Below are 68,777 nucleotides of genomic sequence, written 5' to 3'. Positions count from 1 at the left end.
CTTGGCTCTGCTCCCCCAGTCCAAGACGCTGGAAGAGCTGTTGGAGATCTACTCCAGTGCCGCCGACGCGCAGGAGATCGCAGCTGCCAGCAGCGACCCCGGGCTGGCCCGGGAGCGGCTCCAGGCTGTGCTCAGGGACATCGCTGGGGCCGCCTCCTTTCCTGCCATCACGGGTGAGAAACCCCCCAGGCCCCTCTTTTCTCCAGGGTGTTCTGCAGGCTCAGCCCCTGCAGCAGCAGCAGCGAACATTTTGCACAAAGTCTCGACCGAGCGAAAAAGCTACAACAAAAAAAGCACCAACCCAGGTCCTGCTTCGTAACCACGCAATGAGCCAGAAAGGGTTTCATTAAAACAGCAACAAAACAAATTGTCCAGCCTGTATGGGTGAGATGAAAACATTAAATCAGAAACTGCTGGTAGCTGTGATGTCTGATGGCTCTTAGGGGTGTGAAATGTCCCCTCATCCCCTTTGCATGTGACTGGCATCATCGGTGTTCAGCATGACCTGGGCTGCCCAAAATGTGTGCGTGGGGTGGGTGGCATCTCCCACCAGGAGAGGCTGGCAGGGGTGGTGTTGGGGATCCTTGGAAACTAAGTCCTCTCCCTCCTCTCTTCCCAGGTGAGGCTCAGCCCCACAAGCTCCACACCATCCCCATCCCTGCCGCCCGCTGCTACACGTACAGCTGGGACCAGGATAACTTCGGTAAGTGGAGGGGGTCCCCCAGTCATCCCAGTGAGACCACAGCCCTTTGTTCCCCATTCCAGGGGTGACTGAGCAGCGTTTCAGCTTGGCTGGGACTGCCACATCCAGCTGGGTGTGTGAAAGAGCTGATAACACATTGTTGGTGCTGGAGGGAGAAATGACCCAGTGGGTGTCAGTGTCCCCTGGATGGGACAGGATGTGGGTGACAGCTCAGGTGTGATGCCTGCTGTGATCCCAAGCAGAGGGCACAGGACACTGGTGGCCCCAAATCACGTTTTTCCAGAGACAAATCATGCAGGGCTTAATCTCCTGGGCGGGGTTGTACCTTGCCTTAAGCCGGAATAAATTCATTGCACCCAAGTCCATGGGAATATTGGTAGGACAAGACATTGTTTGGTAGGAAGCTCCTCTGCAAGGAGGAAACCTTGCTTATGCCCTGGAAATAATTGCTGCTGGGAAAGCCTGACTGGGATACTGAGACTTTGTGGAATTGAGACTGGTCAGACCTGACAGCTCTTCACCCCCTCAGCAGGGATGGCCAAGGAGTGGGTGCCTTTGCTGTGCTCTCAGCCCGGCCACAGCAGTTTTGGAGGGGAAGCAGCGGGTTCCCCTTCTGCCAAGCTGGTCTCTCCAGCTTCCCCATTCCTGGAAGACCTTGTGTGTTCCTGTGAGTGTTCAGTGGTCCCTGCTGGCCCCAGCAAACTGGAGTAGACCTCTGGCTCAGGCTTTGCAGTGAGTCCAGCCTTGCCAGGAAGCCACAGTGGGTTCATTTTGGGGTTTGATCAGCCGAATACCTGGCTTTCCTCCTGCCCTCTGGTTAAACCTGGAGTGCATTGTGAAAGCTGTATAGGAAGGAAGCAGAAGCCCAAGGAGTGTTTGCCTTTTGAGAACCCAAACAGAGTGTGACCTTAGGGAGAGAAATACGTTTTGTTTTGCGTTGCAACTGAGCACTTTAGGGAAATCTGAAAACATTCAGGAGGAGGTTTCCAGCTCCTTGTTTGAAGCCACGCAGGATCAAAGAGAGTACTGGCCATGACATAGTGGTGGTGTTGTCTGGGGCCATCACATCTGGGGCCATCACAAATGCAATGGTTCTGCTGGAGCCCAGGTGGATCTGCCTCTGGTTGCCTTTCAGATATCCTCAGTGATGTCCTCAGCAAGGAGTGCAGCGTTGTTGAGCCCATGGCCTCGGAGAACGAGGAGGAGGATGAAGAGGAGGAGGATGTGGAAACCGACGGCTGCTCCCCTGAGCGGGACTCGCTGCTTTCCCCCCTCTGTGCCATTTCCAGTGACTCCGTGTACTCTGTGCTGTCAGAGGAGGGATCTAAGCCCTCGCAAATGTCCCTCTTCACCTCCTCCAAGGACTCCATCTCGGAGCTGACAGTGGTCTCCAGGAAGTCCCTGAAGTCATTCGTCTCCAGCCTGAAGGACTGCATGGACAGCGGGTACGCAGAGGACAGCGACGAGAGCTCCCTGGACATGGTGGGGAGGACGGAGCTGAAGGCGGAGAAGGCCCACCACAAATACAGGCAAACACTGACCACCAAGATCTACAGACTGTTCAAGAGCAAAAGCCAGCTGGTGCTGAGGAGGGAGCTGAAGGACTGCCCGGACACGGGCTCGCTGCCGCTGCGCCGTGCCGAGAGCCTGTGCGCGTCGCAGGCCCGGCTGCGCGTCCCGGCGCGCTCCCGGCGCGCGCACTCGCTGCCGCAGCACGTGCTGAGCCAGCGCCTGCCGGCCCCGCTGGCCCCCCGGCACCTCAGCCTGCCCCGGCGGCCCTTCCTCAGCTACGACGAGGACACCAAGGTGTCCACCCTGCGTGTCGTGGTGTTCGGCTCCGACCGCATCTCGGGGAAGGTGGCCCGAGCCTACAGCAACCTCAGGTGAGCCGGGAGGTGTGGGGTCTGACCGCGGGGACCTGGCCCTGCTGGGACATTCCCCGCTGCTCTGCTCACCCAGCCCTCTCCACCTTCTCCCAGGCTCAAGGAGAGCACCTGCCCCTCACTGACAAGGTACTTCAAGCTGCAGTTTTTCTACGTCCCGGTGAAGAGGAGCTGCTTGGCTCCCTCGACGCCCCTGATGCATCATCCCTCCCCAGCCCTGGGGGACCCACAGCTCCGGGCACAGGTAGGTGTCCTGCTCACCATGGGGCTTGTGGTACCAGGGCTGGCAGGGCAGGTTGAGGGGAGCCTGGGGGACCCTCGGAGTGACCCCAGTGTGTGTGGTTTCAGGATCCCACCTTGGCTGGGATGGAGAGCAGCACTAACGACATCTCCCACTACATTGGTGTGTTGGACCCATGGTACGAGCGCAACGTTCTTGGGCTGATGAACCTGCCCATGGACGTCCTGTGTCAGGTACGTGTGTGCCAGCTGGTAGGGCTCATCCTGCTCCGCAGAGGAACTGGGGACCTGATCAGAGAAACTTCTGCTTAGCACTGGGCCACCACGATCTTCTACAAGAGCCTGTGTGACATGGACACAGGATGGAGATGGTTCCTGGTGGTCAGAAGGAGGGTTTCTGTCCCCAGTGGGGTGGGATGGACAGTTCTGGATGTAAGTACCACATACCCCATCATGGTGCTGACTTATTCTCCCACCACAGTCTGCCAAGCCGGAGGCTGAGCCCCAGGAGGACTCCCAGGAGCAGCTGCCCATCCTGGCAGACATGATCCTCTACTATTGCCGCTTCGCCACACGCCCCGTCCTGCTGCAGCTCTACCAGACAGAGGTAGGCAAAGGGGCTCAGCCCCATCTTCTGAGGGGAAAGGGAGGGTCTTCTGCCTGTGCCACCAGGTTGGGACCTGCCTGTGAAGCGATGTGGGTGTGTCACAGCCACCACGTGCTGGTGAGGCAGAGCTTGGTCTCTGAGTGTCCACATTACTTAGCTGATGCTCCTGGCTCGGGAATTGAGAGCATGCAGATCCTGCCCAGACCATACTGAAGTCACACAAGCAGTTTTCCATCATAATTCCTTTCCTCATGACACAAATCAATGCCTGTCAGTGCTGGCAGGTTATTCACATTGCTGGAAGTCTCTCCAGTGCTCTGTGTCCCAAACCAAGCCCCTCCATGAACCTGTTTTCCACACCCAGCTGTGTGCCTGTGGCAGATGTGGTGGGGAAGTTGAATGTGGGGCTAAAACAACTGTTTTGGTGCTGTGACTCGGGACCAGATGCAGTGGGGCTGTGGTGAGCCCAGCTGCTGCTTTTCATGGAATTTGTGCTCTCAAAGCAATGCCCAGACTCATCATGGAGTTTCTTTCCAGTGGGGTGTGGAGTTTTCTTTTAGTAAAAGTTAGGGTTTGGGTTGTTTGACTTGCTGGTGGTCTGTTAGAGCAGCCTGAAGTACAGCTAAAGACAAGTGTCACCCAGAGCAGCTCTTGAAAGGTGTGTTTTGAGAACATGAAAGGATTTTCCCAAACTGACCTGTTTTCTGTGGAAAGGAGTTAGAGAGGTGAACACTGCCTGGCACAGGCTGGGTGGTCTCACCACCACATCTTCACTGTTCTCCCCTGGCAGCTCACCTTCATCGGGGGAGAAAAGATGACCGAAGTCTTCATCCATTCCCTCGAGCTGGGCCACTCAGCAGCCACACGGGCCATCAAGGCATCAGGTCTGTACCTGCTGCTGCACCCACCCACCCACTCTGGGGGTCTGCAAACCATGGGGCTGGGAGGTGAAGGGAAAGAGGGGCTGGAGGGAGCATGGGCTGTGGGACATGTCTGATCCAGCCTGAGCAAAGGTTCAGACAGCTCTTCACTAATTTGGAAGAGAAATATCCTAATTCTTGCACTCCTCTTCAGGAGCAAAGACATGGCAAAGCTTTGGGTTTGCTGCTGTTAACTCTAAAATGGATTTACAACAAAACAGCTGCAAGCCCATTTCCTTCCCTTCATCAGCACCTGGTCAAATGCAGCTTTACATCTTTTCTTTTTGCTGCTGTTTGTGCTTTCTCCCGGAATGGCATTTATAAAACCCATATTTCCGTTTCCTTAGTTTACTGGGCAAAGCAAGGTTTATGTGTGTGCGCGCTTGGAGCCTTCCTGAATGTACATTTATGTTAGGAATTCGTAAAATTAATAGTATTAGAGAGGAGGAGCAATGGCAGGAGCATCTCCAGCTCGTCCCGGCAGCCGGGCCATCGTGCCCTGGTGCAGCGCACACAGACCTCTCGTGGCCAACCCACAGTACTGCACATAAACACGCGGCTTCACGTCTTTAACCAGCTGCTTTTCTGTGATCTCGCCTTGTCTTTCTGAACAGAGCTCATAAAGCATCCCCCACGTGAAGTGTCACCACCCCACTCCCCCAAAATACAGGCTTGGGCAAGACCTCTTCCCACTAACTCGTGAAACCACCAATCCTGACTCGGATGGTTTTCCCTTGGGTTGTGTGATGAAACACCACATCTGCAAAAAATTATCCAGAGTGGGGGGGGGGGAAAAGACTTAGGAAGTGTTGGGCACAGTATTTCAAGGCTAATTTAATGCGGGCAGAAATATGCCTGGAAAAACAGGAGCCGGGTTAGCAATGTGGCCTTTTATTGCTTTGTGTTTTCCCTGGAGCACTGACCCCTCTGCGCCAGCTTAGCCAGTGCCTCTGTCAGTTCTGCACAGCGGCTTGTGGTGCTTTGTGTTGGAATTTCTGCACGGGATTAATTGCTTTCTGGCAGCTTTGAAGCCACCTTTTCTTTTTTTTTGCCTTTTTGCTCCACAGCCGTGTTCAGCAAACCATTTCCCCCCCTTTGTGTAGGTACTGATTGTGCTGCTCTATCAGTAGCCAGTGAAGGATGGGGATAAAAAGCCACTGTGTGACATTTGCTCCTTGTTTTGTGCAGGTCCAGGCAGCAAAAGGCTGGGCATAGATGGAGACAGGGAAGCAATCCCACTAACACTACAGATTGCCTACAGCAAGGTGAGTGTGTGGGACTCACACAAACGGGGCAGAATCCACCTCTGTGCTGGGCAGGCAAGTCTCATCTGGGGGCTGAGAGAGGCAAGGCTGACAGTCTGCTGGAGGAGCTCGAATCCAAGCCAAATTCAAGCTAATTGTCTATTTAGTGGCTAATTGGAGGTGGCTTTCCACTCCTGTTCAGCCCAGTAAAATGGAATGTGTAACCATCTTCCATAGGCTGTTTGTGCTCTCAGTGCCACTTGACACAGGTAGACTTTGCCTCCAGGGAGCAATCTTGTGCTGGGCACAGCAGTATTCCTGTTTTATTGGTTCCTCTGCAGTCATTTAGTGGTTTTGCCTGGGCAATTTTTTTGTGAATCCAAGATTAAATGAATTTTTATGCCTACTCAAACTTTGTGCAGCTCCAAGTGAATCCAGATGTGAGCCAGCCCACACTGGATGGTGTGGGGTGGGAGGTAGGGTGGCATCAGCCTGGAGTGTGGCATTTGTGGTGGGGTCACAGCTCCGGGTTTGGGGCAGAGCAGCTGGAAAGCTGCTGGTGGGAAAGGCCCTGGGGGTGCTGGTGACAGGGGCTGGACATGAGCCCAGGTGAGCCCAGGTGGGCAAGAGGCCAATGGCCCCTGGGCTGTGCCAGCCATGGTGTGTCACAGCCCCAGGGCAGGGACTGTCCCTGTGCTGGCACTGCTGGGGCACCTCCAGTGCTGGGGCAGCTCTGGGCCCTCAGACAAGAGAGACATTGAGGGGCTGGAGCGTGTGCAGGGAAGGGAACGGAGCTGGGAAGGGGCTGGAGCAGCAGGAGCAGCTGAGGGAGCTGGGGGGGCTCAGCCTGGAGCAAAGGAGGCTCAGGGGGGACCTTCTGGCTCTGCAACCCCCTGACAGGAGGGGGGAGCTGGGGGGGGTCGGGCTCTGCTCTCAGGGAACAAGGGACAGGACAAAAGGAAATGCACCACGGGAGGTTCAGGTTGGATCTTGGGATATATTTCTCCACCAAAAGGGCTGTCAAGCCCTGGCACAGGCTGCTTAAGGCAGTGCTTGACTCACCATCCCTGGGGGTACTTAAGAGACATGTAGATGTGGTGCTTAAGGACATGGTTTAGTGGTGGGCTTGGCAGTGTCATATTTAGGGTTGGACTCGGTGATCTTAAAGGCCTTTTCCAAGCTAATTGATTCTGTGATTCTCTCTTCTGGGTTCTGCTTGGTCCCTGCAGACAGCTGTCAGTGGAAGAAGTCACTGGAATGATGTTGAGAAGGTCTGCACGTCTGTCAACCTTAGCAAAGCCTGCAAGAAGTATGAAGAACTTGGTGAGTAGGGGTGGCTGTGCCTAGGGAACAGTGGGAGGGACTGGTGGAGTGACAGGACAGTGTGGATCTTCTGGCTGGGGCAAATGAGGGCTGTGTGAACACAGGAGATACATGGGAGGTGCCTGGTGTTCCCTAGTCCTTGGCATCACATCAGGGACAAAGGGAATTTCATGTCCCACTGTCCTAAAGCTTCCAGCTGGAAAATGGAATATCCATTAGGGATGGGGCTGGGATGATCCAAACAGCAGGATGATTGCTGGAGGGAAGTGCTTTCCAGAGCAACACTTGTTTAGTAGTGAGGTACAACTGTTGTTAGATGAAGCAGGACCAGAGCAAGGTGCTTGTCCTGCATCCACAGCAGCCATGTCTCACAGCCAGCTTTCAGCAGCTCTTGCTAAGCTGGTGCTTCAGCCTGGTCCCCTTCCTGCAGCTCAGAGAGAGCTGCCTGCCATGTGGGTTGGCTCCATAAGGCTTTTTTTCTACTCAGGTTTCCAATTAATAAAGCTTTGAGCCCTTTAAAAGCACCAAGACTTTTAGTCCATGTGTGTATTTAGAAGCAATAGAATCACAGGATGTGTCACACCGTGTGCCTGAGAGCATTGCCCAAATGCTGCTTGAACTCAGACAGGCTTGGTGCTGTGATTCCAGTGCTCAACCACCCTTTGGGTGAAAAACCTTTTCCTGAGATCCAACCTACATCTCCCCTCACTCAGCTCCAGCTGTTTCCTCAAGTCCCCTCACTGGTCACAAGAGTGAAGTGATCTGTTTGTTCTTGCTCAAGAACTGCTGGTTTGGCATTCACACATCCAATTCTGAATAAACTGAGGGATTTTTAGTTCCTTTTTCCTTGTGTGCTTTGTTCCTGGCAGATGTGGGGTTTGTGAACAGAATAGTCAAGGCAAATGGCTGATCTGCCAAGTAGGAGACATCCCCTACATGCTCCATGGAGCTCCACCTAAACCTCCATCCCTCCTCTCTCTTCTCTTGCTGCCCCATCCATGAAGCCATGCAGACAACTCTGGGAGAAAAACCAGCAGGATTTAGTTTGTCAGCTCCTCTATACTTCGAGTTGGTTGTTCCTGCTCTAGTTCAGGAGCTTCACCTGTGCTGCCAGTGCTGTGGCTTTGCATCAGGGGGTGTCCTCAGCTCCACTCTGAGGAGAAGCTTCATGGATCTCCCTCCTTCCAAGAGAAATCTGGTCCCCTGGATGATCTCCATTGGTTTTCACATTCAGCAGTTTGACCACAGGATGTCACTGTGATTCCAGGCACGAAGAAGCATCTCCAAGTGGAGATGCTGGGAGAGTTAAAATTTCCTCATGATGATGGGGCAATGTTTTTTTCTCCTGTTTGGGTCCTAAGACAGTTAAATGTCCTCTTCCCTCTGTGTCCCTGTTGCTTGCTTTCCATGTGGATTAGCCTGAGGGAAGGAAAGCTGGAACTGTACTGCATTTTCCCCAGCAATGGGGTCCTGCTGGAGCCACTGGGGTGCTTTGAGGGGTGGAGGGACCACTTGGGTTCTCACCAGTGGTCCAGAAACCCCAGTTGATTGCAGTTTTGTTTTGTTACAGCCTCAAAGACAGAGTGTCTCAACTTAACCATGACAGAGGTGGTCAAAAGGCAAAACTCCAAATCCAAAAAAAGTTTCAATCAGGTAACTCTAATCATGGTGCTTTTACACTTGGTAAGGTCAGGTTGGCCTGACCCAGCTGGATAGAGCAGCTCCTTGGGGATCTGTTTGCTGGTGGCCCCCAGACCTGCCTTAGGGGTGCCCAGCTCCCCTCCCCTGCACAGGGGAGTGCACTGAGCCCACCAGCTCCCTCACCCCAGCTCTCATTCTCTCAGCAGATCAGTGTGTCCCAGATAAAAGTAGACAAGGTCCAGATTATCGGTGTCCAGTCCTCCTTTGCTGTGTGCCTGGACCAGGATGAGCAGAAGATCCTGCAGAGTGTAACCAGGTAGGAACTGAAATGGGGCCAACTGCACTCCTGGGATGGTGCATCCTGTGTCCAGGGCTTGCCTGTGAAGTGGGGGGGATGAGGTCCTGAGCACCGTGGTGGGTCTGTGCCAGCTGCCCAAGCTGGGTGATACAGCCCCAGGCTCTGCAGGGCAGCTGAGCTCAGCTGGGATGGGTGGTCCTGCTCATGTCTCAGCAGGAGTTTACCTTCATGAAGGCCCCAGTCAACTCTTCAACCCTGAAGACATCTTTTCCAGCAATAAACTGGAGGCTATGTGAGATAATGAGGTGTTTGAAGAGCACTGGGTATATGAGCAGAGCCTTCAACTTCTAAACCTCATTTGGGTCCTTCCCTGCCTTCGGCATCCCCAGAAGGAATCCATGATCTTCATGGGAGAGTCTGGGGTAGAGCAGGAATTGTTCACTGGACTGTTCATCTCTGTTGTCTCCTCAGGGCACCAGAGTGGCTCCCTAGGTGGTGAAATTTGAAATCTCAGTGTAGACAAGATATTTCCATGAGCACAAGAGATCAAACCAGTTGATGTACAGACATTGTAATTTCTCCCTCAGACTGAGCAGAACTCTGCAAGGTTATGCTGCCTCTAACAGAAAAATATTGGGGATCTTATGTCTTAACCCCAAAGAGAAGTGTTTCTCCTAAAGTTGTTTATCATGAAACTCAGGGGATAGTGGAGTTCAGTGCATGAAATGGTAAAGGAGCTCCTTCCATCTCCCCAAAACTTGGGGGAGGGTGCAAAAGTTGTTTTTCCAATGAGTTTCAGCAAATACTCTTTATGGATGGTTCTGCTCTTGGTCCCAGTCTGAGCCAGCTGAAAGACCTGAACTCCCAGCACTCAGACTCCAGTCCTGTTAAAGGCTGCACTGATTCCTGTTTGGTTTTAGATATTCCTGCTGCACCTGAGGAATACCAGGATATACACAGAATATCCTAAATTATCAGAATATACTGTACTATAATATTAGAGTATACTTAGATCTTGGTTTCTCTTTGTTCCCCTGCAGGTGTGAGATCTCTGTGTGCTACAAACCCAGGGACAGTGATCCCTTTGCACTGAGAGGGTGCTCTCTGCCTGCCCAGGACCCCTCTGAGTTCCACTCTCTCCTGTGTTTACCCATTGCCACCTTCAGTGGAGCACTGCCTTGAAGACCCCTGTGTCCTTCCAGACCAGACTCCCATCCCACACCAATCCAGGCTCAGGAAAAGGAAGCTGACTGTCCTTCTTTGGACACCCAGCCGTGCTCATCCAAGACATCCTGTAGCTGAAGTGTTATTGTGGTGGCTGAGCTGCTCCTGGTCTGGGCTTGGCCCATCCTTGGGAAATGGGAACGTTGGTGGTGTGCTCTGGTGTCTCTCAGGATTCCTCAGCAATGGGAAGAAAGTGCTTTCCTTGAGATCTCCACCTGGTTCAGCCAACTGGCAACACCTGGGTGAAGAGGGCAAGGCAAGGACGGGGGGATTTTCCTGCCAGCAAAAGGTGCTGTGGCTGTGTTTGACAGTGACTGCAAGGCCAGTGGGATCTGGGGTGGGGAAAGTGAGCTCATGGGGGGATATTTTGGCCAATGAATGTCCTTGGCTGAGTGGTGGTAGGTGTCCTGCAATGTGGGTGCAGTTACAGATCACCCAGCCGGTGCCATTTCACCTCTAACAGCTCGAGGATGCTCAGGGCAGTTCTTTGGGGATGAGGATGGGCTTTCTCAAGGTTTCCTTTAAATTCTGAAGGTTGGGTGTCTTGCAGACAAGCGGAGCAACCCAGCTGCAGCCCAGCAAGCCCCCAGCATGGGCTGTAAACTGCTGTGTGTTCCAGTGAACTGAGTGCCATAGGCCATTCCAGGGCATGGACAGCATGTCGTGTATCCGTGTATTTAATGGACATCCAGGACCTGCAGGAGAGGAGTTTCCAATTTCTGCAGAGTTTCAGCATTCACCCATGAGTATTCCCTGTTCAGCCCCTGGTCTTGCTTCCTGCTCCCCAGCACTGTTTGCTGGAGACACCCCAGAGGCTGAATCCTCAATAGCTGCTTGAAATACATCTGGAACCATGCTGAACTCAGGGAGGGAGGGAAGCACTAGGGAAACCATTAGGATTGCCTTAAGCTCACCTGAAGAGGCACCTTTGATAGAGAAAGACCCAGCACCAGAACCACTAATGACACTTGCAAGGGACAATAGGATTTGAGATCCCTCTCCCTGGCAAAAGGCATTCTTCCCTCTTCTTTCTCTCTGCAAGGCTGTAGGTACAGAAAGGTGCAATATTTGGGGGTATTTAGAGGTATTCTGACCCAATGAGCAAAAAAATAAGACTGGAAAAGCCTTTCAAAGTTTCAGAGCCCTCAAGCTGTTTCTTGGTAGTTTTTGGGGTTGTACTAGAGATAAAGAGGCAGCTCCCTGCTTCAGGATCTTGATGCCAAGGACATGTGCTCCCTGGAAATGTCTGAAAGGGGCCCCCAATACTGCTGGGGGGCTGCAGGGTTCAGCCAGAGTGTGATGGGTCAGGTATGTGTGGATTCCCCCATATCTCCTGGATGTGTTTGGGGAATCCCTCATGTGCCATCAACTCTGGTCCTGGCCCTGCTGGATGCTGGTCCTGCTTTCTACTCCCACTGTGTGGCTGGGGACAGCTTGGTGACACTTTGGGTGGGGGGGTCACACCCTTGGGGACACCCCAGGGGTGACATCTTGGTCCTTGCTGGCTCTGGTGTCCTCAGCAGTTGTGTGTAACTTGTGCCAGTGGCCAGAGATGAGCAAATACGAGACATGAACACGCTCCTGAGGCCTCTGTGCTCCATCCTTCTACTTGAATCAACCATCCCAAGGATGGTGTTGCCTTGGGGACTCCAAGAAAAGACCCTCCTGTGGGGTGAAGGATCCGCTGAACATGAATGTTGAACAGCTCTGGCTCCAGCAGGACGCAGAGCCAGCTTGGACTCCCAGCAAGGGCCCCCCTTCCCCAGCCATGCACCGACTCCAGGAGCACCATCTCTTCCTGCATGGAGCAGTGTCCGTCCCTCACTCTCAGCACAGGCTCGGCAGGTCGTGCTGGGCTGTCTCCTCCCTCACAGGCTGCCTGCAGGGTGAGGCAGGACCACTGAGGTCACTGCTGTGCACTTCTCTGCATCACTATTTTAAATCCAGCAGGCTCAAGGGATCAGAAACAGATTTTAATGGCTCTTCCCATGCACTTGGAATAAGTTTTCTTCACTGACTTTTCATTTCCCGGGCAGGTTTGTGTGTGTTTTCTCCAATGGGGCTGAAATTTGACAGCTGGTTATTGTTGTTCAATACTTTAAAATAGCACCTTATCCTGTCAAAACATTGCTATTTGTGATCTTGATATCCGTGGCTAAATATATCCCTGCCACTGGTAGGGTAGAAACCACTCTGGTTTCACCTGGCCCTCCAGGAATACTGGAGAATTTCCAACCCATAGAGGAAAAACAAGCACAAACTCTAAGGACTCGTAATCCTGGCCAAGGTTTTGACCTCTGATGCTTTCTGGAAACAAGAATTGTGGGGTTCTTTCAGGTCATCTTTGTACATATGTGCAGCCTCACCAAATCTGTGTAAAGTCTGTGCTGATCTGTAAAATACTGGTCGAAGAACTTTTAAAGTAATTGTAAAGTATTAAATGTTGATTTATTTCGAGTACAAGTTTGGGTCAAGTAAATCCTGAGCAGGGGGAGGCAGGGGAGGAATCTCCACGAGGAGGACACGCAGGTCCCTCAGAGGAGCTGCTCTGGGAGCAGGAAAAAGCTTATAAAGGCCATTATAGTCATGAGCTCGGTCCCAGAGGGCACGACACGGAGACCTCCGGAGGTTAATTTGAGCTGCTTCTGTTCTGTGAGTGAAAAAGCAGGTTTGGTGTTGTAAATCCCAAATTGGCTTCGTGCTGGATTAAGGAGAAAAGAAACTGAGCAGAGCCTGTGTGTGCAAGGTGAGATCTGTGCGTGCCCTTCCCTTCTCGGAGGCTCCCTGACCTTTGCTGTGTTGATTTGCTCCTGGGGCCAGGGACAAGGTCCAGCCTGGGGGGACAGCAGAGCTCTGGGATGAAGGGTCCCTGCTCAGGGTCAGCAGGTGGATATTACAGAATGACAGAATATGCTGATTCTGGGGGATTTCTGACTTGGAAATCCCTTCTGCTTCTTTGGGGATGCAGACTGGCAGCTGGAGCTGTTGCTACTGACAGTGCTCTGAAATCTGAAATGACACTTGGAAACATTAAACTCTCTCCACTGTCACCTGTGGATATTCAAGGAAAGAGGCTCAGCTGGTAGTTGTGAGGGCCAGTGTGTCATGATCAAATAAACAACACAGGAAAAGTCATTTGAGCTCAGACAAGCCAACAACCAGATGAGAATAACTTCTGTTAATCAGCACTTTGTCATGTATTAGCTGTCTTTTTTCACGCTGATTAAACAATAACAAAAAGTGTATTTTAACTAAAAAGGTCTTTTGAAAAGGCAGATAAGGAAAATTTTCCAAGCTGGAATGATAATCTGCTTTTGTTTGTTCTCAACAACACAAACACCCCTAAACTACAAATTCCCCCCCTCTCTGTTCTTTTCTTTTATAGAGGTAAGTGGAAAGAGGAACAGGTATGATTAAATCCGAAGCAGTAAGAAAGCACTTTGTTCTAAAAATGTGCACGTCAAGAAGTTTGGGATCAGGGTTCAAGTCTGATCCCTGAAGTCCTGCACAGCTGAGGTGAAGTGGCAGTTTCAGGTGCCCTGCTCTCTCAGGGCTGGTCATCCCACAGCCACCTCAGCTGGACTTGGCAGAGCTGGAACGTTCTAGTGCATGAGGTGAAGAACATCATGAGCCAGTGCTCATCCAGAGAAGGGGTTCTTAAGTGGCCGCTCATGATCTGGTGGTTAATTAGAAATACAGAATTAATTAGCATCAAAGGACAGGAGTGAGTTGGCGTGTCCGTGGGCTCGTGCAGCTCAGCACTGCTGACCCCCTGCACGTGTTGAACTGGTTGGTTGTTGGAACTCTGGGGCAAACCTTCCTCTTGTACTTCTGGCAGACACACGTGTAGTTCCACGGGTGTCATTCCTGGGTGTCCCACAGCAAGAGACCAGCAGATGGGGGGATGACACCAGGTGTGGAAGCCCACTAAGACCTGGGGTTTTGGGGACCTGAATTAGGCTGAATTAAGACCTGAACTATTTCCAGGAGATCTCTTACAGGAGGCATGTCAAAGGTGCTCATCTGCTCTCTCAGCTGTAGCAAGAAGTAGCAGAGAGCAGAGTCAGCTTCCCAGCAGTGCTCAGTCCCTGCATTCCATTACAGGACCGGGATTAACGTGCCTGGGATGTCTCCTGGGTCACAGCCCCATAGCATCATCCCTTCCTTTCTGTCTCTGTGCTGCCTGTCTGCTCCCATCCCTGCAGCTCAAATTTCCTTCAGCCAAGGCAGGGGCACCTGGGGCCAGCTCAGGTCCTGCTGGCAGCGAGCCCCGAGCTGGGCTCCTTGCCTGAGTCAGTGATGGGCTAACCCAGCAAATTCTCCCCTGTGCCAGGGACAGGATCTGCCTGACCCAGAGGGGTTTGTCAAGAGACGCACCAATAATCCAGCACTTCCAGAAGAAAAGGGAGAAGCAAAAGAAATCCAGAGAATGTCTTCTCCTGCCAACTTCCCTGCCCTGGTTCCCTCTTGGGGCTGCAGGTTTCTGGGCTGGTAGATCTGGCTGCTTCCCGTGTGCACGTTTTAGCTGCTTTTACAGGCAGTTGTAAAGTAAAGATTGGAAACTTCTGTGAATTTTACTAATTTCTGAAGGGTTCTGTCCAGCACCTGTGACTGAAAAGGGCATCCCTGGTTGTTTCAGGACTGACCTTTGCTCAGGACTAACAGGAGTGAAGCTGGACAAGCGGAACTTTCCTGGGCTCCAGGCAGCTTTTCACCTCTCCTGGCAGTGCCTCTGCTCCATTGCCCTTGTCTTACCGGTGCTAATCAATGATCAATTAAAAGTTAATAAGGCTCCCTGTGCCTGCATGAGGAACAGAGTTTTCCTGGCAGGGAAAAGACACTGGAGAGCAGTAATGGTGTGCTAATGGTGCAAAGTTGCATCATTACCAGTCTGTTCCGATGCCTGTCTGGCTGTGAGTTGGTGCAGACAGATGACTGCATGAGGAATGGGGGGCTTTTCTGTCCCAGTCCCTAACTCACCTTCTTCCAGTATTCTCTGTGCCCTCACAATCCCTTCTCCTCTCCACAGGCACCTTCACTGCAGCACTCACAGAAAGACAAGCAAAGGTTAAGGGGTTGGAAAGCACATCCTAAAATTGAAATCCAAGTCAAAGCAAGCATGACAAATATTCTGTGGTGTTTACCCATCTCTAGGATAACCTGGACTTGGGTTTGGCCACACAAAACTCTCTGGGCAGCAATGGGCCAGTGTACTGCTGTGTGTTTAGCTGGTGTTTCCAGCCACAGGCAGGGCCTGGAGCAGGGTGGCTCAGTCAGATGAACGCTTTCTGTCCTCACAAGGGCAAGTCTTGCTTCTGGCTGTGGCTCCTCTTGCATCAGGGCTCCTGTGTGACCACTCTGTGGCCAAAGCAATGGCATGGCTGTGACCAGGGGGAGTGCAAACATGATGTCCAGTGGTGGTGAGCTGTGGATGGGCTTGGCTGCCTTTGTGTGCTGGTGATTGCAGTGTCTTTCCAGGAGACACCTGTGAATGCAGGTTGAGATGTTGCCCCTGTAACTGGAAATCTGGGGAGGGTCTGTCTGGTTACCCAGGACCTGGGTCCTCCAGGGAGGGTCTGCTGGGAGATCCCTGCTTTGGGAGTCAGCGAGGGGCTCCCTCTTGCAGTCACTTTTGGAAACAGGTGGAGAAGAAGTGAGGTTGCAAGACTGGAGAAGGCTGATGACAGAGGATGTTGCAGGACACATTCGGGGTAGGCAGGGTGAGCAGGCAGTGCAGCACGAGCTGCTCCATGGTCCCCCCCCGGGCATGCACTAGGGGCTGGTTTCTGAGTCCAGCCCTCTCCTGGGCTTATCCAAATAAGCAAACCTGAGATCCAGAAACAACCTGCCCCTTTCTTTGCCTTGGAAGCCTAATCAGCATTTCAAGAGCCCTGCTCTGTTCATCCTGAACAACAACTGTAGCAACAGCTTCTCCACTCAGCTTATCAGCTCAGCGAGTGCTGCAGTGACTGTGATTAAAATGAGCTGTTTCCTGTTGCACTTTGGCAGAACCGATAAGCTCAAGGAATTGGGCTCTTTCCAAAACTGTCACCTTGGTACCCACAGGAGTGGTACTGAGATAAATTCTGGGGGGAAGATCCTGGGAGTGTGAGCAGCAGGCACATAACCCTCGATGTACATGTGTGCAGCACTTCAGACTTTGGGCAAAAAGCAATCTGTCCCCATTTCAAGAGGCTGATCTCTTCCTCAGCACTGGTGAGCCACTGACAACCCCTGTGAGCACAGACATGCCCAGCTCATCAGCACCAGGCAGTTCCAGCACCCACCACGGATCCCTTTCCTCCAGGTGCCTCAAAGTTTCCTGCTCACAAGTGGGTAACTTGTGATTGATCAATCGGTAGGTAAGAAACTGCACCTCCTGGTGCTGGTACCTGGACAGTATTTACCAATTAAATGATATTTTCCACCTTTGCAGGACAAACTGAGACTTGAACAGTCTGTGGTTTATTATTATTATTATTATTATCATCATTATGTTTTGCTGCTGCTCTCTCCTTATTATGATTTTTTTCAAGACAAATAAAAAGAGTTGGAGATTACTCAGTTTAGAGAAATGAAAAAGGCAACTTAAATACCATCAAACTGGCTGTTTGCTTGGCTTTCCCTCTCCCCAAATCCACCCATCATCTGTATTTGCTGAAGCCAGAATAAAAATAGAATGGGCCTGAGTGCCAGGGTGGAAAATAGAGATGCAGTATCAAAATACTGCTTGGTTTGTGACCTGTTCCCTTATAAACTGTAAGGAAATCATCCACGGACAGAAGTGCTGGGGGTTTGGACATGTGCCAGGAGGAGGTTTCCCTGCAGGATGGGAGTGGAGCTCAAACAGCACCAAGCAAATACCTTTGCTTCCCTCAGAAACTCAGATGACCCGGGAGGTATGTTATTGAAGCAGCCACGTAATGACGGAAAATTGAAGCAGGGAGAAGTAAAGCATCCACGAATAGAAACCAGGGCAGGAGGAGAGTTGTCCAGAGCTCCCCTTTGACGGGGAGGGTGTGGAGCAGTGGCCAAAATAGGAACGGAACGTCAGCGCTGCGATGGGGAGGAGAAGCAGCCCCGCCTCTGCCGGCCCCACTTGATGCCGGGGCTGGCACTGCCACCGCTGCTCTGCCAGCCCTGTCAGTGCCAGTGCCAAGAGAGGGGCTGTGAGGGGCCCGGGTGTGACCACCGGAGGGACCCAGAGCTGGGGAGTCGCTGCTGGTCTCGGTGGGGAGCTGCTGCTGCCGGCACGAGTTCAGGCAGTGGTGGGACCTCAAGAGCACGGAGAGCTGTGTGCTTCCCGCGGCAGGAAAGTCCCTTTCTGGGCAGCAAGTTCCTCTCCAGGCTGGAAACCTCATCTCCTGAATTGGCGCTTCAGGTGAGCTTTTTCTGTTTCACAGAATCACAGAATGGTTTGGGTTGGAAGGGGCCTTAAAGGTTGTCTCATCCCATCCCACTGCCGTGGGCAGGGACACCTTCCACCAGCCCAGGTTGCTCCAAGCCCCGTCCCACCTGGCTTTGGACATTTCCAGGGATGGGGCAGCCACAGCTTCTCTGGGCAACCTGTGCCAGGGCCTCCCCACCCTCACTGTCAAAAATCCTTTCCTAATACCCTCATCTAAATGTACCCTCTTTCAGCTAAAGCCATTCTCCCTTGTCCTGTCCCTCCATCCCTTGTCCCAAATCCCTCTCCAGCTCTCCTGGAGCCCTTTTAGGCACTGGAAGGGGCTCTAAGGTCTCGCCAGAGCCTTCCCTTCTCCAGGCTGAACATCCCCAGCTCTCTCAGCCTGAATACAGAGCAGAGGGGCTCCAGCCCTTGGAGTATCAGATCATTTCAGAGGACAGACTTTTTCCACTTGAGAAATTCAGACTGCTTCAGAACTCTTGTGTACCCCTGTCATGCACAGAAGTGAAGAAGAAAGGCTCCCACAATAACTTTAAGTCACAGAGGACAGTGTTTGCAGGGAGAAAGAGATGTTTTGCCGCACAAGAGATTCTTTCTCTACTTCATGTTGGTTCTTTTCTACTTTTTTTTAGTCTTCTCAATGAAGCCTTTGTTTGAGCAGGGTCATACCTGGCTCTTCCTCTCTCCATGGCCAGCAGTGTGATGTTATCTGGGGTGATTTGGCAGTTCCCTGTCCTGTTCTCAGGCTGCCCCTCAGCTGTGTTTCAGTGTTTAATGACATCAGCTGCAGAAAACACGGAGAACCAACCCCTTCCTCCCCCTTCCATGTGTTGCCACAAGGGAACGTGGCCCTGCACCAGGAGGGCTGCTGCTGTGACTAGAGATGGCATGTATGGAAAAGGCAAGGGGGGAAGGTCTCCAGAAGGACCCTTTAACTAAATGAATTTTTGGGTTGGGATCCCAAAGCTGGTGGCAATGAGGGAGGTGCTGGATGTGTGCTATGGGGACGGTCCAAGGAAGGTCTCTGGCCTCCTCCTTCCATAGCTGTGCACTGGGAGAGAGTCTAATTCTAGTGAAAATAAGGGGAATGGTGAAGGTTTGGGGCCTGCAGTGACCAGCTGAGAGGGGAGGAGTGAAAATATCCAGCAGCATGTGGGAGATCCCGGTCTTGAAAGATGCCTGTGAAGCCCCAGCAAAGTGAGAGCACATCTGATAAGGGGATGCCATGTACCAGAGCCACTCTTTCCCCCTCCTTTGCAACATGTGGGGCTCATCCCCCCACTCCTGTGAGTGCATTGGCTTTCCTCTGGCATTTGCACGGGGAACAGGATAGCATGGCATCTTCTGCATGTGGTCAGAGCCCCTGCACGCTGGGTAACTCCTGCAGAGGAAGGACAGACAAACATGGCATGAAGATGGATGGTCAGGCGTGGGACAATTGAAGAATCATGCAGCCTGGGCACGTTGAAGGTGCTAATTCTGACTCCAGCAGGGACAAAGCTTTGCAAACAGGACTCTGTGTGTACATCCCACAGCCACAGTGCCTGCAGTGGCCGGGCTCTGCAGTGCTTCTGTCCCGGGGCCAGGACACGTGTGTGTGTGTGTCCCCTTCATGAATGGGAGCGATTGTGAATGAAAACAAGACAGGGGAAACGGGGATGTTATCGTGTGCTGGTGTGTGCTGCTGTTGTTGTTTCCCCCGGAGCCTTCCTGCCCGCGGGGCGGCTGCTGGGGCGGGCGGGGGAAGGGGATGGGGATGGGAATGGGGATGGGAATGGGGATGCTGCTCCGCGCGGCAACTTGGCACCGGCGCAGGGAACGGGAATTGAATGTGAGTAACGCTGACAGCCAGTTTAACTGCCTTTCTCTCCAGTCAGGAAGGAAGCAGGTTATTTTTAAATCTGGGGGCCAGGTATGTAACCATACCTAATGCTTTTGCTCATGTAGAAGAAGATGGGAAGTGATGCAGCATCAGCTGCAGTTCCCACACTCCATCCATAAGTACTTTCTCCCCCCAACTCACTTACCCCAGCAAAGCTCAGCACTTCAAACCCTGCTCTGGGTAAGAGCTGACCTAGCAGGTCCCTGGCCACAAACGGGGACGGTCCTGGTGGTGGCAGTCGCTGGCCAGAGGGGTTGGCCCATGCATTGGTCTGTCCCGAGCACTTTGTGCAGCAGAGCATGGGATACACACACATTTGTGTTCCAGCAGCTCTCTGGGACGACAGAGCTGGCAGGCTCATCCCAGCCCTGCACCCACATCCCCTAGGGATCAACATTTATCTCCTGCTTTGGGCTGTCTGCTGTATCCATGCATTCCTCCCATATGGGAGCCTGGGCTCATGCCAACACATCCCAGTCTTAACTGAGCACCAGGACGTTGGCAGATCTCAGCAGCCCTGAGCAGCCTCATCCAGGGCCCTATTCGGACTCATCCTGGGAGCTGCACTCCTGTCACCGAGTCACAAGTGGTGACAACACGCCCTGCTGAGCACAGCCAGACCGCTCCAGCCAACACCTCTGTCACTGCAAAGCCAAACTTCTCCATGAACACATTCCAGAAGGGGCCGGGCATCCCCTGCCCAGGCTGCATCCCGGAGCTGGCAGCAGGCAGGGGCTGGCACTGAGCAAAGGCAGATGTGCCCGAGATGCTCCGGGCGGGTGGTGCTGGCAGAGGCACAGAACACTGTGCCTGGAACGGGGAGCTGGAAAACTGTCCTCTTGGATGGACTCCTCCTCGTGTCTCGTAGCAACGCTGTTTATTCCAAGGTCCTGGGTGTGCAGCTGGGAGGCGGCAGTGCCGGATTTGCCCCGGCATGGGATGGTCGGCGGCACGGCGGGGGCTGTGCGGGCGCCAGGGCTCACCACGGCTGCCCCGGGACAGGCTCGTCCCAGAGCAGCCCGACCTGCACGGCTGGTTTGTGGGGATCAGAGGCAGGGCAGGACTGAGCCCTCTGTCGCCTGCTCCTGCACGTCCGGAGAGCGCCGGGCGAGCGCGACCTGCGCGGGGACAGATTTCTCCTTGGGGGACTTCTCTATGAAAGAGGAAGTTGTCTTGAAATAACTCGTCGCTTCCCTTTCTGCCGTGCAGACTTTGAAGTGGCTGCAGAGCTCAGCAGCCGCCCCGACGCTCTGCCGGCCCCCACCGACCTCCCCACCGGGCAGAGCAGCCCCTGTGGTGACCCCCCCCAGGACCCTCCTGTGCCCCCCGCGCTGGACGGGATCTCTGGAGCGTGTGTGACTCGCTGGGGTCCCGGTGCCTGCCCTGAAGAAGCAGGTAAGAGTTCCGGGGGACGCCTTGCTCCTGGGTCTGTGCACGGGAATTGTGTTGCTCCTCCTCTGCCTTAACTTCTCCCTGTTCCCTTGAGCGGCACCTGCTGCTCTGCTGGTCCCCTGTGACTGGGGAATGCTTTGTGTCTTTGAGGTTGGTGGTGTGTGCATGAGTGCTGCATCGCGGTGGACCAAAGAACCTGGAAAGCCACAGACAGGGGCAGTTTGATTCCTTTTCTCAGGAAGAATTAGGGGAGGGGGCACCGATGGTGCTGGAGATGAGGAATGTGCTGCTTCTCCACAGGAGAGGAATATCTGTGAGAGCTTCTCCTGCTGCACCCTGCCAGAGAGCAGGATCCTGGGGGGAAACAGGGTTTGCTCTGGAGCCTGTCCCAGGGAGGAGTGTGGGAACTTTGCTGCCTGAGCCCCAGAGAAGGCACGGGTAGTTTTGATGTTGTTACTGCTCTGGCCATCGTTCCAGGCCCCCCGGGCACTCGCTGCTCACTCATCCCCTGCACAGACAGCCCAGATGGGTGAGTTACATCACTGACTTGGGGCTGGTTCAGCACTAGCTCATGCTTGTTCATTTTGCTCTGTGTGAAACAACTCCCAGCTGCAGGGAAGAGAGTCACCTGCCCAGTGCCACTCCCGGCCATCACCAGGGGCTCCTCCATCCCAGCTCCTCGTCCCGTAGTGCGGGCAGCACTCGTACACCCAGCCGGAGGGAGCCCCGTGCTGGGGATTTTGGCGTGGTGCACACTCCAGAGCTGGCTGTTTGTGCAGTGCTGTGGCTGCCCAACTTCCCCTCCCCTTGGCCTGGTGCCTCAGCTGTCCCTCGGGGCCCCGGGCGCTGCAGCAGTGACGGGCAATAAAGAGCGATGGCAGCGGCGATAACGAGGAGAGTGCAGAGCTCCATCCAGAAAGGAAGCAAAAAACTGCAAAAAATGTAGATAAGCCAACTCTGTGCAACAGGCACGTTTTAGTCCTCCTCCCCTGAGTGCTTTCCTCTGCACTCTCTGCACCAGAGGCACTGAGCCATTGCACCCTGACTGCTCCCTGGGATGTTCTTGACTCCCACAGGAGCTCTCCCAGTGTCTGTGCAACTCAGCAGCACCTTTTCTTTCTGTTTCATGACCAAGGCTGAACACAGAAACAAATTCCTCTGAGCTTCAAGGGCTGATTTATCACCTCTGAGTATTACACAAACTTTTAGGTGTGTACTTGTTTGGTACTGGGGTTACAGAATGAGTATGTGGCATCCAAGGCTTTCCCAATGTTTCTGAGTCCCTCTGTTGGCAGCCCAAATCAAGACATTAATTCAGCCTTTACAGCTAAAGGTACATCCTACATTTGCAATGGAAGGAAATATGGGTCAGTTTGGCAAAATCCACGAGCAGCCTGTGCTCAGTCACATGAAGCTGTTCAAGCTGCACAGCTTTGTCCCAAATGTTAATTTGACCTGAGGAAATAGTTTGAGTCCTCAAAGCCTCCAGCTGTTCTGACCAGACCTGGGCCTTTGCAGAGCTCTGTCCTGGGGGCTCTCCCTGCTGGCCCTGAGATGGGGCTCCAGTGCACAGGATTGCCCTGACAGCAGGTATTGGGGGCTGCTGTAACATCAGCTCTGATGGTGTTTCTACCTTAAAATAATTTGCCGTATATTTTGGGGTTTAGCCCTGCTTCCTAAAGAAATACAGCTATGAGGCATCACTATTTGTTACCTGTCCATATTCCTGACTGGCTGGCCTCAAATCAGACTTCTTGGCCCTGAGTGAGATGGATCAGGGCAATTACCAGTAGTTTTACAGGAGTGTCCTGGACCAAGTGTTCAGGTTGTTCTGTGACAGGAACAATGCTTTCCTTTTTGTCTCAAAAATAAGATAATCTCTGCTCATGAAGGAGCTGTGGGGAAGGAGACTGGCCACTGTTCCCCATTGCCAGGCACCAACCTGAACATCCCCACTGGAGCAGCTTCCACGTTCTCTCTTTTGGTTCAGATGGTTTCCCCCTGGGATCCTGTGAGCTGTCTCAGAGCTGTCCTGCTTGGACTCACTCCACAGGTGACAAGAATGTTGATGTACAACCTGTGTGTGGCCCCTTTGGCAGGGGTTGCCCTGTGCACCATCTCACCAGTGCCTTCAGAACTGCCCCCTCCCCATCACCTTGTGATACGTGGGGTGGGCACAGCTGCACTTATGACAGGCCATAACCACCCTTTATCAGTGGCAGCTGCCTGTTGGGGTGTGGGCAGGAGCAGCACCACTCCCCAGCACCCAAACTCTTGTTTTCACTTGGAGATCCTCTGCTCCAAATGTTTGGAAGAGTGCTGACCCAAGAGAACTCTGACTGTAGCTGTGCCCAGCCTTCCTAATGCTGACACATCTCCTACTCAGCTCTCAGGAGCTGCTTTCCCAGTTTCTTTCTTGCTTTGGTGAGCTTTGCTGGTGTTAATGGCTGTTCTGAAGGCAGATGCTGTGTTGGCTGAGTCACGTCTTTCTGTTTTGAGGTGTGACATGCCTTGAAAACAGCCCCGTTCATCAGATGTGATTTGGGCAGGAGCTCTCCAAGGGAGCTGCTGTCATGAGTGATCTGTGCTGGGATGGGTTTTGCTTGTGAGTGAATCTGTGCTGTGGTTCTCCAGACCAGACTGGAGTTACAGAGGTGCTTGTGGTCCTACTGAAAGCTGAGGTTTCTGTTGTTGCTTGTACCATGTAATCAAATCTCATTATTGACCTTGCCTTCCTGGTACAACACCATATACCCATCCCTTCCTTGCTAATCTTCTCTGTGCTCTGTGTTAGCCCTGTCAGCAGCTGTCACATCATTCTATCCCCACTGCCAGAGCAGTGCCAAGAGAGCACCACCAGCCTGCTTATCTGCTGACAGCAGGGGTAGGTGCCACACACAGCTTGCTTTGGTCACTCTGACTCTGGTCACACTCCTTATGTGACCCCCCAAGTCCATGGGCAATCACCCTGTGCCCTCCCTGAGTCCCAGTGACCTCCACTCCACTGTCAGGCAGGTGTGGCCACCTCAGTGCAGCTTCCAGCAGAGGTTGGGTGAAGCTCCTCCACTGTGGAGAGAACAATCCTGTGACCCTGCACAGAGCTGGGCACTGTGACACTGTCACATCATCTGGGGACAAAGGGCTTAAATCATAAAAAGCGCTGGATTCACCACTGAGGCTTCTGAATACAGGTGCCCCTATGGAGGTCTCTTATGGTCTGGTGGCCAGGTTGGACCTGTGGTCAGGTGAAGCAGGTTGGTACCTGTGTGTTACCAGTGGCCACGCTCTCAGAGTTTGCAAGGAACAACCCCCCAGTGCTGCAGCACCAGCCCTGCCCTGCTCAGGGTCTCCTGCAGCCAGGGGGGAGCTGCTGGCTCTGCAGCAAACAATCCTGAGCACACCCTGAAACTGATGTTTCTGAACCCCAAATTTCTTTGTGAGGGGTAAACCAAGATGATCAGAGGGATGGGGCATCTGAGGGAACTGGGTTTGTTCAGCCTGGAGAAGAGAAGGCTTCAGGGTGACCTAATTGCAGCCTTTTAGTACCTGAAGGGAGTCAACAAGGAAGATGGAGAGAGACTATTTCCAAGGATCTGGAATGACAGAACAAGGGGGAATGGCTTCCAATTGAATGAGAGTAGGTTTAGATTGGATATTAGGAAAAAATTCCTTACTGTGAGAGCTGTGAGGCCCTAGCAGAGGTTGCCCAGAGAAGCTGTGGCTGCCCCATCCCTGGAAGTGTCCAAGGCCAGGTTGGATGGGGGTTGGAGCAACCTGGGCTGGTGGAAAGTGTCCCTGCCCAGGGCAGGGGGTGGAAGGAGATGAGCTTTAAGGCCCCTTCCAACCCAAACCATTCCATGGTTCTATAAGGATTTGCTGTTACTCAGAACTCTTCTCTCCCAGCTGGTGACACAGAGCATGTCTAAGGCTGCAGGGACTGTACCACCAGTGGCTCTGCTGGTGAAGGTACTGTACGAGGGAGGTATTGCTCAGGGAATGGGTCTGTGTGGAGGCAGGGAATGGCTCTGCCATCCTACAGCCTCTTCCACCCCAGGAAAGCAGCCAGCTCCCTGCCTGGCCTCTCCCAGGCTGGCCACGTTTGGGAGCCTGAGCTCTGCCTGCTTTTCTTTCCCCCTCAGCTGGGCAGCTCTGGGCTGTTTGCGCGCACAAACCTGGCACTGGTTTTCAAATCACACGTATTTTTTCCCTCTGATTGTTTTTTCCAAAGCCGTCTCTGGGAATGGAAAGAGATGCTAAATCTAAAAAGCTGATGTTTCCGGAAAACTCGTTTCTTTCCTTAGAAAGAATGAAATGTGACGTTGGCAAGGAAGTCTCCAAAGGGCCGTTAGTGTCCAGGAAGCTGCTCGACTTCCACGCCAGCTTTAGCAAAGCGCTCTGGGGCTCATTCAGTCCTGATGGGCTGATGAACAGTCCTCTGCAGTACGAGCTGCAAAGGTGTTTCATTAGTGAAATGGCTCCAAGACCCATCCTTTATTTGTCCCTCCATGGGCACGAGTCTCCTGGCAGGGCCATGTCTTGCCAGAGCAACCAGCAGGAAAGCGGCGCCGCAAAGGGATGCTGGAAAGCAGAGTCTGAGCTCAAGATGCTTTTCCTTGGCAGTAAGAGCCCGAGGGAGAGCATCTGGTTTCATGTCAGAGCTGTCTGAAACCACAGGCCCCGCCAGGTTTTGCGCTAAATCTGAAAATCAGACCAGAAGGGGGGCTCTGGGCTGGGCCACAGCACACGTGGTCCCTCCACCTCTTCTGCAGGTCCCCTCCACTCGTGCAGTGTGTCTGAATGGGGACAGAAGGGAGATAGGTGATCTTTCTGTGGGGTTTGAGTTTCAGAACCAAAGCTTTGCTCAGTTTTCATTTGAACTGAGACCCCTCGCTCTGGGTGGCTGATGGAAGGGGAGGTGGAGCATCCTTGCCCTTGGTGTTTATCCTTGGCCAAGGCTCAGGTCCTCAGGGGAGCCTGGAGCTGCTGTTGCTGGACAATAAGGAGGGCTGGAGGCTGGAAAGCTGCATTTGTCTTGCTTTCCTACCTGAGCTGTGCAGCTGGGCTGGAGGTCGGGATGAGGGCCAGAAATAGCATTTGCTCCGCTGGCAGATGGACATGGTTTAAGAGGAGGGTGCAAACAGGATGTCAGACCTACCTCTGATGGGCTCCCCTGCAGCATCAGCCTGTCCTGCTGCCAGGGATGATTCTGGCTCCACAGGAGCAGCTGCTCAGCGTTCTGGGAGCTGCCAGCTGCAGTTCCGAGCAGCCCAGAGGATTCACTGCCAGACCCTCAGGTTCACTTGGGAGAAGCAGCCCTTGAGCCCACACATCCCCCTTTGGCTCCCAGCTGAAACCTGTGCTCCAGCCAGTGCTGCCGGATCCAGAAGGAAGCACAGGCTGGGCGGCCACTGCCGAGCTGTGTAACGTTAGAGCCTCTGATGTGCTACTTTCATAACCAGTCTCCCCCAAAGGCAATGCAGGGGGAGGGCAGGCACGAGGGGGTGGTGAATTCTGGGCTGCTCCACGGGACATCTGTCACCCCGTGACGAAACGCTGTGCTGGTGTGTGTGCCCTGCGACTGAGCACTCACCACGGCTCCCTCCAGGACGCTCCAGCACTGAACAGCTCGCTCCTCGCTGACAATGGTATTGGTACGATCCTTCCTTGCACCGGGAGCCAGCCAGGGGGTCTGCTTCAGGATGGGAAGAGTTGGGATCGGGGCAGTTACTGGTGGTGGGATGGGGGAGAGGGGAGGGCACGGCCAGGGGAGCAGCTTTGCACGCTCCGTGCCTGTGCAAGGCACCGGCTTTTCTTCTCGAGCGCTTGTAGTGGAGCTGATAAACAACCACAGGAAACCTTAGATGTGCCCGTGTAGTGAATTTGTAACTAAACACAGGGCTGCAGGAGGCGTGGAGAGCCTGGCTTCGGAGTGGGACTAAATATAACTCAAAGAAAGCAAACGTGTGTGCTCCACGGGCTGGGACTGCCCTGCTGTGTCACTGCTGCCCCTGGGCAAAGGTGGGAGAGGGCACATCCCCAGGGCTGGCTGTGGTCAGCAGAGCTCCAGGTAGCGGCATCGAGGATCCAAGGCAGGGTGTGCCAGGCAGCAGAGGACGCCTGGACACGTTGGAGAACGGGGCAGGATAGTGCAGCCAAGCTTCCCAAGGGAGCCTGTTGTTTGCTGCTAGCCCTGCTTGCACTGCCAAGAGGTTTGGCTTTAGGTTTTCTTTCACGGCTTCAGATATTTCTGAATCACTGAGTCTGTGTCTCATGTGTTTCACTTAGTCTAAGGGGCTTGGTTTTTGGTGATTTCCACAGCTTTTTAAAGCCCATGAGACAGAGCAGCACGTCTTCTTGAGGGGCTGTGCATCCCCTTCGTTGACTGCCTGCAGGGGACAGCTGAGTCACTTCCCTCCACTGAGTACGATGGGTTGAAGTGACTCACCTGGATGGACATGTCTCTGTTCCTCTGTGTTGGACTCTCAGTCTCACCCCAGTGGCCTCACAAAGGGCTGAGCTTCAACTCCTGCCACGGAGCTAAGGGGGAAATACCCTTTTCTTGGGATGGGGATGTGCTTTCCTGCAGAGATGGATTGTTCCTGCAGCGGAGGCAACCCCATGGCTGTGCCTGGCTGTGCTTGTTGTAATGTCAGCAGAATGGAAGAGGAGGGGGAGGTGGGCTGCTGGAGGGCTGGGACATGGCCCAGGTGGCCTCCTGGGTCTCAGCTCTGGTGCTGGTCAGGCTGGATTCACCTGCAACCTGTGAAGGCTTTGGGGTGTTTGCTGGCAGTGCGTTGGCAGCTCTTCCAAAAATCCCCCATCCCCGTGGGTGGGGAGGCTGTGGCTGTGCCATGCCTGGCTCTGGCTGTCTCTGCCTGGGCTGCAGCTGCTCAGGGTGCTGGGAGGCACGTGGTCAGGTGAGCCCTCCCTGGGGCAGGACATGGGACCACATAGTCCTGAGCCTGATCCAGGGACCTTTGGGAGTGCAGGGGATGGAGTCTGACTCCAGTAAGGGTGCCAGCCCATGATATATTTAGAGCAATCTAAGAAGGGCTGAGTGAACATGGCTCCTCCTTCAGGGAGGTCAAGAAGCCCAGTTCGGTTCTTTGTGCAGTAGGGACTGATGATCCTACAGGGGCCAGTGATCTGCTGTCTGTACAACCTGGTGGTGCCCACCCAGCCATGGACAGGACCCTCCAGACACATCCAAAAAGCAAAGAGGTTAATGTGTGATCTGCTGAGACCCACCTCACAACAGGGTCTTTGGGTCTGTCCTGCCAATGACAGAGAAAGGAGAGGGCATTAGTGTGGTGTCCCCACCATCCCTGGCTGTGAGGACAGGGGAGGGGACAGCCCTGGAGGAAGGTGACTGTTTCTTTGTGCACACCTGGGCCAGAGCAAATGGAACCCTCTGCTCAGGAGGAAGGAGGTTCAGCGGGATGAGCAGGGGAAGGATGGAGAGGTGAGGAGGGAGGCAGATGCTGGAAGATCCCGGCCCCAGTGACATGACCCTGAAAGGGGACAGCACTTCATCTTGTATCATCTCAGATCAAATAGAGCAGGAAACTGCTCTATTAAAATAAAAAAACCCACCCTGATTCAAAAAACAGGGGCTCCCTACCTCTGGGTCCCCACGACTGCTGCCCTGCAGAGGAGGGGCCTGAGGAGGGATTGGTGCTCAGCCAGGTCCTGCTCATGCTGTCTACAGCCCCCTGGTAGTTTGGAAAAGGAGGATGAGGCTGCAAAGCCCTTCAATCCATGGGTTTATCAGCCAGTTTCCAGGGTCATTTCAGTGCAAAGTTCTTTATTTTTAAGAATATAACCAGATGGTTCTCATAACTGCCCCAGACTCTTGGGGAAGGTGGCTTTTGAGTCAATAAGGTTTTTTTCACTATAAATCTTGTAGTTATTGAAACCTGAAGGGAGAAATGTGACTTTTCTCCCTTCCCTTTTAAATTTTTTTCCCTGCAAATGGAATAAAATCCAGCTGATGCCATGGGTATTTTAAGAATTGCACAGAGGAAGTGGAGATTTGCAGCTCTGCAAAGTAGTGGGATGAATGCAGAGAAGTCTCTGGTCTTGCTGAGCTGGCAGACAGCAAAATAACCAGTTATGGGATGAAATGTGTCTGCTGCAGGGAAGGGAAGAGATCCAAGTGGGGAGGAGGGGGACAGAAAGCAGAGAAACCCCCACGGGTGTGATCGGGGAGCTGAGAGGCTGCTGCCTCTTGCCGGCTTTGTTTTACACCCTGCACCGCCCTATTTCCCCTCAGCTCATGTACCACCGCCCCGCGGGCATGTGAGGGCTGGGACCGGGAGCTTTCCTGTGCCGGGGGACCAAGCTGTGCTCCCTGCTCAGCTCAGGCACAGGCACGAGGAGCAGGAGCGAGCCCCGAGTTCGGCAGCATCGCGTGCGGGCTCCGGCGCGGATGCCGCAGGGATCTGCTGTAGGATCTGCTGTAGGATCTGCTGTAGGATCTGCTGTAGGGATCAGTAGGAAGCGCTGCGTCCAGATCTCACCTGCTGCACTCAGCTGGGCCTGACCTGCCGCTGCCTCCTCCCTCCTCCTCCTCCTCACAATGTGCCTGCCGGGAAGGTCCTGTGCCCTAAAAGGAGCGGAGTTCCTGGGAGCTGGAAGGTCACAAGGGAAGGTGAGTGCAGCGCGGATCCAAACTGCTTTGGGACAGGGTCCCTCCTTTGGTTCCAGGGCCAGGCTGGGGGGGTCCCACCCCAACCTTCTGGGCAGGTGAAAGGTCTGAGTTAGTCCACAAGGACCAGCGGAGATTCCATCCCCAGAAATGGGGACAATTCTCCTTACTTTTGGCAGGGATCAGTCATTTTGGGAGAGGTGTGGAAGGCAGGGAGGGCTGGCTGTAGAGGGGGGCTTCCATGTCTGGTGCTCCCCTTCCTCTGGGTCGGCAGCAAGTCCTGTCTGCTGCATTGGGATCTCAGCACCAGGCACAATTAATGCTGAAAGTCTGGTCCAGGGACTCAGTGAAGTCCCCTTGGATGAGTGTCTGTGCATGAGACCCCAGGGCAGCAATTCAAACCTGAGAGAGCGGGACCTGGCTTGCCTGGATCCATGGATGAGGCAGAGGGGCTGCAGTGTAGCTCAGACACTTCTCTGTACCTGCCATCCATCCCCACACAGCTCCTGGGCAAGCCCTGGGCATGGGGGGCTTGTCTGGCAGGTGGGGGGTCAGGGCTCAGGGGCACAAAGCACAGAGGTGTCTGTAACCAGGTCTTTAGCCCTGTGGTCTGTGACCAAAAGGGGTGGCAACAGCAAAGGATCCATCAGGAAGGGACTTGTCCCTGAAGGAAGAGCATGAAGGGACATCTCTCTCTGTCTTCTCCAGGGAAGGAGTTGTCAAAGCATCACAGCACCACATCCCAGTGTGCCATGTCTGGTCTCCCAGGGGATTTATGGCAGCTGTGTCCTGGGAACAGTGGGGCAGGCAGGCACACAGGGTGGGAGTGGGGATTGATCCTGTCTCAGCAAGCCAAGAAACCTCCTGGTGCAGTGACAGGGATCCTGCCACACCCCAGGTTTCTGAGTGTCAGTGGGTGACGTCTCCCAGGGCTCTGACACCAGCACTGTGGTCTCCGTGTGGAACTGTGCCTGTAGTTCCACACATCCTCTGCTAAAATGGATTTTCACCCAAATCAGCAGCTCTAAGTGTGTCTTTGGAGCTCCAGAGGGTTGTTGTGTCCCTGCAGTGGCACATGGCTCCTAGGTCACGTTCAAGGAGTGCCCCCTGCCAGGTGATGGGCTTTATCCCCCATGGTCAGCCTTCCCAGAGGGGCCTAGGTTGGGTCTTTGCTCCCTGACACTCCCTGCTCAGCACAAGAGCTGCCAAGATCAGGTCATTGGACATACACCAGCCTGGCTTCATTAATGTCACCCAAAAACTCCCCAGGCACCTTGGCTGGGGAGCAGCCTCCATGTCCACAGGAGGCAACTGTCTGTGCTCTGCACAAAGGCAGAATTTAGTCCTTGGCTAAACAACAGGCTTCAAATTCTCCCCCTCCATGTGGCTGGGGTTGAATTTGTGTTGGGGTGACTGCAGGGCCAGTGGCTGTCAGGAGAGTCCTGATGAAGCCCAGGAGGGCAGGGCAGGCAGCCCTGTCTGTCGTGGCTGGGGAGGGCAAACGTGGCCCTGCTGTCCAAACTGCTCCAAACTGGGGCTGATGTGGTCCAACCCTTCCCATCCTCATCCCTCCTCCTCCTTTGGTAGCCCTGGTACCCTCACCCTTGGGAGCAAAGCAGGCAGAAAACAACCCCAGTGAAAAGGGGTGATTTTCTGCTCATTTAGGTTCCCGTGCCAGGCCAAGTGACAACCAGTGGCTGGAACCTGGCAGGAACCAGACTGAGTCCAGTCTTCCTCACCAGCCTCTTTCTATGTACATACTTTCATGCCTCCTCTCATATGACACTTACCCATCCTCCCACAGACAGTGTGACTGGACTCTGAACATGCCCAGGACCAGTTTTTGTCATTTTATGTTGAATTTTCTTAGGAGACCCAAGCACTCAGAGTGAGCACGTGGACTGTGGATTCAGTCTCAGCTGCTCTTTGCTGAGAGTGAGGAAAATGAGCACTTTTTAAGCAGACAGGTGAAGAGAGAACCAAAGTTTCTCAGGCAGGAGGAGCTCACGTTGATCTGGTCCCATTGAGCCCTTTGCTAAATTTAGAAGCCGAGTGTTGTCACGGAGGTCTCATGTTTGGCCAGCAGCTCCCCTCCCACGCTCAGGCAGGTAGGATGCGGATGTGGAAAACCACGGACACATTTAGCACGGGCTGTTTCCTGCGGCAGGCAGGGGGCAGAGGAGCCCGGAGCGCGGCACCGGCTCCACCACCCGGCTCAGAGGCTTCGGGTCTTCCACGGCTTCGGGGAGCCAGTGCTTTCCCCAGCAGGAAATTTAATGTTGAGGATGGCAGTGCCAACCAGCTCGTCCTCTGTGTGATGCTGCTGTGTGGCATTTGGTGCTCTCATGCAGGCAAGGGATCAGGACAACCATTTCCTTTCCTTCTGTAGCCAGTGTAGGGGGTGATCTGAAGGTTTTGAAATGAGGAGGATTAATTGCTGTTCTTCTCCTCCGGCCCAGATCCTGGCATACCAGGGGGCACATCCCAGTTCTGCCTGCAGAAGCAGAGCCCCGTTTGCCCCAGACACGTGGCTGGTGCTCAGTGTGGGCTGTCAGTGCTGTGGTCAGTGGTGGCCGGGCTGTGAGGGCATCCTTCCCGTGCCCTCTGCTCTGCTCAGCACCACCAGGAAACCAGCTGGTGCCTGAGCTGGGCAGTGTGGGTGCCAGGGGAGGGCAGGTGACTGTGTCACAGACAGGAACAGCCTGTGGGCAGCATCAGCATGGGGTGCAGAGGGAGAAATGGTTTCCTGACTTTAACAGATGCCCTCTGCCCTGCTCTGCATCTCTGCTGCCCTCCAGCATGGTCACCTCGGGGGAAAGGGCACATCCATCACTGCAGCAGTACCCAGAGATGCAATTCTGAGGTATAAGGCATAAAGCTGAGCTGGAGGAGACTTAGATCTGCTCCTAGCCCTGGACCAAGCTGCCTGTCAGCTGTGCAGGTAGAGGTAGGGAGGTGGTTATAACAAGCCCCTGGCCTGCAGATGGACCCCTGTCCTTGCTGTCAGCCGTGGCCAGGAGTTGCCCCCGTGGTGCTGCTTGGCAGGCAGTGGAAATCCTCTGGAGTGGCTCAGTGCCAGACCCTTTATCCAGCCCCAGGGTCAGGAACAGAGGCCACAAGGGGCTGGGATGAGATCTGAAGACTTCATGTGCTGCAGGAAACCTTTAAAGGGCTTCTGGAAGCTGCTGTGAGCAGGATGCTCTCGGGGCCCGAGTGGTGTGTGGCCATGGCACTCCTCCATGTGCCCATCCACCTCCTCCTGCAGAGCTGTTGGATTTGGTCATGGATATTTGCAGATTTAGGAACTACCTGGGCAGACTTAGATTTTAAACCTAAAAATTAAATAGAGTAGATCCTAAATGGAGCAAAGACAAGTGTGGGCTTGTGCTTGGAGGGATTCTGAGGGCTGATGGCACTGCACTGTTGTTGATGCCTGTGCTGCTTTGGGGCATGATGGAGGTGGGCTCCCTGTTACCAGCCATAAATGTGGGCATGTCAGGGAAATAACAGAATTCAGACCTATGGCTTGGTTGTAGTTTTGTTTTGTTTTGGTTTGGTTTTTTTGTTTGTTTGTTTGTTTTGGTTTGTTTTTTTTTTGTTTTGTTTTGGTTTTTTTGTTTGGTTGGGTTTTTTGGTTGTTGTTTTTTTGTGTTTTGTTTGTTTGTTTGTTTGTTTGTTTTTGTTTTTGTTTTGTTTTGTTGTTTTGTTTTGGTTTGGGTTTTTTTGTTTTGTTTTGTTTTTTTTCACTCCTAAAGGCAAGAAGAGAAGATAAAACCTGCAGGCTGGAAGAGGCTCAATCTAGAGATGCTGGAAGCCGTGTTGCAGCTCACCCTGGCTGCAAATACAGTCACCACAGTCCTGAGGGTGTTGCTGTGCCCTTGGATGGGGAGATGGGAGAGGGCCATGCACTGGGGGAGATGCTGCTTTGCACTGGGCACAAGGGGGGCAGGACCACGAGGTGCCAGGAGGACCCATTTGGGGGTACATGGCTGTACATGGCTGCACATGGCTGCAGCTGAGCAGCTCTGAGGAGATATTTTGCACAGAAGACACTGATGTCTGCTCTGCTCCCTCGTGGCTGCCCCATGCTGGCTCCACAGCCTGGCTGTAGCTGTGTCACAGGCAAATCTCCCTTCCTTCCTCCTCAGCTCTTAGGCTTATTTTTTTTTCCTTTCTTAGGAGAGAACAATACTGGAGGGCAAGGGAAGCTGTCTGGCTCCAGGCTGGCTTCCCTCTGCAGTGTAACTGTCCCCTGAGCTTTCCTCAGGGGTTCTTTCTCTGGGATGCTGGATCAGGATGGCAGTGGATCAGCATCAAGCATAAAAAACTCATGGAAATTTAGGCTTTTTTCAGGTTATTTCTTTTTTTTTTTTTTTTTTTAGTTGGACTTTGCATTTCAGACTCAGTTTGACTTGAATTGAACATCTCTCCTTAAATCTTGGGGAGGGTGAGGTTCCTGATCCTGCCCTTCTCAGTGATGCTGATGCTCATCCCTGGGGATCTCCTTGCTGTGGGAGCCTTTGGGGGCCAAATATTCAGATGGGCTCAGCTTTGAGCTGAAGGTTTCTCCAGCAAAGCCTGTGCTCACTCCAGGCCTCCCTCCTGGACACCCTCCACGCCGGGGTCCCGCACCCACAGTGTCCTGCTGACTTTGTGCTCCCTCCCAGGTTTCGGGCTGAGCCTGGTCTCCAAAACCAGCCTGAGCCATGCGTGCCCTAATGTTTTGCAGGCGAGCCCCCGGGCCCAAGGCCATGCCCGAGTGGAGTGAGGAGCAGCTGTGCATCCCCCCCCGCGCAGCCGCCCCACGGCCGCCGTGCCCGCGCCCCACTGCAGCCCCAGCTCGGCCATGGACAGCACAGGTGGGTGATGCTGAGCCCCCCGGGGGGCTGGGGTGGGGGGATCCCCGTGAATGAACCCTCAGCCACCTTCTTCTGCCCCAGTCACCCTCCAGTAAAACGCATGGATCCCCAAACTGGGCAGACCTCGCTCTTTGCAAGGAGTTGGCCGACGCTGCTGGATGGGTGGGAATGAGGCACGAAGCAGTGGAGGGGCAGCCAGAAGATTTCTGTAGTGGGGCACTTTGAAAGCCTCAGGACTGGCAACCCTTCTCATTTGAGTTTTAAAGCAGTTTTATGTTTTGTTGTGGTTTTTGGTGTCCATTTCCCCCCCCTCCCATATTTTATTTTCACGCTGTTTGACAAGATGGTGCCGATCTCCTGGCACCCCGAGGTCAGGATGTTACTGCTGAAACATTTTATCTCATTTCTGAGCCACTACTGTTTGTTGCTGGTAGGTTGAGCCTGTTTTTAGATCAAAGCTCCTCTTGTTTTTGTTGGAACAATCTCTTTGACGCTCTGCTCCCCCTGAAGAAACCTCAGCGTATCTCGGCTGAGGTTGCTTTGATTTAGAAGGAGAGGACAGTATTTATATCAATGCCCAGGAAAAGCTTCCCCTGGCAATTACAAACATATACAAATGAAAAGAACAGGAAATTTCAAATAGTCCATTATTGCATAATCCCTGAGTGCAAAACCAATAAACAGAATAGTGAAACTGAGGAGCTTCACAAAATCACCGGAGACAAAACAAAAAGGAAGGAAAATACAAGTTTCCAAGACATTTCCCCAAATGACACTTCCAAAATGAGGAAAATCCTGTTTCAAAGGACATTTTTGCACTGTAGTTTCTCCCTGTGTGGGCACCGTGACATGAACTGTGCTCCCCTTGTGCACACACAGAGCTTCATCAGCATGTGTGAATAACTGTGACCCTGAGTGTGGCTGTTTCCTGACACAGCCTTGACTGAAGCCCCAGCAATAAATGCTCCTCTGCAGAAGCCTGCATTGAATGAATCCTCCCTACAAGCATCCTTAAGGGATGCACTCCCCTGGGGTCACTAAACAGGAGAACTGTTTTGGCTGTTGGGGTGTATTCAGGAATAGGCCATCTCAAATATTTTAAATTTTGCATTTCCCAGTTGTATTTTATGCAGAGCTCATGTCTGCTGCCCCTATTCCCTGATCACCATCTCTTTGGACCTTTGGCACTGCAGGCTTGGGCTTGGAGAGGGAAAGAGTGGCTGTGATGTTCCCCTGAGAGCTGGGCACGAGGCAGCACCGGAGATGCTGTGAGGGGCAAAGTGCTCCTGCTCCCTGGTGGACATTGCCAGTGGGAATGGTGGGATGCCACATCCTCTCTCCTGCCTGATGACCCTCAGCCACCACTAAAAGACACAGTAGAAGGGCAAAAAAACATCTGTTTTTTGCTTCAAACCCCCCCTGAGATGGTGTGTGGGACGAGGGGCCGGATACTCAGAGCTGCCCCATTGCCTGTGTGATGAGGTCTGGGTGGTCCTCTGCCCACAGGAGCACTCAGTGGAGATCACAGAACCACACAGTCACAGAATATTCTGAACTGGAAGGGATCCACAAGGATCATCAAAGTCCAACCCCTGGCCCTGCACAGACACCCCAACAATCCCACCCTGTCCCTGAGAGCGTTGTCCAAATGCTCCTTGACCTCTGTCAGCTTTGGGGCTGTGACCACTGCCCTGGGGAGCCTGGGAGATGCCCCTGCTAGTCTGAACCTTCAGCTGAGCTGTAAAATCCCCCCAGTATTTTCCTGGTTTCCTTCCCATAGCTGCCAACACCAGCTCCCAACACACCTCCCCAGTCACTGTTCCTCATAAAGCCCAAAGCCTGTTCCACCAACTCAACCCTCTTCTTCAGGAGCCAAGGGAGGAGGTTTGGAGGCTGTGCTCCTTGAGTACAGCTCTGGATCCTGCAGTGAACTGAGTGCCCTTCTGCTCTTGCTCTGATGTCAGGGAAAAAGGAAATGTGGCAGAAGAGGGTGCAGAGGGAATGAGAAAATACAGCAGCAAAACTGGGCAGGAAACGTGGTGGTAATGACACCCATCCCAAAAGGCAATCCCATGTGGATGAGACAACTCTGACCAGGCAGTATTTGTCTGGAGTTCCCTTAGGAACTGGATAAATGGCTCCTTGCATCCTTGCCAAGCAGGCAAGACCCACTTGGTCACTGCTGGCAATGATTGGGATCCCACCAGTGAACATGGAGACAGGAACCTGCCCCAGGAAAGGGCCCTGGGACACAGTTGCCACAAACATCTGAGGTCCCTGGAAGTGTCTAAGCCCAGACTGGACAAGGCTCTGAGCAACCTGATCTAGTGGAAGGTGTCCCTGCCCATGGCAGGGGGTGGAACGAGATGATCTTTAAGGTCCCTTCCAACCCAAGCCATCCTGGGATTCTGTGATCCTCCCCTGGACCAGGCCCTGTTCTGGCTGCTCCAGCCTGAAATTTCCTACATCAGGAGAACATCACCTGATAATATCCAACTTTATATAATGCTTTTTTTTCATTACAAAGGAGCAAGAATCGTTTTGCTGATAGGGAAAGAGCAGCCCAGTGTAAGGAGGGACACAAAGGCAGGACCATGGTGGGGTACAGGGACCTTGCAGCCTTCCTGTCCTTCACCCACGTGCTTTCAGGGCTGAGTTTTGTGCGTGGCCAGTCAGCTGCCACTCAGTGAGCTCATGCTCATGAACCCTCAGCCCACTGTGAGTCATGCCCCAAGCTGGGGCTGAGGTTGTAGAACTTATTTCTGGCCAAGAGCAGGATGCAGTTTGGTTTTGACGAGTACAACGTGCATGTGGTGGTTACCAGGCAGAAGCACTGACCCAGAGTCCCTCCCTGGGGAAGCAGAAGGTGCTCCAGGCCCAGGGGTGGGTGGTTGCACGTCAGGGGGAGGCTGTGAGGGGTCACAGGTGAAGGCAGGAGGGGACATGCCAGCCTGGTGGCTCTGCATGTCTTTCCCATGAGGGGTGAGCTGCTGGTGTGGGCAGCAGACCTTCTTGTAAGAGTGCTCCTTGCCATAGGTGTGAGGTTGAGGCTGAATCTGTGCAGTGCCAAAATGCAGAGGTGTTTCTGCTCGTTCCTGGTGCCAAGTTGTGGTTTAATTTTGTTAGTTCTATATTTAATGTGTGATTTTTTTATCGAACAGGGGGAGAGGAAGGCTCTGCAGAGCTCATGTATGAGCATTCCTCTGCAAAGCCTCTCTACCACCACGTCCCTGCAGGAGCACTCTGCTCTCCAGTATGGCTCCAGGGACCACCAGTCCATGGGCTGGCATTCCCACCCGGCTCCAGCAGCTCTGCTTTGTTTCCACAGAGGTTCATTCAGGATTAAAACCCTCTGGGACAGCCACTCTAAGGGCTGTGGGGAGGGTGCAGTCCCTGTGCTCACCCAAACCAGTGTCTCCTCCCCCGGGGTTGTCCCAGTCTCCCAGGGGTGCTGGCCTGGCTGCTCACGTCCTCTTTGTCCCCGCAGAGGTGGAGTCGGACATCCTGCGCCGGGTCCGGACCCTGCTGCGAGAGCTGGACGGGCACCACCCGGCCTGCCAGTGTGACCGAGGTGAGACACAGCCCTGGCACCGCCCCCGGGGTCAGTGCCCGCCTTGCTGGGGCTTGCTTGGCCCCAACACCCCCTGCTCCCCTCTGTCAGGCAGTGCCAGGGTGGGGGGACACGGTGGCTTCCCCCCCCAGCGCTGCTCTGCCCTCCCTAAGCTGCTCTTGGAGGTGCCAAATCTCTGCTCCTGGTGACCCTGAGATCAGCTCAGCTGCTCAGAGCATGGTGCTAAATCACCAAGGTTGTGGGTTTGATCCCCTCACGGGCCATTCACTTAAAAGTTGGACTCAGTGACCCTTGTGGGTCCTTTCCAACTCGGAATATCCTCTGATACTGTTGTTCTGTGACTGCCATGCACCAGCCCCAGCCCTTTTCATCATCCTCTGCAAGGCTTTTACATCCTTCCCACCCTACACTCGCCCAGGGGGTCCAGCATTAAGCTGGGACATAAATGCAGAGCTCCCAGATCTGACAGTGACTCCTGGCACACCCCTGTCCAACTCACTCAGCACCTGTGAGCTGGAGTCTCCCTGCCTCTCTCCATGGGGATACTGTTTTGCCATGCACTGCTCAGCTCAGCACTGAAGAGTCACTTGATTTCTCTGTGTGACGGATTTGGAGAATGACACTCTACCTGAGCCAGCCACTGGACTGTCACAGCCTTTGGAAACCTAATTAATTTTGAAAAATTGATTTTTCTTCAAGCATGCGGAATATTTTACAGTTAATTAAGTTGAATTTTGTCTGGAACGAGCCTTTGACATCCTCAGGACTGAGGTGCTTTGCAGTCCTTGCTCTGAGTGCTGTTGGCAGGCAGTGTTCAGGTGCTGTGTGCTGGGGACCAGCAGGAACCCAAATTCCTTGGGGCAGGCTGTGAAAACAGGCAGTGATGCACAGAGCAACAGAGGCAACAGGAAACAACCTTCATGTCCATTGCCCTGCCTTGCTGTTCTCCAGCCCCCACAGTCCTGGGGACCTTTTTCCAAAGGTTTGCCAGTACTAGAGATACAACACTTCAATGCTGCATCCAGAATCAGGGCAGCAACCTGGCTTGTCCCTTGCAGAGGGACAATGATTGAAGCAGAGGGAAGACAAATCTGGTTTAGCTCTGATAGAGATATCAGTACAGCATCCCAGTGGGTGTTTTTTGCACCAACAGCGCTCAGGTCTCCTGGTTCCTCTGTGGAACACCCTGATCCCTCACTGCTCTGCTTGGCAACCTGACCTTTCCTGGCTTTCACTTCTCAGGGATGCTGCGATGGACCCTGCATAAAAAAATCGACCAGAATCCCAGTAACAGCTCTGTCCTGGTCAGGATCCTGGTGAAGGAGCTGGAAAGGGTAAGTGCCACCTCAGAGATGCCCCCTGAGTGCCAGGCTTGGCCCCTCTGTGGCACGTGCCCTGCTGGGTGGGCAGAGGGATGGGGACTCAACTCCATCTCAAACAGGAGTTTTCAGGGGCCTTGAGCCTGGCTGGGGACTGTGGCTTAGCACAGAGTGGAAAACCCTGTGGGACACCAGGGCAGAGCTGTAGCTTGCCCCCAGCTGATGTCTGCAGGGGCCAGGGTTTGTCCCAAAAGTGACGATGAGCCGTGGGCAGAGCCAGGAACCTCCCCAGGCTCCTCAGTGTCACAGCAGCCAAGCCTTCACAGTCTGCAAATAGTGACAAACACCTCCAACCACCCCAAATCTCCCTCATCCCACCCCACCAGCTGTGGTCACAGGTAGAGTGGAAAATACTCCTCCACATGAGCCATTGTGATGAAACACCTTGCCCAGCGTCCTGTCCCGGGAGCACAGGTGGAAACCTGTGATGGCTTTTTGGTTTCATTGATTTACTTTGTCGTTTTCTGGTCTTGTATAAACCTTTAGCACCCTCAGCATCCTGGCACGACCTGGTTTGTGGTTTGCTGAGGTGTCATGTGTAGAAGAAGCACTTTTTCTCTCTTATGAGCCTGCTTCATTTTACCCAGTACCTTCATTCTGGTGCAGGGAGGATCAGCCCCTGTTCCCCCCTCCCCTCCTCCTCCTCCTCCTCACCCCATTGATGAGCCCACACTCCTCATCCTGTGTTCACAAACCACCCTGCACCGTTTTCTCTGCATTTTTACTAATTTCTCCTTCTGATCTGGGAGGATGGAGCAGCCCTGCTGAGGCTGCCACCTCCCTCCCTCAACACGTGCCACACACACGGGCCACGCCAGCCCAGTGCAGATCCCTGTGCACACATCCAGCAGTTATTCCCAAGCCCAGATTTCTGCCTTGTAGCAGCTCTGAGGCTACTTGCAGGCTGTCTGTCTCATGCTATGGCAGTTCAGCTTCCTTCAGTGCCTTGGGAAGGGATTTTATCCGGCAGCTTTTGCAAATCCAGATAGACAGGAACACCCACATCACCCTTGGCTGTGGATACAGGGATTTCCTCTGCTAAAGCCATGTCAGTCCTCCTCATACCTACCATCACTCTGCAGCTCTTATCTTTCCTTGCCCAGAAGGGGTGTCAGTGCTCCTGGTTTGTAATTCCCTTCATCTCCCTGAAGCTCTTCCTGGAAATCTGTGTCACTCGTTTGGGTTTTATTATTTTTTCACTCCTCTGGCGCTGCAGCAGCTCTGAGCCACCAGTACCAACCAGAGATGATAATTTGGCAATTTCATGCTTGAGTTTCTCCGGGGCAAATATCAACTGGGCTCAGCAATTCAGTGTTATTCATTTCATTGATCATTTCTAAAGCTTTGCTGCCATCAGTTCCATTTAACTCAGATCCATCAGCCCTGAAGAAAGGTGCTAGAAATATCTTTGGAGCGGAAATACCTTTCCCACGTTTATCCCTGGGCATTCCTGTTGCTGGAGCTGCTGTTAGAGCCAGACCAGGCTGCAGGGAGGGGCTGGAGCTGTGTCAGCTGGAGCATCCATCTGGTTTCCCACGGGCCAGGATGGGGATGCAAGAACAGCTCTCCTCCCTGTTCACTCTGGTCCCACACCCACCAAATGTAAGACAGACTTTTCCCAGAGGTTTTGGTTTTCCATATGAGCTTCTGCAACAGAAAGGAGGAGGTCTGTTAGAAACCTTTGCTCTCCCTCTCCCACCGTGGCTGTGTGGTCCACGCACCCTCCAGAGACATCCTGCCCACCCTAAAAGCCTGTGAGGGGATCCCAAACCCCACCTTGAGGCAGGGATCATATCCCCTAAGCCAGGATGAATACCTTGGGCATCTGAGCTGCTGAGAGACAGAACCCAGCACATCCTGGGGGCTCTGGGGGCTCATTCCCAGGGCTGGTGCCCAGCCCGGGATCCTGCGGGCACCGACTGTTCCTTCTGCTTCCACAGGCAGAGCGGGGTGACTTCAGGCATTACATCATCCCCTTGCTGCACACCCTGATGTACACCTTGATCAAGGTAACCGACCGTGGGCCTTGCTGGGGCAAGAGCCAGGGAAATCAGAAGCCACAGGAGGGGCCACTTGAAGTCACTCAGGACCTGTGCTGGAATAGCCCTGCCCAGCAAAGCCCTGGGACTGCCATGGGTGGACTCAGTTGGGTATTTCCCAGGGTGCTGTTTGGTGGCTGAGACTCTGTCACCTGTGACACGCACAGGAGTGACAGGTCCTTCCAGCTGGCCTACTTGGCTGGAGGTGTTTAGGTGCCTGGTGGTGCAGGAAGCCACAGCCTGGTAAAAAAAGCGTCCACATCCTTCAGTGGTTACTGCTGGAGGTTTCCAAACACTCTGCTTCATTTTGCATTTAAATCCATATGGAATTTGGTGTAGTTCTGGGGTCTGTGGGGAGAGCAGCATTGGGGATCCCTGCCCGTGGCATCTCCTTATCTCTCTCCAGGCTCCCTGCATCTCTGAGGAGCTCTGTGGCAGAGTCTACGACTTCTGCAAGAAGCTGCTGACCCTGCCCAAGCCTTTCTGCACCATTGGGCTGGACTATGCCACCAGGCTGAAGGTGGAGAGGACAGCACCAGGTATGATGGTGCCCTGCTCTGTCCCTGCATGGCACCGGGCATGGCTGGGCCCTCGAGGCAACAGGACTGGGGTGTCATGAAGAAAATCAACTCTACCCCAGCCAAAACCAGCTCATGGGGGCTCTGGGGGATTTCCATGCCTGAGCTGGCCTTTGCCCAGTGCAGTGAGCCATGGCAGGGAGATGGCCAAATGCTTGGGGGTCCTGGGCATGCATTTGGGTGGGAGGGTTCCCCTCTCCTGACCTCAGGCTGCTGAGCCTCAGTTACTAGCAGAAAACTTTGGGGTCATCCTGCCATCAGTGCAGGCACACCAGAGTCCAGGCCAGCCCATCTAAGGCCAGCTATGTATATAAAAATATAGATAGATATATAGATATAGATATAGATATAGATACACACCCTCTGCATTAGGAGGAGTGGCTGAAGTCACTTGGTGTGTTCAGCTGGAGAAGAGGAGACTGAGGGGAGACCTCACTGCAGTTCCACCTTCCTGGGCAGGGGCAGAGGAGGGGCAGGGACTGAGCTCTGCTCTGGGGGGACCAGGGACAGCAGCCAGGGAATGGCTGGAGCTGTGTCAGGGCAGGCTCAGGTTGGATCTCAGCAAAAGGTTCTTCCCCCAGAGGCTGGTTGGGCACTGCCCAGGCTCCCCAGGGCAGTGGGCACAGCCCCAAGGCTGCCAGAGCTCCAGGGGGGTTTGGCTGATCCCCTGGGGCACAGGGGGTGACTCTTGGGGATGGGCCTGTGCAGGGCCAGGGGTTGGACTGGATGATCCCTGTATGTCCCTTCCAACTCAGCATTTTCTATGATTCTATACGGGAAACAGGTTGTTTCAGCTCCCAGCCTGGGCATCTCAATGTTTTGTGGAGGTCTCCTTTTTGCAAAGTGAATTTTCTGTCTGAGTTGCAGCTGCCCAGCATGGGCTGTCCCTCCAGTGCCTGTGCATCAGGTTGTAGACACTAGTGTTAGTAGTGACTGCAGAGAACTGTCCCTTCCAAAAAGCAAGCTAAGGGACAACTTTGTTTCCCTTTTTCTCCACGTTGCTTTTTAAAGTTCTTCTTTTTACAGTTTTCTTTAATAGGAGTCTTTAAAAGTAATCCTTTAGAACAGTGCAGGGTGGAGACACGCTGTGAGGGGGAGGTTGAACATGAGAAACATGGTGGGAAATTAAAAAATGCCATTTTAGGTATTCTCAGCTCACCCCCATCACCCTTCCCCAGCACTGCTTTGTCTGGAGCTCCAAGGTCCACCTTTATCTCACCTGATTTCTGGTAAAGGAATGATTCAGTGTGGAGAGATGGGGATCTCCAGTGGGGCTTCCCTCAGAGCACCACAAGGTTCCTAAGATGATTGTACCTGAGCAGTGCCAGATGGGTGTATCTTCCCCTCCCCACAGCTGGGTGAGGGTAAAATACATCTCTCCTGACTCAGAAGCCCGTTGTGCTCTTCATATCCCCACAGACACTCTCCCCCTGTGTGGCCCTGGGGAGGGAGGCCAGGAGCAGGGCTCTTCCTCCTGCTTCCTCCCGAGCTCATAATCCACTAAACAAAGGAAGGGAAACACAGGAAACCATCCCTGAATAGAAGGGGTTTTCTTTTTATGTAGCATGACCTATCTTTGCCTTTGAGTATTTTTAACTCCGGGCCTGATTCTTGGCTCCTTTACACCATCTCCCCAGCAATGGGACTTGGCAGAGCCACCACCAGCCTTTACAACTGGGAGTAGCACTGAGCTGCTCCAAGGAGTTGTGTTATTTCTCGTGCTCTGACTCCCACGTGTTTTTCTCCCTGCACCTGCCAGGTACCTTGTACCAAAGAATGGTCATTTCTGAACAAAGCCTCAAGAGCGACCCGTACCCTTACCAGGAAAAGTGAGTAGTGCCTCCCTGAATGTGTTGATACTTTTATTTTGCAGTCTCTTAGTGAAATCTGTCCTTTTCCAGTGCTCTAAATTAATCTTGGATGGAACAGACAACCTGGACCTCAACCCCGTGGCAGTACGTGGTCTTGGGGGACACAATTTGGTGGCATCCAGTACCTTGTTAAAATGAGCTTTGCTTTGGGAGGAGCATATTCCTCTTGTGTGTCCCAATTTACTTCTGTGGTCCTGGGAGGCAGGGAGCTTTCCTTGTTGGGGAGACAGGGTGGAGAAGGGGAATACCAACAGCAACAGTTTTTCTCTACATGGAATAAGGGAAATGTGAGCTGCTCAGTCTGTAACTCCCTTGGGAGGGGCAGAGAAGGGGCAGGGTCTGAGCTCTGCTCTGGGGGGACCAGGGACAGCAGCCAGGGAATGGCTGGAGCTGTGTCAGGGCAGGCTCAGGTTGGATCTCAGCCAAAGGTTCTTCCCCCAGAGGCTGGTTGGGCACTGCCCAGGCTCCCCAGGGCAGTGGGCACAGCCCCAAGGCTGCCAGAGCTCCAGGAGGGTTTGGCTGATCCTCTGGGGCACAGGGGGTGACTCTTGGGGATGGGCCTGTGTAGGGCCAGGGGTTGGACTGGATGATCCTTGTGGGTCCCTTCCAGCTCAGCATATTCTGGGATTCTGTGTTGTCAGTAACAGGGAATACTCTTCTCTTTTCTCCACCCTCCTGCCCCACACAGGATTTTCATCTTTGCTGACCCCGAGCTGCTCTCTGAAGCCATCTGCAACGCTCTGCTCACCGACACAGAGGCAGCTCAGGTGTCCCAGAGCCCCCGGGCGTGCATGTGCTACGTGATCACCCACGCCATGCAGGCGGCCCTGGGCGAGGGCTGCGACCTCGGCGCCCTGAAGGGCAGACTCCAGGTAACAGCAGCACCCCTGCAGCACCACCGATGGCTTTCCAATCGTCCTGCTCTTGTTGGGACACCTTGAAGAAGAAAAAGGTGTTTTGTCAAGTGGAGAGATCACCCCCACCCAGCCCCTCACTGCTGGTCTCCATCCCTGGCAGGCCCAGTGTTACTGGCAGAGCTGGTGTAAAACTAAAACAGTCTTCAAATATAAAACAGGTTTTATGAATAGCCAGAGGTTTTGAATCTTGAGTTTGAGTTGTCAGTTTTTCCCAGCAGAGCAGGGCTCTGCCACTGAAACACAGCTCCCCTGTGAGCCCCTGGGCATTGCAGAAACATCTCAGTGGAACAGTTTCAGAGAGTTTTCTCCTTGAAGGAGCTGTGGGGCCACAGGAACACAGATGCCTGGTTCAGAAAAGCACCTTTGGAGGGGCTCTCAGCAATTTCCACTCCAAGGACGCCTTTGTGTGCCTGCTGTCCCCATTTCCTCAGTCATTTGAAGTGCCAGCACTGCTGCTGACTCCCCAGGGGACACAGTGTCCATCAGCTGCAAACCTGCCAGAAAAAAGCTTTAAGCAGACAGCACAGCCAGCCTTCCCTGGGGACAGGAGGACCTTTGTGTCCTCTGCTATGAAACAGTTTTTGAAGGGCTCATTTGCCCTCTTTCTGCCCCCTCCCATCGCTCTGCCCCCTCTTTTCACACCTCTGGGTGTTAACAGCTGCTTCCCACGGCAGGATATGCCCACGAGCGAGGTGGAGCACTGGTTCCAGCAGGTGGTGGTGGCAGTGGAGTGTGCAGGAAGCGAGGGGAGCACAGCCCGTGGCCAGCACACAGCCAGGCTGGAGGAGATCTGCCGGGCCCTCCTCAGCTCCTCACAAGCAGGTGAGCTCCAGCCAGCCATTCCCAGTGGGATAGAGGAGCAGCTGGCAGGCCCTTGCCTCTCTGCCATGTCTCTGCCATGTCCTCCCACAGGTGTCCATCCCCACCTTCCCTCTGCCTCTGCTTTAGCAGCAGGACTGGGATCAGGTCCCTGCAGTGACCTGATGGCCAGGATGGAAAACTGGCAGTGGAAGGCAGATTTGTCACCTGAGGAAAGGGACTGTGGCAATCTCTGCTCCTGATTCAGCTGTCTCTGTTGTTTGCAAAGGGTGTCAGAGATGGCAGCTGGGGGAGATTGGACAGGCTCTGAGGAGCACCTTGCTGGTGCAAGGAACATCCTGCCATGGCCTGGACAGGGGGGACACTGTTCACCCTTTCCTGAAATGTGATGTACAAAGTTTTCCAGAGAAGCTGTGGCTGCCCCATCCCTGGAAGTGTTCAAGGCCAGGTTGGATGGGGCTTGGAGCAACCTGGGCTAGTGGAAGGTGTCCCTGCCCATGACAGGGGGTGGGACTGGATGGTCTTTAAGGTCCCTTCCAACCCAAACCACCTATGACATGGTGGACTGTGGCACTGCCATCTCCTCCCATCCCTGGCAGTGCTCTTTTCCAGCCTGGTGCCACTGTGGCTCCACAGATTATAAAAAAGGTCTTCAGTCATTACAGCTCCTCACACAAATCTGGGATAGGCCAGAGGGAAATGGAGGTCATGGTTCCTCTCCTGGTTACTCCTTGAATCCCAATCCCCTCCCCAAAAATAGCTGGAGACTGTCACAGTGTAAGATATGAGGAAGAGCAGCCAGTGGTGCAGGGACAGGAGTGGGACCATCTCCACCTTTTGGAGGCAGTGAGCTATTAAAGTTTGTCACTGCTTTTCCCAGAGCCATAGTGGGTTAAAAAGAGATGGTGATGGTGGGACCAGAGGTCTCCCTTGTGAAGAATGTTTGATTTATTCTGCAACCCCTCTGCTCTTTGCAAAGCAAGGTCCTTCACTTGCCCGTGTTTCAGCCTCCCCATTTTCATTCCTCCCTTCCACTCAGGGTGTAGGCATCTTCTTACAGCTGATTTGTGAGAGCAGAGGCCCTGTGATTACAGCCTCACATCTGGCCAGAAGCAACCAGGGTGGGAGAGCCCCTGGGACTCAGCAGAGGGTCTCTCAGCCAGCGCCTGGTGCTCAGCACTGGGGGGGTTCATAAACCTGTGTGGGGAAAATGCTCCTGTGTGTTATAAGCAACCTTGTTTCCCCCAGGCAATGCTCCCCTGGGAGGGCTGCAGGACACACCTCTGCCCAACCCCACCATCAGCTTTCACCTCTGGACAGAAGACAACCAGCTCTGTGAGTGCCCCAGGGGGGCTGTGGGGAACTGGGATGGTGCCTGAGGGTGGGGATCCTGTGTGAAACTTGTCATTTAGCCCTGGCTCCTGAGCAGTGAGGCTTGTAACCATCACCCAAGGGCCAAGCTCGTGGAGTTTTGTGCTGAATGCAGCAGCCTTCCTTCTTGTGGGCTGCTGGTTTCAGATCAGGGGATTAGGGGTGTAATGGGCTGAAGGAGTGAGGAGAGGAACAGGCTGCAGCAGGATGTGTCCAGAGTACCTGATTTTGTTGTGGCTGCCCCATCCCTGGAAGTGTTCAGGGCCAGGTTGGATGGAGCTCTGAGCAACCTGGTCTAGTGGAAGGTGTCCCTGCCTATGGCAGGGCATTGGAATGAGATGATCTTCAAGGTCCTTTCCAACCCAAACCATTCTGCGAGCCTGTAATTCTATGATTTGAGTGATACTGAGCTCTCTTCACAGTGCCATGTGAAATGGGACTGAAAGACACACTCCCCTGGTGGAGATATTTGCTTTACAGATTGCCTGACAAGAGGGAAGCCGAGGCAGGCAAGGGCTCAGCCTGGAGTTGGTTGGATTTCCCTCCTCAAGCCCCTCTCTGCCCGCAGGGAAGGAATTGGTGCTGTTCATCCGCCCACTGTCACAGAGCTGCGAGCCCGACTGCCTCAGCCAGGACCTGGACACCTTCGAGATCCAGGACATCGTCTCAGACTGTGAATGCTGTGAGCAGACCCGCTTCTCTGTCCTCTCCACCGACAGTGGGATTGAACGAGACCTGCCCGTGGCCGTGGAGGAGCCCTTGGCCCCGTGCGGAGCCGAAACGGAGCAATCCCGGCTGCACAGGAGGGGCGGCATTAAAAAAAAGCCGTCACCGCTGGAGAGCGTGACCTTCCTGCAGGCTGGCTGCTGCAGTCCCGGGGTGAAGCCCCCAGTGAAGCTGCAGAAGAGATCAGGAGTCCCCCAGGATGCTGCAGCCCCGGTCCAGAAGCTGCACACTGCCCGCATCGTGCTGCTGGGGGACGACCGGATCCTGGGGCGCCTGGCCCAGGCCTACCACTCTCTGAGGTAACTGGTGGCCGCAGCCTCCTGGGCTCTGGGGGCTTGGGGAAGGGCAGGACAGAGTGAGGGCTGTGCTCCTCAGCCTTTGGAAGCAGCCAGGATGGCTGGGGATGGGGTTGGGCTCCAGCCTTACCTGGAACAGGGTGGGACTCCAGTGTTTGGCACTCCACAGACTTCACCGGCTGCATGGCATCGTTTGGCTCTGTTGGCCCAAACGTTGCACACAGCGAGTTCTTCTCTCTGTCCATGGAGTGGGTTAATAAAGAATAATCGAGGCAAGATGTTTTCCTATGGAAAAGGGAAAAATTCTAAAGAAAAGCTGTTTTCCAGCTGGCTCTTCCCAGCTGGTTCACCTGGGCCAGGAGAGCAGCATGGGGTGGGTCTAGACTGTGGTGCAGGCAGCAGCCTGGGGGTCACAGCTGGGTGCAGAGGGGCCACCAGTCCAAGAAAAAAATTCTGTCTCTCGTTCCCCATCATCTCCCCGTGCTCAGTTTGGGAACCCAGGGCCATTACTGCCATCCTGTCACACAGAGCAAAGGGAGGCACACGAGGAGGGCACGTGCTCCTGTTGCAGAGCAGCCGCAATCTCCTGGCACTGCCCAGCCTTGGCCACGAACCATGTTCTTCCCTCTTCCCCTTGGGACACGACTGTTTCTTTTTCCATTTCAAGGAAACGGGAAACACGGCGGGTTTTCCTGACTCCCAGGCTGAACCTGCAGTTCTACTACATCCCGGTGGTGGCAGGGCAGCCAGACACCTCGGCTGTTGTGGTGAGTCTGAGCACGGCAGCTCCGGGTGCTGCTGCCAGCAAGTGATGACGGTGGTTTTGGAGGGAGAGCAGGGGGATACAGGAATTCCCACCCGTTCATGCCCTGTTCCTAGAACAAGGAGAGTGGGAGCCAAGTCAGGGTGGTTGGGCTCTGTTTGCAGACTGGTTTTGGGAACCCATCAGCTCCACAGAGCTTCAGGTTGCTCCAGCCTCCCTGATGGGTGGCAACTCATTCAGTCCTGCTTCTATGACCCACCTATAGGAGGACTGATGAGGTTTAGCAAAGGACTTGTGCTTTTCCCACCTCCTAAATGCTTAGGGGAAGCAGTTGCTGCTCACTGAGGGCTTTGCCTCCTTGGTCAACAGCCCCAGTTCTAGATCTGTAAGTCACTACCTTGCAGTTTATCTTGGACACGTCTCTTCCCTTTCTCACAGCCTCAAGACAGTGGCAAATAAACACTTGCACTTCTCATAATATGTTAAGCTGGCTCAGAGCTGGCTGTGAACCCTGACAAACATGCTCTTATAAAAATGATTATTTCTTCTTTTCATTGTTCACTTAATTTTTGCCCTAGAGCACCCCCTAAGTGAGTTTGCCATCTTCTCTGGACCAAGCAGGGAAGGGCACAGCTCCCTCTGGCTTCTCTGTGGCTCCTGGTATATCCTCTGAGCTGTGTTTCTCCCACAGGACCACCCTTCCAGTGGCCACGAGGAGCTCTGTGAGGTGGCCAGGTACCTGGGCAGAGCTGACCCGTGGTACGAGAGCAACATCAACACCCTGTGCCACGTGATTCCCAAGCTGGCCACCATGGTACGAGGAGAACCTTCCCACCTCCCCAGCCTGGCCCATTTCCCAAAGACACCTGAGGATGAGTTTGTGCCCCTGCAGGGCTCCTCTGTGCCCCAGGCAGAGCTTTTCTCCTGCAAACCCTCCCCTGGGCCCGGCAGCTGGAAGGTGTCTGTGGCTGACACTGCCCCAGCCCACAAGGCCCGTTTGCTGTGGTGGGGTTTTTTGGCCAAGGGACAGGAAATGGCAAATTTCAAGAAAGAAAAGGTAGATGAGGTGTTTGCTGAAATACCCCTGGCTCTCATTTCCTGGCAGTTTGAGCCATCATTGACAGGCTACAAAAAAAAAACTGTTGGGTGGGCACAGCCTTGGCTTCTCCCATTTGCTTTGACCAGTGAGGGCAGAGCCACAGCTCATCACTCACTGTTTGTCTGGGAAGGTGTGAGGGTTTGTGGCAGGGTTTCTGAGAAGTGACCGTGGACTGACCCATGATGTGATTTGCCCCCCTGCCCAGCCTCCCTCGCCGAGCAAACACCTCGTGACCGATCTGTTCATCACAGACGTCATCGCTTACTACGTCCGCATGGGCCTCCAGCCCGTCTGCTTCCAGGTCTATGCTGTGAAGGTGGGTGTCACATCTCCTGAGCCTTCACGTGGCCCTGCAAGGGCTTGTGGAGCTGTGCAGAGTCAGCAGGGCCTGGGGACTTCCAGCAGATCTGAGCCTGGATCCCTGTGTCTCCCAGCCTGTCCCCTCCTTGCCAGGCTCCCAGATTCAGTGACTCTGTGTAGCACAGCTCAGCTGGAGTCAGTGATCCTGGAAAGGCTATTTCAGGATCACACAGGTCAGGAAAGTGAGCCTTGAAGGGACACAGATTACCTGCTCTGCTGGATTTGGGGTTGCTCAGGAGCCCTGATACCTCCTGCTGCTTGTTCTGTGAGCAAACAGGACTTTTCTGAGCAGCTTTGCCAAAACCTTTCTGTACCTCACAGGGGCTTTGCAGGGTTTCCTGAAACACCATTTTATTTATTTCCTCTCAGCTTTTCTCTGAAAAGGTGTCAGAGTGAGACCTGGCACCTGATATGCCAGATCTGAGAGCCAAGACAAACTGTCTTTGGGCACATAACATCAATCCCCTGCTCTGCTCCTCTGGCAGTTCCCCCCTTCAAAGCTTAGGCTGGCACTGATGCACAGATCTCCTTTTAATCTACTTGTAGCCACTGTGGCAACAGCACAGGAGCAGCCTTTGGATGAGCAAATTGGCACATGCAAAGAGCTGGAAGAGCTTTGGTAATTCCTGGTGTAGCATCACCAGGACTTGAACTAATAACGTGTATCCTGTAAAGACTTGGAGCACCTGGTCCTCAGCTTGTGTGGCTGGGGATTTTGATTTTTTGGTGAATTTTTACTCCACTCATTTCTCCTCCCAAGACAAAAACCAACAGCAACCGAGAGAGTGGGTGATTCAAGCAGGGGAAGAGGAACTGATTCCAGATGTGGTTTTTAGATAGACACACCTAAACTAATCTCTTGCCATACAGGGTGTGATATTGCTTCATCTGGAAACACTTGACCCTGTTTTGCCTTTTTGGTTAAGAGCACACTGTTCCCCTTTGGCTGCTGAAAGCTTCCTAGCAGTGCGACTCAAGTCCCACAGGAGCTGGATGTAGGGCTAGGAGAGGTTCTCCAGGACCTTCTCCTCACATTTCGCTCAGTACAAGACCACGAAAAGAAAATAATTCATAGGGCTGGAGTGACCTGATGATTTAAGTGTATCAGATAGAAATTAGGTACCTTGAAGCTCAGCCAACATCTCAGCCAGGCCTGGGAAGCTGCTCCCTGTGAGCAGGGGGTGGATGGCTGGGAGCTGACTCATCATGAGTGCACAGTGACATCCAGTGGCAGGGGACACTGCCCGTGGCTCTGCTGACCAGGGACAAGGTCTGCCATGCTCCTGGGCTTCAGGAAGCAGAGCCAAAGCAGTTCTCCCCATCCCATAGGTGCCCTGGCTGCCATGGTGAGGTCACAGATGACTGAGGAGATGTTCTTAAGAGATTTTTCTCTCTTTCAGATTTTCTTCAACGACCCGGCACAGGAACCGGCTGAGGATGTGTTCCTCACCGAACTGTGCACCCAGGGGCAGGACGGCATCTCCCACAGAGGTGTGTGTGTCCCGCCAAGCCGAGCCCTGCAGCAGGGGCTGCCACCCTGGGCAGGGGTCCTGCCATCCCCAGACCCCACTCACCCCGTCCCTCAGCCCGCAGCAGCCAAAGCCATGTTATGGGACAAGCAGGAGGCTCCCCTAAACACCTCCATCTCCCTCTCAGGCACATGAAACCAGGCTAAATGAGAGACCTTGTGGTCACTTGGCTCCTGGTCTCAACCAGCTTTTGTAGACTGTGCCTTTGGTTGGCTCCAGGACCCTCTGGAGTTGGATCAGCACCCTAGTTTTGTTGAGGAAATAAGCTGGGCTTTACAGCCATCCCCTTTGCCAGGTGTTTTCCCTGTTAGAAATCCAACTTCCTCGAGGTGCCAGTTATGGAACAAGAGTGCTTGAAGGCTGGGCCATTACAGAAGGCACATCCAGCCCCTCCATCAGTGCACTGTGGTGTCCAATCCAATGGATGTTTGCCATTGAGGTTGGGCACAGACCCTCGAGTGAGTCCATCTCACTGGAGGTGCTGAGTACACAGAGCCTCAGCCCCCATAGGCAAGGAGAGGAAGCCTGATGTCCCAGACTACTCTGTGATGGAGGGGGTGGCTCATCCCATGGGAGGACTCCCCTCTGCTCACCACAGACGGGTGGCATGAGTGAAACCTCAATCCCACTCGGTTCCCTCCTTGCAGAGTTAAGCATGACCAAGAAGAAAACAACCCTGGATGGCCCTGGCATAGATCTCACAGTAACATACAGAAAGGTAAGCAGAGCTCTCAGCAGCCCAAAATGTCTCTGCTCACAGGGATACCCAGCATGGCACAGATCTCCTAAAAGGAGGACTCTGGCCCTCCTTCTTTCCTCTGGAATTGCTCTTCAGGAGAGGACAGAGAGGTTGTGGTGAGCTTTAAAAGCCTGGTAGCTAACCCTGTGTTTGTGAAAACCTGCCCCAGACCTCTCCATGTCCAACCTCCCTGCCAGGAGGAACTAACAGAGCTTTGCCTGCAGGTCATGGTGAGTGACCGGGAGAAGGAGCTGGACATGTCCCTGCGCTCCACAGGTCTGGTGATGAAAGCCATCCCTTCTCAGGAGGCTGAAGGTGGGTTCTTCCTGCTTGGAACCACATGAGGAGGGTTTGCTGAGTTTTCAAGTGCTCAACAGAGTAAATCTGAGCACAATCCTTAGTGCCAGTTGTGCTTGGGCTGTGGGGTTGAATCAGTGACGGGCATATGTTGGTGTCACCACAGTCTGGTGGTGTGTTTTCTCATGAATGATGTGTCTGAGGCTCAGACATGATCTAAGCTTGGCAGCATCTTCCTTTTGCTCCAGCCTTCCTCTTTCACCTTGCCCTCTGAGCTTCCCACCCTGAGCATGATCCTACATGAATCCCTAGCCCATGGAGCTTGCCAGAGTCCTCCTTTTCTGCTGTCCTACGTATCCCACAGGCAGTGCACCCAAATGTGGGGTATGGCACCAGCCCTACTGCAAGCTGAGCTGAGATCTTGCCATGGCCTGAGATTAACATGCTGCTTCTGTTGCAGACCTGGTGTGTCTGAACGTGACCATCACTGAAATCATCAGGACCAGCAACTTGTCAGGACGGTCGTTCTCAGTAAGTGCCTGTGGGATCCTCACGGCCCTGGAGGGCTTGGTCACTGCCTGGAAATCCCTTGCAACAGCAGTGAAAGGGGAAACACTCTGTGGGGAGGAGAAGGCTTTGGGACCATCGTGCTTAGAGGGTGTTTTGTAGTTCCATTCCATGGAAAAGTCCATGCCAAAGCCCCTGCTGGCCAATGCAATGTGGAATTCTGTCACAGGAGACCCTGAATGACTGAGCTGTGTCCACAAGACAAAGCAGAGAAATAAAGCTTAGCCCCGGTCCTCGTGGCTCCACTTGGGTGCAGGAGAGGGTCTGTAGTTTTGCTACCAACTCCATTTACTCCACACCTTCAGCTGCAGACCCTGCATGTTATTCCCCACAGAAATCCCCAAAAATAATTTAACAAAGCACAAACATGAAGAAGGAAATTCAGTTAATCTATTTATCAGCTCAGAAAGGTGGAGAGGTAAGAGAAGGGACTGAAATCTTGGGCTTCTGTCCTTTTTGTTTTGCATGAAAGTTCAGGTAGACTCCAGAGGCCACGCTGCCTCACGGGAACCTGTTCCTGGAGTTTGGGTGGCATTGTGTTGGTGTCCCTTGGTCATTCAGGCCCTGGAGTCTCCAGTCTCTCAGTTGGTGTTTTTAAGTAGCCAGCACAGTTTTGCTTATTTTCACCTGGCTTTTGGGAACACCAAGGTGCTGCAGCCCGCACTGCCCACAAAGATACCCCACAGCCGTGGAGAACAGGCCATGCCCCACACCAGACATCCCAAACCTTGTAGCCTGTGCAAGCATTGCCAGTTTGGAAAGCCTGCCCTCACAAAACTTGACCAGGTTGTGATTACAGGAGAAGGCTTTGCCTTGTGTCACATCTGAGGTTAAAAAATAAAAACCAGAAGAATGTCCTCATCTGTCCCTTTCACACCCAGCGCACACACACACCACCCACCACCGCACAGCCAAGGGAGGGGAGGGACACACTCACTGGGCTCCTCCTCCTCTCTCCATCCAGGCTGTAGCAAACAGGTTGAAAACACGAAATATCACAATCAGGAGCACAGAGCAGAGACCCTTCACGGTGTGTCTGGACAAGGACAGCAGAAGAACCTACAGGAACGTGATCAGGTGAGAGTGCCACGTGTGCCAGGCTCTGCCCATCTCCCTGGAAGGGCTGTTTCCCAGGGAGTCCTAGTCCTCATCCTCATACAGGACAAAAGACCTTCTCCAGGGAATGCAGGGCAGAGGGGTGCTTTGTGTTTTTGGGTGGTAGTGTGAGAAACAAAATGGTTTTTCATTGTACATAAGGTGCTGTCATTAAGACAGTAGAAGAATAGGTACTTCCAGGAGCAAACAGATCCTGGATCTCCTGAATTATCTCCTGAGGCTGATGCTCTCTCCACTGACTGTACCTCTCACCAGGGAGTCTCAAGGGGTAGAGAATCCAGCCCTGTGAAAGTAGCAGGGATTAATGTGCCTATAGAAGTGACATATGATGTGTTGGAAACAAGCAGGTAGTTCAAGGTCTGTGGGCCTCATGTAACACTCATAAACTGAATTCCTGAGAATCAGGCTGGGCCAGGCAATGGACACTGGTGGTGTGGTCAAACTGACACACATCAGCCCATCTTTCCAGCCAAACACAGTTGCAAAAAAGCATAAAAACAGCTGCACATTTCAGTGTGACCATCCTCCCTCAGCAGTCAGTGCAGAGACCTGGTGTTTGGTCTGAGACGAGGCTCTGGCCCTCAAGGGCAGATCTGTACATGCAGCAAATGTGTTCATGTGTTCTTGCAGCCTGGAAGTGTCTCCTTGCCTAGAACCCAGCTACTGCTTGCAAAAGACAAGGACCATGAAATTCAGCCTTCACGAAACAGAAGATGTGGGGCTTGTGAAATACATGCCCAAGTCTCTGCTCCTGCCTATCAACACGTTTGCAGGTGTCACACAGTGAAGAAAACAGGAGAAAGCTGGTGTGGGAGATGTGACATTGGGTCATCACAGAGGACACGGAAAAAGAAAACACACTAAAAGGCACCAATGGTGATTTTACAATGTTAATGGTATGAAAAGCTGCGAGAGCAGGGGTGGATAGGGCTCGAGGTGACAGCCATGCCCTGCTGGGTGACAGTGTGACCACAAATAACAGCCCCCTGCCAAGGGGCAGTCTTGCTGCAGAACTGAGTTTTAACCTTTTGCACAAGTCAGGGGAAACCTCTGAGCTTCTTCATTTCAGGAAGACTGGGTGGAAAACCTGGCTGTGGTGTTGGTGCTCGCTGTGCTGTGCATCCCAGGGCAGTTGCTGGCAGTAATATTTATTGTGGTGATGTCTCACAGCCCAGCACGGGCTCAGGGCCCGACTGCCGGGTTCTGCACAGCAAACTCTTCATTCTGGCACAGGGTGATGTATTTGGGCAAACCAGCAATTACTCCCCTGCCTGATTTAGGAAAGCCTGACCACAGTGTGTGTTCAATGAGGCTTCTCTGGAAGTCAGTGGAAAACTTGCTGTTGTTTCAAAGGGCTGCATGGGATAACAATGAATGGTGTGAAACAGGGACATGGAAATCTGGTGCAATATTTGACAGTGAGGAACAGGTCAAGAACTGCTTGTGCTGCCCAGGAAGTGCTGTGGGATATGCTTGGCTTGAAGCAGAGACCTTCACTGAGCAGATATGGAGGCTGCACAGCAGCTCTTGGACATCTGAGCTGCACCTTGGAGTCCACTTGGGATTTCTCTGTGGTTTCACTGTACACCCTTTCTGCATCTTGTCTGGAACCTCACGAGTGCTGAGTGCATTCCTCCAGTTGTAGGTCCTGGGAACAACCTCCTGCAGTCCCAGCAGGACTGGACCTCTCCCATGAGGTCAACCAGCAATGTCTCAGTGTCCAGCCTGCCTTGCAGTCCTGGTTTGGTCTGTGCCTGCTGCGTTGTGCAGAGGAGTGCTCCTGGGATTGATGGATGGGCAGGATGCCTGAAAGAATTCTTTGTTCCTTTCTCCTGCTGCTCCCATGGTGTAAAAACCTTCCCCTGGTTTGCAGCTGGGCCAGGCTGAGCAGTGACAGCACAGCTCCTGCTTCCACCAGGAGTTGTGGAGTGAGTCAGAGTGACCAGGAGTCAGAGTGACCCGGTGTTCAGGATGATCCTGGAGGAGGACCTTGTCTTCATTCCAGTTTTTGGCTGAGTGAAATAATGGATGAAATACCATGTGTTGTTATTGACTTTCTGAATGTGATCTGTGGTTTCTGGAGTCCAGGGAGTCCCCCATAAATTCACACTGGAGGAATTTCAGGGCATTCCTTCTATGACACTATCATTTCTTTGTTCTCTTGGCTCCCAAAAAGTCGTTACCTGGGCTGCCTTCACTTAGGGGTGCTTGCTTGGATCACCAGCCCAAAGAAAGTGTCCTTTAGCTTTGTAGGTGTACATAACAGCTTTCCCCAGTCATCTCTGGCTGACACTGCTGGGGAATCCCTGGAGCCAGCTCTGTGCTCCAGGGTAATGCCAACCAGCTGCAGTGACACTGGCAAATCCTTATTTAGCCCCAACAAATGGGACAAATCTACCCCTCTGGCCTGTATGTGCCAGGTCTGCCCAGCCCTGGGGAGCTGCACCTCTGGAAAGTCACTTCTGCTTAACCACCCACACCTGGAACAAGGAGCCCACCTCCAGATATCCCAGTCTGGGGGACTGGAGAGGAGTTTCCCTTCAGCAGAACTGCTCTCAGCTTGTGGGTTGTCTTGGCTGGTTAGGTCTCATGGAAATCTTACCTCTATTTCTTACCACATGCATCAGGGTTTAGGGGTTCAACCTCCCTGGTCCCTCTCTGTGCCAGCAAGCCCAGGGCAGCTGTGTTCCCTCTCCTGTCACCTGGCACAGCAGGCATTGCCCCTTCCTGTTCCCAAGCTAAAGGCTGATTTGCTCTCACTTTGAGTGTGTCATGCCACCCAAAACAATTGCTGAAACACACTTCTGGGGGCTCAGCAGCTCCAGAGCTGTCAGCAGGTGACAGGCTATTTAGCAGTGTAAAAAGCCACCAGGTCCCAAGAAATATTTAATCCTGAACCTGCACAGTTGGAAGATCATACTGGGCAGCAGCAGCATGACCATTTCCAAAGGAAGATACCTTGGAATGCTGGCAGATGTAGCCCCTTGCTCCTGGCAGAGCCAAGCACAGTCCTCAAGCCTTCATGTCCCCCACAGGAGTGACAAGGCTGCAAGGTCTCAGCCACAGCATCTGGTCCTTCAGTACTGTTTTTCACCTCATAAATCAAAAATTGTTGATGCTCACCTGTGCCAGACTTAGGCAGGAAACATTCTGGTCCTGAAGGAAGCTGAAAGTAGACAGGAGGCTCACAAACAAGTCAGGAACAGCCTGCTTGCACCAGCTGTTCTCCTGTGTGAGCTGGGATAATATGGGGTTTAAGGAGTGACCAGTGGCTCTGCACACATCTTTGGGGCTTCACTGGGGGGTTTGTACACCCCAGCACACAAGGGAAATGCTTAAAAAGCCACGAGACTGTGAGCTGGGTTGGAGTGTGGTCTGTGGCATCCAGAGTTTACTCTGTACAGTTGTAAATGATGTAGATGGAGTATAAATTATTTGTATATATATGAATGATCTGTATCGAAAGGTGAAATCCTTTTAATGCCAGTTAAAAGAAATTAGGTAAAAAAAACCATCAGAAACTATCCATTTGGTTGTGGTTTTATGTTTCTCTGTGCCTGGGGTGGGTGGGGAATGAGCTGGCAGGACCAGAAGGTCACCAGTGTCCTTTGGCCCTCTTGGCCAGTGTCTCCTCCCCACCTTGGGGCTCCAGGTTGTGTTACACAGAGACTTCATGGCCAAAGAGGTCATTTGTGAAGGGATGGGCAAAAACGGCTGAATTGCAGAAATTTGGAAGCAGTGCTCTGTGGCTTTATAACCCCCATGTTGGCTGCCCCTTGACCCCCCTCTGTGCTGAAACACTGTCTCCACAGCCTGTTCCCCTCACAGTCTGTCACTTCAAAGCAACCCATTCCCTTAGTTGGGCTTGTCACCTGAGGGTGGGAAAGAGGTGAACCACTGGAAATGGGTGAACCATTGGCTTTCTGCAAGGATCCCCTAAATCCCACTGACCCTACTGACCACAGGAACTGCTCATCAGTTGAGCAGAAACAGCTCACAGACTTGTGCTAATGAATTAGCACAGTTGTGAGAAGAATTTCATAGGTTGTTTCATTTACTCCTGGAAACTGCAGGCAGCAAACGCAGATCCCAGAGCAGCCATAGCACAGGGACAGTGTTCAGGTGTACCCTCTGCCCAAAAGTTGCTGGCTTTGGAGCAACTTCATCTTCTGCACCAGGTCAAAAGCCTGGAGGAACATGGCAGGTGGATCTCAAGGGATAAGGGTGGACACAGTTGCCTGGAGACTGGGAGAGGACAGAAATCTGAGTGCAGGGTGCATTCATAAACAGCAGAGCCTGGAGCAGGGCTTGCAGACAAACCCTGCTGGCACAGCTGTGTGAGGGGTTTTACCTGGCAGGATTCCTCACCTTATTGGAGACTCCCAGTCTTTCAAAGTCCCTGCTGAATACCTTTATTTACATCGTTATCATAGAATGGTTTGGGTTGGAAGGGACCTTAAATATCATCTTGTTCCAACTCCCCCTACCAGGGGCAGGGACACCTTCCACTAGCCCATGTGGCAGGAAAAATGTATACAAACACCTCCAGCCCAGGTTGCTCCAAGCCTCATCCAGCCTGGCCTTGGACACTTCCAGGGATGGGGCAGCCACAGCTTCTCTGGGTAACCTGTGCCAGGGCCTCCCCACCCTCACAGGGAACAATTCCTTCCTAATCCCATCTAACCCTGCTCTCTGTGAGTTTGAAACCATTCCCCTTCATCTTGTCATTCCAGGCTCTTATAAATAATCTCTCTCCATCTTTCCTGTTGGCTCCTTCAGGTCCTGGAAGGGCACAATTAGGTCACCCCAAACCCTTCTCTTCTTCAGGTTGAACAATCCCAATTCTCTCAGCCTTTCCTCCCAGCAGAGCTGCTCCAGCCCTCTGATCATCTTGGTGGCCTTTCCATATGCTGCTGATGCCAAACTGGCTTGGTCAGAGTCCATGTCTGTCCCTGTGTGGTGTTTTGCTGTGTCACCCCACAGTCCCAGCTGTGTCATGCCAAGCCTGGCTCCCAGGATGAGTCAGTGCCAACTCCTCCTCCTGCACAAACCCAGCCCAGCCCAGGCAGCAAACAGCACCTTGGCACTTGCAGGGAGTTCAGGTGATCCCCAGCCAGCTGCTTGGGAGCTCTGCATTCTGGACAACCTCCTTCTCCCATGACCTCTCCTGAAACAGTGCCTTGGACAACCTGAAAACACCCAAAGCTGCACATTATTAAACACTTTGTGAAAAATTTAATATGAATCACCAGTTTTCCAGGGGGCTCTACTGGAATTAGAGAGGCAGAAGGAAGCCAGTGGTAAGAAATCCTAGTATAGATCAGTTTTACATACAATGAAAATTCATCTCCCACCAGCTCCACGTGAAAAGCTATGGACTGGTGGAGGGGGAGGACAACGTTAAACATTAATTCATCATTAATGGGGGATCAATGAGTCTGTAATACAACCTCCCCAGCAGCACCACTGCAAGATGCCAGGAATAAATCAGCTCTAACAGCAGTGTTCTCAGGCCCATCCATATTTCATATCCCGTCAGGGTGAGTTCAGTAGCTCCCTGCTCAGGCAGCTCTTCCCTCCCCTTGCCTGAACTCACTGAGCCCTCCATGGCCACCCAAAACTCAGGTGATCCTGGGCCTTTGAAGCTCCCTTGGGAACACTCCAGAGAAGCTGAAAGCCAGGAGTGATGCCAAAAGGGTTTGGTGCTTGCTGCGGGATTAGGATGTAAATTTGCTTTCTATTTTGGTCCGCATTCAGGTTCTCATTTTCAGGCTGTAATGTCTTTGTTATTCTCCTCTGTATCTTATGGTTACTCCAACATGTCTTTGAAGGACCATAAATTTAAGATCCCAGATGTTCAATCCTCAACTCCCTCAAGCTTTGTTTATTGAAGCTAACCAGAGCTAGTCCAGAAAACTCAAAGCTTTGGTGGTTTAAAGATCACAGAATCAACCAGGTTGGAAAAGACCTCTGAGATCATCCAGTCCAACCCATGACCCAACCCCACCTTGTCACCCAGACCATGGCACTGATGCCACATCCAGGCTCTGCTCAAACCCCTCCAGGGACGGGGACTGCACCCCCTCCCTGGGCAGCCCATTCCAAGGCCTGATCCCTCTCTCTCGGAAGAACTTCCCCATGTCCAACCTAAACCTGCCCTGGGGCAGCTCAAGGCTGTGCCCTCTTGTCCTACTGCTGGTTCCTGGGAGCAGAGCCCGACCCCCCCCGGCTCCCCCCTCCTGTCAGGGAGTTGCAGAGAGTGAGAAGGTCTCCCCTGAGCCTCCTCCTCTCCAGGCTGAGCCCCCCCAGCTCCCTCAGCTGCTCCTCACAGCACTTGTGCTCCAGACCCTTCCCCAGCCTCGTTGCCCTTCTCTGAACACGCTCCAGCCCCTCAATGTCCTCAAATCGACGAGAGTCTGTAAGAAAAAGAACGCAGCTGACCGCTACCGTTGCTTGAAATTTTAGGAGAGTTCCATCATTCCCAACGGGACCAGTGAAACGCGGCGGCCCTTTCCAAAATCCTGGCCCGCTCTGGGATCCCGCACCCCGCGGGAAGGGCCCGCTCGCCGCCGTTCCCCCCCGGGCCGGCAGACGGCGCAGGGCGGGAGCCGCAGGGACGGGCAGGGGGGACCCGCCGGGGGTGCGGGCACGGGGGGACCCGCCGGGCCGGGCCGGGCCTGCGGCGGGGCCATGGGCGAGCAGCGGCCCTTGGGCCGAGCCCTGGCCGTGGCCGCGCTGTCCCGGCTGCTGCGGGGCCAGGCCTGCACCGCCCCGTTCCTGCCGCTGTTCTGCGGCTGCTGGGGCTGCCGGCCCCGCTCGTGGGCGCCGGGGCCGGGGCGCGGGGCCTGGCGGCGGCTCTCGGGGCTGTTCCCTGGGCTGCCCGAGGGAGCGGCGGCTGCTGCTGGTGGGCTCGCTGGTGGGCTCGGCGGGGGCCAGCCTGGGGCTCACCCTCATCCCGCCCGCCGGCGGGGCCGCGGGGGCCGCGGGCTGTGCCCACAGCCGGCACGGGGTGCTCGCCGCGGTGCCCTCCGCGGAGCCCGGCCCGCTGCCCTCCACGGTGCCCATCGTGGTGCCAACCGCGGCGCCCAGCCCCGGGACAAGCACCTACGGAGCGCTGAGCACCAGCGCCGTGGCAAATGCGAGAGCTGTGTCAAAGGAAACGGTGAGAACAACTGCTGGTGGTGTGTTGGCAGCGAGCAGGATGCCAGCACCGAGGGGTTATTTGGCACGAGGGATGCGCTTGAGGAAGACAGCAGAGGGGTTGGTGAAGGTGGTACAAAGGCAAGTGGCTACTTGGATGGACCATCTGGCTGGAGAACTGCTGTGGAAGACATTCATCGGGAGACACAAGAAGCAGAAAAGCTGGCTTCCTACAGACCTCCCTTCCCTGGACTCAAAGAGGAAACGAACAGTGTGGGTTCTGCTGCAGCTGATCTTGCTGAGGAAAGCCTTTCTGCTGCTGCAAGTAATGAGCCTTCTTTGATTAAAACAACTCTTCCCACTGTTGCAGTTAAGTACATGTCTGAAAACCTCTCAGACACTCAAGATGTCAACTTTGAGGCAGCCGAAAACATCTTGCAGGACAGAGAGCATCAGATTTTTCTCATGATCCTGGGTGCTGTTGTGCTTTGGGAGCTGTTGGGCACTTCTCTGGAAAGGACAGTGGATGAAGGTGTCTATGAATACCTGGACTTTGTGGATGCCACTGACAGGTCCGGCAGGCTGTGGATGTGGAGTTCCCTGGGCGTGGCTGCCGGTGCCTGTGGCATTGCTGTCCTGGTGGATCAGCTGAATTGCTTCCTCAGCGGTTCCATCTCCTGCCTTGCCATCCACTTCTACGGCTACGCCGTCCTGGTGACGCTCTCACTGCTCGTCAGCGCCTTTTTTCCCGTCCACCTTCCCAGGAAAACCAACTGTGGTTTTCCCAAAGCCCTGGCGCTGCTGTGCACTGGCACCGTGTTCCTCGCCGGCGCCGCCAGCTCTACCGGCCACAACTTCCTCTTCTGGCAGATGCAGGACCGAGGCAGCAGCAAGCTCCTCGTGGGGCTCTCCGTGTCCGTCGGGCTGCTGGCTGAGCTGCTGCTCTGGCCCTTCAAGGGGAGGCTGCTGAGGGCTCTGTGGAGCGGCGGCGTGGCCGTGGTCGGTGTGGGCCTGCTGGCGGCACAGCTGCTGTGCCACTCCCTGCTCCGCGCTCCCTGGGCTGTGCTCCCCGTCTGCTGTGCTGGGCCCTGGAGGGGACAGTGGGTGACATTGCCACGCCAGGCACCGAGAGGTCCCTGCAGGCCGTGCTGCGGGGTCTGTGCTGCGGGGCAGGAGCGAGCGTGGGCAGCCTGGCAGGGGGGTTTGTGGTGGAGCACCTCGGCCTGGCAGTGCTGTTCAGGGTCTGCTGCGCGGGCCTGGCGCTGTGGATCTTCGTGTTCTTCATTGTCCCGTCTGAGCTGCCATGGCAGAAAAAAATTAACTATTCTCATCTCCTGGCTGCTGATACGAGTGACTCTGATGAGGAGAGCGAGAAGGACTGGCTGGTAAAAGCTATGAAGGATGAAAGTTTTAACAGGAATTGGATACAGCAGCATGGGTTCAACTAAGTTGTACTTAAATCTGTGGGGTGGTAACATGGTATGATGGTGATGCCCAGAAATTACTGATAATTCTAAAGTGCTGAATATATACAGTCTATATCTGACAGGAGAGATTTTTATTTTGAAAAAAATTATAAACCTTATTTTCTTAATATATAGTGTTTTGTAGTAATTTTTCCTTTTTAACATAGTGATTTTGCTTCCAAATCCCTAATAAAGTATTTCATGTATACATTTGCTGGAATGAATGTAGCTAAGTTGCTAGTCCAAAAGCAAACCTAAATTGAATTGTTGCTCCCAGAGCTGTCAGTGAAAGCTGTGACCTGTTCTGTGACACAGTCAAATGGAAAATATTGTCATGCTGCCAGTACATGAAACTCTCTCAAGGTGCTCTGTCTGTGAACTCTTTGTACTTTATAAGGGATGTGAATAAAAAATGATTCATCTGCTCTGCTTTGATTTGTAAAATAAGGGTTTGCTGCAGACTGTTTGCCTTCTCCTGTTTCGTGGTTTATGTATGTGGTTAAGTGTGCGTCTGCTTGGAATCTGTTGGAAAAAACCTCCATGTGCAGAGGTTCTTTGTGTGGATTTATGGAAGGTGTGGCACCCAGCATTCCAGGTGACCAGGAAGCAGCCAGCCCTTGTGACTTGTGTCACTTGTGTGGGCTGGGAATGAACTGAAGGCAATATCCATTCAGCCTTGGCACTGGTGGAAGCTGGTGATCCTTCCTGGGAGCAGCACCTTTATCCCTGCCAAGTCCAGAGGGATCCTCAAGCTGCCCGTGTGGGTCAGCACAGGCAGGGAGTCACTTTGGACACCCACAAACCCACAGGAGAAACACACAGGGATGAATTTATTTCTGTTCCCTTGCTAAGTGGGGGATCCCTGAAGCAACACCTGGGCACAGGTGCAGGGCAGAGAACAGGCACTCAGTCCATGCCAGAGGATCACAGGCTTGGGTTATTCCCAGCTGCAAAGTCACTTGTTTACAGTCCTCCTCCCAGTCTTCCTCTTTTAACCCATTCTTCCCAGCACTGCCTTACCTACCTTGCCTTTCCTTCAAAGGCACACGGATTGCAGCACCTCTTAAGGAGGTAAGGTTTCCTTACAAATGAAAAATCAGCAGTCTGATCTCATTAAAAGATCTGTGTCAGACTTCAAATGAGCCTTAGAGTCCCTTCAAAAGCTGCTGTCAGTTTATGAAGTGCTTCCTTGGACAGGGAGCTGCATCATTCCTTTGCAGAGGGATAGATTTTAATAACATCTGCCTAAGTGGTTTACAAGCCCTGAGACAAGGCAGCTGCAAAAGGCAGAATATTTATTTAAATGCGTATTTAATATGTCATATGCAAATGGCCTTGCAATCTGTCACCCTGCTGGGTTCTGGGCTCGGCAGGAAGGGGTTGGAGACAAGGAAAAGACACGCCTTGGAGATAATCTCTTTCTCTGTATGCATCGATTCCACATTATCTGTACATCAGATGCTTTCAGGGTAATTATCTCTCTCTTTTCCTGGCACAAATCCTCAGTGCCACGCAGAATGCTCTGCTGGAATGGCTCTATAGATAGAATTGTCCTCGTGCCAAGAACAGCTGGAACTTTTTATTAAGATATTATCTTCTCCCAGGAATTCAAACACAAGTTGAGAGCAATTTGAGTGTCAAGAATTTATCCCGGCCTTATTATCATATAATACCTCAGGAACAAAAGTTGTTAATAGAGCATCTGACTGCAGTCAGATACATCCCAGCAAGCAGCACATCCCAGAGCCATCAGTGCTTCTGTGAGAGGAACAGAAATAGCTGGAATGGTTTAAAATGCAGTTGCTTCTTTAACTGGAAGTGCCTGCCCTCGTTTGAAGCCAATTACCTGGGCGATCTGTGCTCTTTTTGTCTGCTTCAGCACAACATCTGCTGCTGAAATTGCAGCTTTGCAAAGAGAAGCCTTGGAATGGCAGATGCTGGTGCAATCCACCTGTGGAGAGGGGTGGTGGCTGCCTGGCAGTAAAATCTCCCCTGGGATTTTACCTCATTTTTGGGTAGGTGTGCTCAACCACCGCTGCTGTGAACAGGCAGGATTTAAGGTATGGCCCAAGGCTGAACTTCAGTGTAATAATACTGGATAATAAGATTATTTTTTTAAATTATCGATCCAGTAAACACATTTGATGCTGATTCAGGGGAGAATCATATTTATGCAGTTTGAAATGCATCCTGAATTACAAACCACTGTGGAATGAATGTGGCAGAGGCTCATTCACTGGAGAAATTGCTTTAACCACCAGTTTGATTAAATCATTTTCCACTGAGGTTTCTATAAGCCAGTTCTGTGTGTGAGCTCTGCAACACTGAGGACTCAATTTCTTCCTCTCTGATGGTCACAGACCCTCCAAGCCAAAAGGGTAAGGAAGGAGGTGGACTTAAATTATTCTGTGTGAGCTCTGAGCGTGGCTTTATTGTTCTTGCAGAAGTGAGAATGTGCCAAGGCATTAAATGCTGTTGGGAGTAAAATTTTAATGGAGGAGAATCGAACTGCTTTTAGGGAAAATAGGTTCTCTTGATGTGTTTCCAACCACATCAGGGATTATTTTTGCATTACTTTGCAACTATTTGCAAAAAAAAAATTAATGTAAAAACTTCTGTTTCTAGCTTTTATTCTTAAGCAGCAGTTGTAAAGATAAAAGGGATTATAAGATCATGTAAGACTTTACTCTTTGCCTACTTTGAGCAAATTTTAAAGGCTTATATGTAGAAATACTAATTTTTCCCCCCTTGGTGTCTGTCCAGGGTCTAAGTGGAGCTGTGTCCTTCTCTGAACACAATTAGATGTAACTGAGCTCAGGAAGCAAAGAGGAGTCAGTGTTGAGGAACGAGTTCCATGCAATGATGGTCTTTGTAGCTCTTAGATTTTAAATCTGACATAGCTCAGTATATGTGTCCTTTGTGAGAGGTTTCAGAGGAGCTGAGTAAATCAATTTTATTAGATGAGACACCATCTCCCCAAAAATAACCAAGACCTCTTGAAACAACTTGCACCTACTGTGCAGGTGGTTTCAGGATACAACAGACCCAGGAGCTGAGAAACTCCTTGAATCTTTATCCTGCTTTGTAACAACTCGTTCCCAAATTATAAGGGAACTAAAATTACAGACTCTGTCTTTATTTTATGATGGAATATTACAAATGTTTCCTTCAGCTCCTCTCTGTGTGCATCTCACATCTGTGATTGACTGAAAGAGTGTGGTACTCCCAGAATGGGAAATTAGGGAAAACTCTATAAATGTTAATTTTTCTAGTGGATCTGATCAGCATGGTAAGATCCTTTCCAGGGCTCTCCAAAGATTTCTGTGATTCAGCCAGCAACCACAGCGTGGTTCTTTGTGGACTGTAGTGAAACCTGCCCAGATGTGTTCACAGAGAGGTTTTTGTGTCTTTGTAATGAATTGTTTCTCAAAATTGTAGGTTTGGTCCATGTAAGGTAAATCTATTTAGCTGTAGTTTCAAAAGAAGAGGAGTGATGTTTTTGAGAGTTGAGGTCCCAGCACAGGAGGGACATGGAGCTGCTGAAACGAGTCCAGAGAAGGCACCAAGGGGATCAGAGGGATGGAGCAGCTCTGCTGGGAGGAAAGGTGAGAGAATTGAGATTGTTCAGCCTGGAGAAGAGAAGCTTTGGGGTGACCTCATTGTGGCCTTCCAGGACCTGAAGAAGCTACAAGAAAGATGGAGAGAGACTATTTACAGGGGCCTGGAGTGACAGGACAAGGGGGAATGGCTTCAAACTCACAGAGAGTAGGGTTAGATGGGGTATTAGGAAGGAATTCTTCCCTGTGAGGGTGGGGAGGCCCTGGCACAGGTTGCCCAGAGAAGCTGTGGCTGCCCCATCCCTGGAAGTGTCCAAGGCCAGGTTGGACGGGGCTTGGAGCAACCTGGGCTGGTGGAAGGTGTCCCTGCCCATGGCAGGGGGTGGAACGAGATGAGCTTTAAGGTCCCTCTGACCCAAACCATTCTCTGATTTATGATTCTATTTATCAGGAGGGAGCCAATGTAAGAGAGTCTCTGCTAATTTACACTGTACATTTCTCAGAGAACAGATAAATTTTGCTCTGTGTGGTTTCTGCCTGGTTTTGCTGCCATATAAATGACTTTTCTGGCCAAGGGCATTTTTTACCTTCAGTTGAGACCATAAAATTGTGACCCCAAATGTAGAGGTGGGTATGAGGCACCTTTATAATTAACCTTTGCTTCACCTTTGGTATATTGAGAAATCTTGCCTGAAGAAATCAAGGAACAGTTATTGTGACCCTCCCCAGTACAGCAGACAGGGAAGTTGTTGCTAACATGACTTTAGTTCTGAAAATTTGAGAACATTTCTGCCTCCAGTCAGGTTGGAAGGTCAGACCTATGGGGGTAGTTACAACACTGAAAGCAGAAGGCTTGTATCAACACAGGGGTTTGTTGTTAGTAAAAGGGATTTTAAGCCAGGGAACATAATCATGTGCTGAAATAACTTTAATTCAAAGCATGAATTAAGAAACACAAACCTGATTTTTTTGCCAAATGCCAAGGAAAATGAAGTTAGTAAATACTCTGGACTAGTTATTCTGACTTGTACATCCCTCCATAAGAAGAGACATTCAGGTCCTTGGGACCACAGTGCTTTCTCAGGGAATCTGTCACCAAGATGCACCTGAGTTGGCAGCGAAGGACCCATGAGTGTCACCTTGGAACTGTTTTTGAAGACTCAGAATTTGTTCTGAGTGGTATCTGGTGCTTGCTGTTGAGAACTTCAAATGCCTGTGTCCATCCTAATGCTCTCCAAGGTCCATTTTAATTCTCTGTGTGTTTGTCAGCCCCTTTCAAGTGCCTGGGGGATTGTGTTACCGTTGCTTGGTACAGGCTGGTGCTCTGTAACCCTATAACATATGTGTGCTTTCTGTCATGGAGGTGCTTCATTTCTGCAGAAGGGACTGTACACAGGGAATGTTTGCACCAATGTGAGTCACCTCAAGGCCCATTAAAACTTCTGAGCCTCAGAACTGAAGGACACAGAGCGTGCCTGGGTGAAGGAGGAACCCCAGTTGGTGAGGAGCAGACGGCTCCTGGACCGTGTGGTTGCACCTGATTTGCACTTACCTCTGCCAAATGGATTTGCACATCATGGTTCCATTCCATGCAGCAGAAGAACTGGCATGTGTTAATTGGATCATAACTCTGTGTGTGACTCTGGACTGTTTGATTTACGCCCGTGCTTTTATTGAGAATATGAGTGACAGTATCGAATGTGTCCAGTTCGAGTTGAGCCCACGGCAGATCTGGCTGCTCATGGTGAAAGTCATCCTGCAGAATATGCAACTGAAGAACTGATTAAAATATTTACAGGTTCATTTTCTGTGCTCTGGGGAGCAACCAAAACGAGGTGAGTCACTTCAGACCCGAGTTCGAAGTTCTAGTGATGGAGGATGCTCATCACTTAATCAGCTGAGGAACAGCCACTTCATGACTATCCTTACACTTCACATTAAAGCAACCAAACCAATCAATCCCAGAGTGGCTGTGTCCCTCAGCTGGCCTTTCCTGTCCAGCTGGGAGCCTGGGAGTTGAAATCACAGTGCAGCTGCCTTGCAAACTCAGGGCATTCCAGAACAATTCATTTGAATATGGAAACTCTGCTTTTCCAAGGATCACCATTTCAGCTCTGGGGTCTGTCACAGCCCACCTTGGTGGCCTCGTGGCTTCGTGCTGTTCCTGTCCACGAGGTGATCCTGTGTTTTCAAAGGATTTCTGGAGCAAGGTAGTCCTGTGGCTGCCCACAGTTCACTGGCTGCTGCTGTATTTGTAACTCAGAGTAGCAGCTCCCATATCCTGTGTATTTTCCCCTGTTTTTACA

General features: G+C 52.9%; 3 protein-coding genes across 3 annotated transcripts in view; all 3 read left to right on the top strand.

Moving 5' to 3' along the window:
• The window catches only part of PIK3R5 (phosphoinositide-3-kinase regulatory subunit 5), a 29,607-nt gene extending 17,067 nt beyond the window's left edge, over nt 1-12,540 (top strand). The window contains exons 8-19 of the mRNA XM_017838407.1: nt 20-173; nt 620-703; nt 1,839-2,586; nt 2,683-2,830; nt 2,935-3,060; nt 3,308-3,433; nt 4,224-4,317; nt 5,542-5,618; nt 6,827-6,920; nt 8,491-8,573; nt 8,768-8,877; nt 9,900-12,540. Coding sequence (XP_017693896.1) covers nt 20-173; nt 620-703; nt 1,839-2,586; nt 2,683-2,830; nt 2,935-3,060; nt 3,308-3,433; nt 4,224-4,317; nt 5,542-5,618; nt 6,827-6,920; nt 8,491-8,573; nt 8,768-8,877; nt 9,900-10,041 — 1,986 coding nt within the window. The 3' untranslated portion in view covers nt 10,042-12,540. The remainder of the gene's footprint in view (nt 1-19; nt 174-619; nt 704-1,838; nt 2,587-2,682; nt 2,831-2,934; nt 3,061-3,307; nt 3,434-4,223; nt 4,318-5,541; nt 5,619-6,826; nt 6,921-8,490; nt 8,574-8,767; nt 8,878-9,899) is intronic.
• An 8,140-nt stretch (nt 12,541-20,680) lies between these two features.
• On the top strand, nt 20,681-57,769 carry PIK3R6 (phosphoinositide-3-kinase regulatory subunit 6). Its single transcript, XM_017838414.1, has 20 exons — nt 20,681-20,768; nt 34,142-34,271; nt 37,759-37,842; nt 39,085-39,176; nt 41,162-41,230; nt 41,667-41,799; nt 43,598-43,667; nt 44,398-44,581; nt 45,301-45,448; nt 46,694-46,780; nt 47,385-47,841; nt 48,506-48,605; nt 49,293-49,415; nt 49,906-50,016; nt 51,461-51,551; nt 52,237-52,307; nt 52,553-52,643; nt 53,086-53,156; nt 54,157-54,269; nt 54,939-57,769. Exons 2-20 carry the CDS (start codon nt 34,259-34,261, stop codon nt 55,093-55,095), a joined length of 2,265 nt encoding a protein of 754 aa, XP_017693903.1. The 5' UTR covers nt 20,681-20,768; nt 34,142-34,258; the 3' UTR covers nt 55,096-57,769.
• A 3,229-nt stretch (nt 57,770-60,998) lies between these two features.
• Nucleotides 60,999-63,312, top strand: MFSD6L (major facilitator superfamily domain containing 6 like). Its single transcript, XM_017838409.1, is given in 5 exon segments — nt 60,999-61,092; nt 61,095-61,122; nt 61,194-61,273; nt 61,345-62,525; nt 62,528-63,312. Coding segments are annotated over 5 exon segments (1,752 nt in total). The 3' UTR covers nt 62,897-63,312.
• Nucleotides 63,313-68,777: the final 5,465 nt, after the last annotated feature.

This window comes from Lepidothrix coronata, unplaced genomic scaffold, assembly GCF_001604755.1.
Source record: "Lepidothrix coronata isolate B3197 unplaced genomic scaffold, Lepidothrix_coronata-1.0 Scaffold337, whole genome shotgun sequence".
NCBI lineage: Eukaryota > Metazoa > Chordata > Aves > Passeriformes > Pipridae > Lepidothrix > Lepidothrix coronata.
Note: the sequence above shows the minus strand (reverse complement) of the source record. Positions and strands in the feature narration are given on the sequence as shown.

What these genes read in the sequence shown, in the direction of transcription:
- PIK3R6 (XM_017838414.1), top strand. An exon ending in TGATGTACACCTTGATCAAG is followed by an intron (nt 41,231 to 41,666) that starts GTAACCGACCGT and finishes ATCTCTCTCCAG; the next exon opens with GCTCCCTGCATCTCTGAGGA. An exon ending in TGTCAGGACGGTCGTTCTCA is followed by an intron (nt 53,157 to 54,156) that starts GTAAGTGCCTGT and finishes CTCTCCATCCAG; the next exon opens with GCTGTAGCAAACAGGTTGAA.